General features: G+C 42.0%; 1 pseudogene; it reads right to left on the minus strand.

Moving 5' to 3' along the window:
• Positions 1-6,255: 6,255 nt before the first annotated feature.
• Positions 6,256-37,159, minus strand: LOC136498862 ((E)-beta-caryophyllene synthase-like; annotated as a pseudogene).
• Positions 37,160-72,089: the final 34,930 nt, after the last annotated feature.

Raw genomic sequence — 72,089 nt, forward strand, 5'->3', positions numbered from 1 at the left:
TGGATGCTGTCCCAGACGCGGTAGGCGGTGGCGTGCGGAGAGCGAACGATGGCGCGCACGTCCTTGGAGATAGAGTTGTACAACCAACTCAGGACGCACTGATCGACGATGCGACATTCGGGATCGTGACGCTGGATCGAGGTGGGCGGCGGGGAGACATGGGAGGTGAGGCCGAACTTGCTGAGGAATGTGTCGAAGAAACAGCGCCATTCATCGTAGTTTGGCTCGGCGAGCTTGAGGAGAACTGGAACATGGGATTTGATGTTCACGGTTTGGAGGACGGATGTGGAGGTGTGTTGGCGGCGGAAACATCGATGTCGACGGAGGAAGTGAAGGAGGCTTCGGAGGAGTCGGAGTTGGATTGGTCGGCATCAAAGAGGGGATTTTCATCCATGGTGGCATGGTGACAAGAGAACGCCGGAGAACAACAGAGGTTGAAGATGGCGAGAGGAAGCGATGGCAGCGAGGGGATCAACCCGAGCGTCCAATACCATGTAGAAAGTAGGAATGAGAGTCAACAGTGTTTCCATTGATCTCTGATGTGTTTATATAAGTTACAACATGTGTTGGCTCAATTGGCAACTGCACCTAGTGCTAGTGTACAATGTGGGCGCAGGGGCGCGCGCCGTGCTCATGGTCACTGCGCACTGGGCTCTGTCAGCGAAAGCAGTTGGCGTCCATGATCTTGGCGCTGTCCCTCAACACTCTTTATGTTTCAACACATCTGCAAATTGTTTTAATTTACCATTCCAATAATCCAATGCTACAAAAAAAAAATCCTACAATGAAATAAAGTAATCCAGTGTTGCCAAAAAAAATCCTACCAATAACTCAACGCCTAGAAGTCCTATAACCTAAGTTAGTTTTTGCATACCCTGTGCCTTATGCACTTTTGCTGTCCGTGCAAATCATGAAATCCCTGATCACCAGCCGCGAGCAACGATACCTAGAGAGAAACTGAAGGAAAAAAGAAACGTGACTACCGGAGTAGGGGCAATAGGCCTAAATGGCTTTGGCTGATGATAAGATCAGTCGAGTCTTTGATTTCTTCGAGATGACAGATCATACCTGCTGGTGCTGGGCTGTTGCTTGACGTTCACAATCCCGTCGTGGAGGCGCTGATGGACACGCCCGCCGCCGCTGCTGCCAAACTGATACGACTGCACACGTACCACGAAGAAAAACGAAGGGGTACCCGCAAGGAAAAGAATAGGAAGGGTCGAAGGGCTGTGGGGCTATGCGAAGCGAAGGTGAAAGGCCGAGCGGCACTAGCCTGGACATCCCTTAGCAGCATGTTTCCAGTAGAAAACGGGAATGAAACTTAAAGAAGCATGCATTTTCTCATGTGGAAACATAAATGTTTTCGAATTGGAAACATAAATATTTTTGGAACAACGTTCCACGTTTCTGTTTGCTAAGGTAGTCACATACTCACTTCTGACTCCTATAGGTCAAGTGCAGGGTGATCTGCGGCCCACAGGCTCTCTGTAGCTTTGCCACTCTATCTATCTATCTATGAAATCATGGTTAGGAAAAATTTTAGCCAGCCATAACCGCTTTCAAAACCTGTTAGATTAATTTCCAACATATGAAAAGTTAGACCGTATTTTGGTAACAACAGATTGGGAATAAAACTTTCCACTGGCTACTATTCAAGCACTCACCCGAGAAATCTCAGATCACACACCACTTTTATTAGATGGAGGGGAGCCATCTCACAGAGGCAACGTTAGGAATTTTAAATTTGAGCTAGGGTGGCTGACACGGGATGGTTTCTTTGGCTTGGTAAAAGAGGTTTGGAAGTCTGAGAATAGGGGTAGATCACCCATGGAACAGTGGCAAAATAAGATTAGAAGGCTGCGACGTTCCTTTAGAGGATGGGCTAGAAATTTAGTTTCCCAAAACAAGAAGTATAAATTAGATCTGTTGGCTAAGATAGACGTCTTCGAAAGAAAGAGGCAGAAACAAGTTGTTGTCACCTCAAGAGGTGGAGCTTAGACATCATCTCAAAGGGCAATTAACTAAGTTGCTACGAGAGGAGGAGATATACTGGCATCAACGATCAAAAGCAACAAAGTTATTGCAAGGGGATGATAATACCAAGTATTTCCATCTGGTGGCAAATGGGAGACATAGGAAAACAAAAATTATACAGACAGGAAGAAGGAATTATTGTTGGGGATGCGAACTTGAAAGATTATATAACGGAATACTATAAACGACTGTTTGGACCTCGTGTACATAATTCTTTCTCAATGGACGAGACTTTGAGGCATGACATACCTCAAGTGTCGGAGGAGGAGAATGAATTATTGGTGGCTCCATTCAGTGAGGAGGAGGTCAAATTGGCAGTCTTGGATATGAAACAAAACAAGGCACCTGGTCCGGATGGCTTTCCCGCTAAATTTTACCAATTCTTTTGAGAAGTTGTGAAGCCAGATTTGATGAGCCTCTTTTATGAATTCCATGCTGGGAGACCGCCTATTCATAGTTTAAACTTTGGGGTAATTACACTTTTACCTAAGATCACTGATGCGATCCGGATACAACAATACATGCCTATATGTCTCTTAAATGTGTCCTTTAAGATTTTTATGAAAGTACTAAACAATAGAATTTTGAAAGTGGCTGATAAGTTGATGGGTCCATCTCAGACAACCTTCATTCCGGGGAGATATATAATGGAAGGAGTTGTGATCCTACATGAAACAATTCATGAGTTACATAGGAAAAAACAAGATGGAGTGATTTTAAAACTAGACTTCGAAAAAGCATATGACAAACTAAAGTGGCCTTTTATACAATAAGTCCTTAGAATGAAAGGATTCTCACCAATTTGGTGTGAATGGATTGCAAAAGTCATGACTAGAGGGAGTGTTGTAGTAAAGGTCAATGATAATTTAGGCCATTATTTCCAAACAAAAAAAGGAGTACGTCAGGGGGATCCGTTATCTCCAATCTTTTTTAATATAGTGGTTGATATGCTGGCTATTCTTATTTTACGAGCAAAAGAGGCTGAACAAGTCCAAAGAGGCTGAACAAGTCTAAGGGGTTGTGCCGCATTTGGTAGATGATGGTCTTTCAGTCCTTCAGTACGCGGATGACACTAATATCTTTATGGACAATGATCTAGAGAGGGCCAAAAACATGAAGCTTCTGCTTTGTGCTTTTGAACAACTTTTAGGACTCAAGATCAATTTCCATAAGAGCGAATTGTTTTGCAATGGAGCAGCCAAAGATAATCAAAACGAGTATGCACAAATTTTTGGGTGTAATGTAGGATCGTTCCGGTTTACATACCTAGGAATTCCTATGCACCATAGAAAACTCATGAATAAGGACTGGAAACATGTTGAAGAAAGATTTCAAAAGAGATTGAGCTGTTGGAGGGGTAAGATGTTATCAGTAGGAGGGAGGCTTGTTCTTATTAACTCTGTTCTAAGTAGTCTTCCCATGTTCATGATGTCATTTTTTGAAATACCTTGAGGGGTTTTGAAGAAGTGGGACTATTTTAGATCCTGTTTTTTTGGCAGAGTGATGAGCATAAGAAAAAATATAGATTGACAAAGTGGGAGGTAGTGTGTACACCAAAAGACCAAGAAGGATTGGGAGTCCTAAATCTAGATGTTCACAATAAGTGTCTCCTAAGCAAATGACTCTTTAAATTGTTAAATGGAGACGGGGTTTGGCAACAATTGCTTACGAATAAATATTTAAGGGACAAATCTTTGACACAGGTTCAATACATGCCCAGAGAATCTTAGTTTTGGGCTAGCCTCATGAAGGTCAAGGGTGACTTCCTTTCGATGGGTAGGTTTGAACTAGGTGATGGGTCTCAAGTACGTTTTTGGGAGGATTCGTGGATAAGACCACGCCGACTTAAAAGGCTCTTTCCTGCACTATATAACATTGTGAGGAAGAAAAGTGCATCTGCAAGGTCAGTGATATCCATGAACCGTTAAATGTAGCTTTCAGGAGATCGCTGATGGGTGCTAATTTGCAAGCGTGGCACAATGTGGTGGCTATGGTTGCAGATGTACACCTAAGAAACCAGAGAGATCGCTTTGTGTGGGGGCTACATCAGAATGGGCTGTTCTCAGTCAGTTTCATGTACAGAGCTTTGTTAGGAGCACAAGCTTTACCGTTTAACACTTTAATTTGGAAACTTAAACTACCTCTCAAAATCAAAGTCTTTATGTGGTACCTGTACAAGGGTGTAATTTTAATAAAAGATAATTTAGCGAGGCGGCAGTGGCAAGGAGATAGAAAGTGTTGTTTCTGTTCCTTGAACGAATCCATACAACATCTACTCTTTGTCTGTCATTTTGCTAAATTTATGTGGAGAATTGTTCATGTTTCCTTTAACCTAATACCTCCAACTAGTGTACACAATTTGTTTACAAGTTGGTTGGAAGGGATAAATAAGAAAATGAAATCACAAATTCTTGTGGGTGCAAATGCCATTTGTTGGGCGATTTGGTTAACCCGGAACGATATTATGTTTGACAAGGCTCTAGCACCATCTTATTTGCATGTTATCTTCAAGGGGACATACTGGACCAGGTACTGGTCCCAAATACAGAAGGAGGAGGATTGCCATTTGTTGAAGATGGGATGTAGGACTATTGAGATAGCCGCGATGGAGGTGTTTGCAAGACACGACTGGAGATTTGCCAACAGGCTTGCTTTTTAGTTGTGGCTTTTGAAAACTTTTTTTGTTGTCTTTATGTCACAAAACTTTGTTTTTGAGATTCCTAGACCGTTTTGCTCTCGCTTGTAATAACGAACAACCATATGCATTAGTCGATGCAGAAGCTGGGATATTAATATATTCCCTTTTCTAAAAAACCGGACAAGCTGAGGGAGGTAAATCGGATGGTTTAAAGAGTTGGAGGAGTATAAAAATATAATCCAATTTTCCGATCGAGGGGCTAATTGGAATAACACAATAATTGAGGATGGTCGGACAAACTCTTTCCAAAAATAAAATTGCTGCAACCAAGTCAACTTAGAAAGAATTGAGCCCAAGGACATATAGTTTTTTTGGGAATATCTATTTATCTGTCGACATATTTTGAATGGTAAAATATGTCGAATTTTATAATGTTGCACGTGTTATTCTCTGATGTTGCACATGTTATCCTCCGATGTTGCATATGACTGAAACAATGAAGTATACAACATGCATGAACAATGTTTGAAACATGATAAAATATCATCTGCAACATCTTATACAACTTGTCATATTTCCTCCTCTACAACATTTGCAACATCAAATAACAACATTTACAACATGAAAGAACAACATTCGCAACATCAAAAAATTTGACAGATTTTTTCCTCAAAAATATGTCAGCAGATAAATAGAAAATATGTAGTTTTTTTCTTGATAAGAGCTCAAGGATATATAGTTAAGTGCACACTACTCCCTCTGTCCATGACTAAATAGATTCCTGGAGTTGTCTTAAGTCAAACTTTTTAAACTTTGACCAAATTCGTAGAAAAAACATCAAGATTTATTATATCAAACTAGTATCATTAAATGTACCATAGAGTATATTTTCATAATGTGTTCATTTTATGTCACAGATGTTGTTACTTTTTTCTATAAAATTAGTCAAACTTAAAAAAGTTTGACTGGTATGGATTCTATGAATTGATTTATTTGGGGATAGAGGGAGTAGCTTCTAGCCCAGCCACCATGAATACAGAAGAGGGTAGGAGACAAACTAGCCAGGCCTAGCCCAATTTAGTCATGGACAGCCGGTTTATTAGCGCAACTCTAGCTCCACACTGTTTATCATAATTCTACCATATATGATTTGGAGTTTGTAGAATAAAATAAGTTGGTTTGAATATATGTATTTATCTCAAAAATTAATAACAAAATTGCTCAACTAAATGTCGTCCATGTGTCTATAGCTCCGATTTCAATAATTTCTGGTGCCTGGAAATTGTTCCATCTAACTCTACGCCAAACAAGCCATACTTTTTCTTGGTAAAAGAAAGATTTTATTAATTCACAATCATTACATCGAGTTGTACAATAGTTATGAACCCACAGGCCATACTTGGAAACCTAGTAAGGTTTGGATTTTACAGTTCCGGCTAGTAAACATATTCCTCTAGAAAAAGATCACTAAAGTATATATATATCTGCAAGATCTTCCGAGAAACACAATACATTTGCAAATACTACAAACTATAGACACTGAATTGTTGTCCAGCTGGTTATAGCCACGCTGTCACCTAATTTTAGTTGATTAGATCCACATACAGTGAATCCAATATGCCTTTGATACTCCATGAATCGGTGTATCCATCGACATCTTTGTATACAAAATCCATTGTACTAGCCAGGTTGGCTACCCTCTCCAGAAGAGCCTTTGGCTGTGGCTGTCTCATGCACTCTTCGGTGATGTCCATCCACGCCTCCTCGATCAGTTCTCTAAGCTTTTCTATGGCTTGTTCTATTGTGGTACCATATTCTTTTGCACAAGTTTGCACTGTAGATACCATATTCCTTGATGCTTCTTCTCGCTGCAGCCAAAAACATTGAAAAGTTTAGGAACGATTCTATAATTGAGCTTATCATTTATTAGCACTTAGAAAATATAGACTAACTGGCACCTTGTACGACACTATATCATTAGCGAGGCGTCCAATAACACAGACAGCTCGGATTATTTTCGGATAGGTAGAAGCCCACTCAATAGCTTCGCTAGTTGCCACATCTCCCATTGAAATGAATCCCAGGCTCACGATGTGCATACAACCACTACTGCGTGCTGAAATTTTTAGATGCTCATCAACGGTGGCTGGCACATATTTCTTGTCACGCCATTCGGTCTCAGCATTACAGCATTTGGCCATGTCGATTATCTAAAATGCATGTAAGATTAGTGTGAAAGCTCAAAGATACAATATATCCCAAAGAGAAAACTACCCAGGCAAACCTTTAAATTTGTAATGGAGGCCTCAGGGAGCTCTAACTACTGTTAGCAAATGCCATTTTGTCTGGAACACATTAATTATTCTTTATACTTGCGTATACTATGTGCACCCAAACTCTCAAACACACATAAGTTTAAACTAATGCCGAAATTATTGCTCTCTCTATGAAAAAATACTTACTGATTCATATATTTCTTTCTGTATGGAGTATTAAGAATATAAGAAAAGTATTTTTAAACTATACTTGTCACTAAACTCTTATAAGATATCATTGGTTACAATAAAAATAAATTTGTATTGAAAGACGTGTGGAATATAATTTGGATCCATTGATACAACTTTTATCTACTATGCATGCATATAATCTGAATAATTGTTGAACAATTTTTTTTTCAAGAATTAAGCCAGGCATTTCATAATCATAAGCCCCAAATTTTGGATGTAGTAGTTAATATTAGATCAAGCAAAATTATTAGAACTAAATTAGTTTAGATGTTGTACACTTGTTTGATTAGTATATATTGAATAAAAATAAAGTAGTGACAATCATGTTGCTCTAAATTAATTTTAGATCGCATTGTACCATAGTAAGATTATAAATATGTCAATCACAAGGATGCACAATGAACATTTGGACATACACACATAATATAACCTTGATGGCTTTTAGATATGTCAATCACGATAATTTTCCTCCTAGGGATATATACAATTGTTTCTCCATTTTAATCTTGTTTCAGTAAGACATACCAGTCCTTTAACCAACTTGGTGTAACACCCTTAAATTTTCACTCTTTTAAAATAGCTAAATTTGATTTATTTATGTATTTATGTGTGCATTCAAATATAGGAAAATAATAATTTTTGTGAAATTAAAATCAAATATAAGGTTAGTAACCGCTTGATGTATACATGCTGCTGCACATTTATTTTTGTAATGATTGGTTTTGACCAAATTTGAATTGGATTCAAAATCAAGTTGAAAATGGTTTGCTAAAACTCTAGAAAATAAAAAGAAAAAAGGTTTTCTTCTTTCTTCCCCTCCCTTCCTCATTCTGGCCTGCTGGTCCATTTCCCCGCTGGCCCAGTTCGCTCTGGCCGAGCCGGCCCACTCGCCGTTCTCCTTTCCCCGCCTCCCGTTTCCTTCCTGGGCCGGCCCAATCCGGGCAGGCAACCATTGCCGCCACGCCCTCTCTCCTTCTCTCCCCGCTGATGGCCTAGGCCCACGTGTCGGCGTCGTCACCCACCTCCCGCGCCCGGTCAAGCCGCAACCGCCGCCGCGCCCACCTCGCGTCGTGGGAGCGTCTTCCCCAGCGCCCCGGCATTTATAAAGGAGCCGAGCCCGTCGCTACCCTCCCTGCTGCCACCCCCACTCCACTCTCGAATTCGCCCGTGCACGCGGAAGCCGCAACCGCAGCACCGAGGTCCGCCGTCCGTCCCTCCACGTGGTCCGTCGTCCCCGAGCCGCCTCCGTCTTCGTTTTCCTCCGCGGTGAGACCCCCTTGCTCCCCTCCTTCTCCCCATGCCTTTAATTTCATGTTTCATGGCCTCTAGGGCCCAATCCACGAGCGCCCTGGACCTTCACGCCACCGGCCACGGCGACCACCGCGTCGGCCGCGTCCTCCGACTGTGTTCTTGGCCTGGGAGAGATCGCCTTCACCCCCTCTCTTCCTCGGTGTCCTCGGTTCGTCGAACCGTGGCACGAAGGCCGTGTTTCCCGCTCGCCGACGACCTCCTCGCAGCCGGCAATGGCAGCGCTGCCTGCCGGAGCCCTGTTCCGGCCACCGGCCTTCTCTCTCTTCCCCAGCTCTAATCTGAGCCGTCCATCGCTTGATCAACGGCCCAGGGTGGCCGATACCCCTTCGCCGTGGCAAAGTTGCTAAAGAGTCCCTCGGTTTTTGGCAATTTATGCCCGCCGTGCCTCAGTCGATTAAATCCGAATATCCTTTTCATTTATATTTAAATCTAAAATAGTTCATTCTAATTATAGAAATGCCACTGGATTTGTTTTGCTCATAAAAACTTCGTTTTAACTCTGATTCGACCCGTTCAAATTGCGTTAGATTTGTAATAAAGTTCTCTAAATGTTAATACCACTATCAAACATGTTTGCAACATTTAAATTTTGAGGTTAGATTTAATTAAACAAATTGCTATAGGAAACCTCATTTAATTCATAACTTTCGCGTTTTAGCTTAGATTTTTGTGAACTTCGCGTTGACGTGATCGTAGCGAGACATAGATTCTTTTCATAAACATTTTATCCTATTTTCTATACTGCTGGTGTAATGTTAGAGCTATAGGTTTGTTGCTTTGCATGAATGTTCCTGAAATGTTGTATGTTGCCATGTTGGTCGTGTTCAGACGGTGAGGAGAACGTTGGAGACCAAGAGTTCTTTGACGACCAGCAGGACCAGCAGGAGTTTGTTAACCAAGGCAAGTATAGCATGGGATCTACCTTAATGTCCTATTCATCATTTATTAATTACTCATTTGCATGTGTCTAATTTTGATACCCGTAAGGACATCCTAGTGGTTGAACATCATGTTTTCCTTGTCTCCTATGGGTTATACGCATATGGGTAGTTGCTAGCGCTCAACATAACTGTTGAAAGGTCTAATGGCTAGAGGAGGGGTGAATAGCCTATTAAAAATTTCTACAACAACACTTAACAAACCGGTTAGACAATTATGAGGTGAAGCAAGTGTTGCGCTAGCCTACTAAAATAGCAAGCCACCTACCACAATTCTAGTTTATATAGTTTCTATCCACACAATAGCTATGACACTACACTAAGTTAGTGTGCTCTCAAAAACTAACTAAAGTGCTACACTAACCAAACTAACAAGCTCTCACAACTAGCTACACTAAAGAGCTTGACAACTAGTTTGCGGTAATGTAATGAGAGTGAACAAGAAGGTTATACCGCCGAGTCGAGGAAGAAGCCAATCAATCACAAGAATGAATAACAATGAAGACCAATCACCTCAGAATCAAATGATGACACAATGATCTTTTTACCGAGGTTCACTTACTTGCCGGCAAGCTACTCCTCGTTGTGGCGATTCACTCACTTGGAGGTTCACGAGCTAATTGGCATCACACGCCAAACCCTCAATAGGGTGCCACACAACCAACACAAGATGAGGATCACACAAGCCACGAGCAATCCACTAGAGTACCTTTTGGCTCTCCGCTAGGGAAAGGTTAAGAACCCCTCACAATCACCACGATCAGAGCCGGAGACAATCACCACCCTCCGCCCGATGATCCTCGCTGCTCCAAGCTGTCTAGGTGGCGGCAACCACCAAGAGTAACAAGTGAATCCCATAGCGAAACACGAACACCAAGTGCCTCTAGATACAAACACTCAAGCAATGCACTTGGATTCTCTCCCAATCTCACAAAGATGATGAATCAATGATGTAGACGAGTGGAAGGGCTTTGGCTAAGCTCACAAGGTTGCTATGTCAATGCAAATGGCCAAGAGAGTGAGCTTGAGCCGGCTATGGGGCTTAAATAGAAGCCCCCACGAAATAGAGCCGTTGTAAACCTTCATTGGGCACAACTCGGGGTGACCGGATGCTCCGGTCGGATCGACCGGACGCTGGCCCTCAGCGTTCGGTCACGTGATACACGCCACGTGTCCCCTCTCTTTGAATACTATTCGCCCGATCTCAACGGTCAACAGTCGACCCGATGCTGCAGCTCAAAGTGACCGGACGCTGAACCCCAGCGTCCGGTCATTTCTAGTAAGCATCCAGAGATGACTTTTCACGACTAAACACATCCGGTCATGCTCGACTAGACACACCCAGCGTCCAGTCACTCGGCGACTCCTCTGTGCATGACCATGTCAGTGTGACCGGACGTAGCCAGCCAGCATCCGGTCATTTCAGCGCCAGCGTCCGGTCGATGACCGACGCTGCACTTCTTCAGCTGCTACTAACCGGACACGCCGATCCTTCATAGACCAGCATCTGGTCACTTACAGTGACCTCCATCTTTTTTGTCTAGGGCGCCGGTGGCACTGTCGGACCGTCCGCACTCTACAGGCGGACACTCCACCGGTGAAGTTCCTAACCCTTGCTCAAATGTGGCAACCACCAAGTGTATGACCTTGTGCACATGTGTTAGCATATTTTCACAAACATTTTCAAGGGTGTTAGCACTCCACTAGATCTCAAATGCATATGCAATGAGTTAGAGCATCTAGTGGCATTTTGATAACCACATTTCGATATGAGTTTCACCCCTCTTAATAGTACAGCTATCAAACCTAAATGTGATCACACTCTCTAAGTGTCTTGATCACCAAAACAAAATAGCTCCTACTATTTATACCTTTGCCTTGAGCCTTTTGTTTTTCTCCTTCTTCTTTTCAAGTCCAAGCACTTGATCATCACCATGGCATCACCATCATCATGTCATGATCTTCATTTGCTTCACCACTTGGAATGTGCTACCTATATCATGATCACTTGATAAACTAGGTTAGCACTTAGGGTTTCATCAATTCACCAAAACCAAACTAGAGCTTTCAATCTCCCCCTTTTTGGTAATTGATGACAACCCTTTCACAAAGATATGAATTGAAATTCAATTGAATCCATGTTGCTTGCCCAAGCATATTTACCATCTGTAAAAGGATATGGACAAGTTTCATGAACCCCAAATGGTAGCAATTGCTCCCCCTACATATGTGCTAAGAGTTTGGATTGAAGCTTGCACATATGCTTAGATAGGAAATATAGGAGACATTGTCTACCAAATGATGCTAAGGTATAAAAGATGGATCTTTGAAGCGTGATGCCAATCGGAGTGCACCATTATACCATCCTTAGCACCATAGTTAGCTTGATACCACTTGGAAATACTTAGAAATGAAATCATTAGATATCCTATGCATGCTAGTTTTTTATTTTATCATTCAAACCTACAACTAGCATACACCACACAAGCATGGATATTGAAATTTAAAACTTGTGCCATGTAAGCAAACATATGAAATGCACATTCAAATGCACCATACAAGTTCATGAGCTTGCTCCCCTACTTGTGTGCTCAAAATTTTAATTGATCCCTTTCCTTTGTCATATTCCTCCCCCTATGTCAAATTCTTCTCATTTGTTGTCTTTTCACTATCTTAGTACACGAATATCTTTGTTTTTCTCCCCATGTACTAATATCTTTGTGTTTCTCCCCCTTTGTCATCAATGACAACAAAGGTTCAAAATATAGATAGGTAGATATTATCAATGTCAATCAATGGTATGAGGATCATATTTCCAAATTTGGTTCAATCTAGATCATTTGCCAAAGATATTTAACTCGGTTTGATCCAAGGATAAGCTTCTTCACACCTCCAAATAAGGGTTATCTTGTACCATGTTGAGTTAAACACTTAGAGCTCATTTTCTAGATCAAACACTAGGTTTACAAGCCCACAAACATGTCATATGCTACCACTAGATCAAAATAAGCATAGAAGCAATAGTGGTACCATATAATCATCAAATTCATTTGATTTTCATTAATGAGCCTATTAAATGTGAAAGATGTCTAGATGCACTAAACATGTTCTTAGTAAGTATGTATGCCATGCCAATCAACTTTTACCTTGGATTGCTCAAAGGAGAGGCATGTCATATGAGTGAGGGTGCATCAACACATATTTGAGAAATCCAATATGTTCAACTCATTCCTTATCTTGCAAAACCTTTTCTCATCCAATGGCTTGGTGAATATATCGGCAAGTTAATCTTCGGTGCCTACACTCTCAATGCAAATATCCCCTTTTTGTTGGTGATCTCTTATGAAATGATGGCGGACATCAATGTGCTTTGTTCTTGCATGTTGAACCGGATTGTTGGTCAACTTGATTGCACTCTCATTGTCACATAGCAATGGCACTTTCTTGAACTTGATTCCAAAGTCACACAAGGTGGCCTTCATCCAAAGTATTTGTGCACAACAACTACCGGCGGATATGTATTCGACTTCGGCGGCTGATAATGCAACACTATTTTGCTTCTTGGATGACCATGAAACAAGTGATCTTCCCAACAATTGACATGTGCCCAAGGTGCTCTTCCTTTCAACCTGCATCCCGCATAATCCGAGTTGGAGTAACCAACTAGCTCAAACTTTGCTCCTTTGGGATACCACAAACCAACATTTGGTGTATGCTTCAAGTACCTTAATATTCTCTTTGTAGCCTTCAAATGACTTTCTCTTGGTGAGGCTTGAAATCTTGCACACATGCATACACTAAACATGACATCCGGCCTTGATGCGGTCACATAGAGTAGGCTTCCAATCATAGACCGATACAATTTTTGATCCACCATATTTCCACTTGCATCACTATCCAAGTTGCCATTTGTTCCCATTGGTGTGCTAATGGCTTTACTATCACTCATGCCAAACTTCTTGATCATGTCCTTGATATACTTGCCTTGACTCACAAATGTACCATTCTTAAATTGCTTGATTTGAAGACCAAGGAAGTAACTCAACTCTCCAATCATGGACATCTCAAACTCATTAGCCATGATCTTTCCAAACTCATCACAAAAATCTTGATTGGTTGATCCAAATATGATGTCATCTACATAGATTTGCAACACAAATAAATCTTTTCCAATCTTCTTGATGAAAAGAGTGGTGTCAACCTTGCCCATCATGAACCCTTTAGATAGTTGGAAGTCCATCAATCTCTCATACCATGCTCTAGGTGCTTGCTTCAAGCCATACAATGCCTTCTTCAACTTATACACATGGTTGAGCTTCTTGTCATCTTCAAAACCGGGAGGTTGCTCAACATATACTTCTGCATTGATGTAGCCATTGAGAAATGCACTCTTAACATCCATTTGATAGAGCTTGATGTTGTGGGCACAAGCATAGGCTAGCAAGATTCTAATTGCTTCCAATCTAGCAACCGGGGCATATGTTTCTCCAAAGTCAAGTCCTTCAACTTGTGTATAGCCTTGTGCTACCAATCTTGCTTAGTTCCTTACTACTATCCCATCTTGATCTTGCTTATTTCTAAAGACCCATTTGGTTCCAATCACATTGTGTCCCTTTGGTCTTTCTACCAATTCCCATACTTGATTTCTTGTGAAATTATTCAATTCTTCATGCATAGCATTTACCCAATCAACATCCTTTAATGCTTCATCTATCTTCTTTGGTTCAATGGATGACACAAATGAGAAATGCTCACAAAATGAAGCCAATCTTGATCTTGTTTGTATACCTCTAGAAATATCACCAATTATAGTGTCCAATGGATGATCCCTTGCAATATTTATTGGTTGGAGGATTGGAACTTGATTGCTTGTATTTACTTGATCATTGTGTTGAGATGATGTACTAGCCACTTGATCTTGTTCATTATCATGAGAGCCATTTGTGCTAGCTTGATTTGTATCATCTTGCACATTTGAGTTAGAGAGCACTTGTACTTGATCATCTTCATCATTATTCACTTGCCTAGGCCTCAATTCACCAACATCCATGTTCTTCATGGCATTTGAAAGTTGAATGTCTCTAACATCTTCCAAGTTCTCATTCTCTACTTGTGAACCCTTGGTTTCATCAAATTCAACATCATGAACTTCCTCAAGAGTACCACTATCCAAATTCCAAACTCTATATGCTTTGCTTGTAGTTGAATAACCAAGTAGAAATCCTTTATCACATTTCTTGTCAAACTCACCCAATCTAGTGCCTTTCTTCAAGATATAGCATTTGCAACCGAAGACCCGAAAATATGCAATGTTGGGCTTTCTACCATTCAAGAGCTCATATGGTGTCTTCTCTTTCAATGGGTGACAATAGAGGCGGTTGCTACAATAGCAAGCCATGTTGATAGCTTCGGCCCAAAAAGATTGACTCACATTGTACTCACTAAGCATAGACCTTGCCATATCAATGAGTGTTCTATTCTTTCTCTCAACAAGGCCATTTGATTGTGGAGTGTACTTGGCCGAGAATTGATGTCTAATTCCAAATTCATCACACAGCTCATCAATTCTAGTATTCTTGAACTCACTACCATTGTCACTTCTAACTCTCTTGATGATTGTTTCAAACTCATTGTGAATGCCCTTGACAAATGATTTGAATGTTGCAAACACATCACTTTTGTCCATTAGAAAGAATACCCATATGTATCTAGTATAATCATCCACTATCACAAAGCCATATTTATTTCCACCAATGCTAGTGTATTGTGTTGGCCCAAACAAATCCATGTGCAATAATTCAAATGCTTTACTAGTGCTCATCATGCTTTTCTTGGGATGGGTGTTTCCAACTTGTTTTCCGGCTTGACAAGAGCTACAAAGCTTATCCTTTTCAAACACAACATCTTTCAAGCCTCTAACCAAGTCATGCTTAACTAATCTATTCAATTGTTTCATTCCAACATGACCAAGCCTTCTATGCCATAACCAAGCCATGCTAGACTTAGTGAACAAGCATGTAGATAATCTAGCTTCACTAGCATTGAAATCAACCAAGTATAGATTCTCATATCTAAAGACTTTGAAGATCAAGTTAGAGCCATCTACACTTATGATCTCTACATCATCTACCCCAAATATGCATTTGAATCCAAGATCACACAATTGAGCCACATATAGCAAATTGAAGTTCAAGCTCTCTACTAGCAACACATTGGATATGCTCATGTCATTGGATATTGCAATCTTACCAAGCCCTTTGACCTTTCCTTTGCCATTATCACCAAATGTAATACTATCATAACCATCATTGCCATTGGTGTTGATTGAGTTGAACATTCTTGCATCACCGGTCACGTGTTGAGTGCACCCACTATCAAGAACCCAATGCCTTCCTCCGGCTTTGTAATTGACCTACAAAAGAAGATCAATTCTTTTTAGGTACCCAAACTTGCTTGGGTCCTTGAAGGTTAGTTACTAAGCTCTTTGGTACCCAAACGGCTTTCTTCTTTGAGCCCATCCATGGTTTACCAATGAACTTAGCCTTCACACCATTTGTACCCTTAGTAAGTACATAGAAAGAATTAATCTTAATTGAGGATACATTAGCATTTTTGCTCTTGTTCTTGCACTCATGCTCTTTATGACCAACTTGCTTGCAACTAGTGCAAAACCGACCATTGTTCTTCACAAAACTAGTCTTGTGAGGAGCAAAGGCCGCCTTACCTTTCTTGGGGGTATAGCCAAATCCCTCTTTTTAGAGAGAAGCTCTTTGGCTACCCAAGCACATAAGCAAGCGGTCCTCACCACCATAGGCCTTAGCCATGGTGTGAGTGAGCTTATTGACCTCCTTCTTGAGGTTCTCATTGTCAACCATTAGTGAGGCATCACAAGTGAAACCATCACTACTAGATGAGGTGGAAGTAGAAGTACTACAAGAAGGGTTAGTGGGAGCAACAATGATAGGCATAGATAATGATTCATCAATTATATCACAAGTTAAGCCTACATTGCAAGTTTCAACATGGTTCTTTTTATTTTGCTCATTAAGCAAAGAGGAATGAGCTTTTTCAAGCTTCTTGTGAGCCTTGCCAAGCTTCTCATGGGCTTCCTCTAGCCTCTCATGAGTTGATTTGAGCTCATCAAGGGCTTGCTTAAGGGCTTTTACCTCCTTATTCAAGCTCTTGCATTCCCTTCTCTTAATGTCAAAGTGTTCTTTAGCATCTTCTAGCATGTCAAATAATTCATCTTTAGTAGGTTCATCATCATCACTATCACTATCATTTTCATTTTCATTTTCATTATCATGTTCTTCATCACTTCCATCATCACAAATTTGTACCTTAGTGGCCTTAGCCATGAAGCATGATGGAGTGTCGAAGAGAGAAGGCTTCTCATTGATTGCAATGCTTGCAAGTGCCTTCTTCTTGGTGGTCTTGTCATCATCACTATCATCATCATCACTTGAAGAAGCATCACTATCCCAAGTGACCACATATGAACCACCCTTCTTCTTCTTGAAGGTCATCTTATCCTTCTTCTCTTTCTTTTCCTTCTTGTCCTCTTCTTATTCTTCTTGTTGTCCGTCATCATTGTCGCTATTGTATGGACATTGAGCAACAAGATGATCTTTGCTTCCACATTTGAAGCACCTTCTTGACTCTTCCTTGTTCTTGGATGAAGATTTCTTTCTTCTAGCATGGTACCCTTTCTTCATCATGAACTTGCCAAATTTCTTGACAAAGAGAGCCATCTTCTCATCATCATCATCATCATCATCATCATCCCATGAGCCATCATCTTCACTTGATGTTTCTTGCCTTACCTTGCCCTTGGATGATGTGGCTTTGAATGCCACACTCTTCTTCTTCTCATCTTTCTTCTCCTTCTTTTCTTCCTTCTCATCATCATCTCTATATGTATCATCAGTCATTATATCTCCCAACACTTGGTTTGGTGTCATGGTGTCCAAACCACTCCTCACTAGAATAGTGACCAATGTGCCAAATCTTGAAGGTAAGCATCTTAAGAACTTGTGGGAGAAGTCCTTGTCCTTCACCTCTTCTCCAAGTGCTTTGAGATCATTGACAAGCACTTGAAGCCTATGAAACATCTCCGGCACACTCTCATCCTCCTTCATCTTGAAGCTTGCAAACTTCTCTTTGAGAATATATGTCCTTTGCACCCTTCACGGCTTGAGTGCCTTCAAATGATTCATCCAATTTCTTCCATGCCTCATGAGCCATCTCAATATTCTTGATTTGCTCAAATGTTCTCTCATCAATTGCATCATGAATGGCACTTAGAGCAATGTCATTGTTTTGGAGAAGTACTTCTTCGGCCGCGGTGGGATTCTCTGGATCACCAATCTCAATTTTGGTTTCTACCACCTTCCATACTTTTCTATTGATTGACTTGATGTGTGTGGTCATCTTTGATTTCCAATACGGATAATTTGTGCCATCAAATTGGGGTGGCTTCTTGGTGTTGTTGATTTGAGCTATTTTTACACCAAAGGTTGTTAAGCCTCAAATCATGGTGGCCTCGGCTCTGATACCACTTGAAAGGTCCTAATGGCCAGAGGGGGGCGAATAGCCTATTAAAAATTTCTACAACAACACTTAACAAACTGGTTAGACAATTATCAGGCAAAGCAAGTGTTGCGCTAGCATACTAAAATAGCAAGCCACCTACCACAATTATAGTTTATATAGTTTCTATCCACACAATAGCTATGACACTACACTAAGTTAGTGTGCTCTCTAAAACTAACTAAAGAGCCACACTAACCAAACTAACAAGCTCTCACAACTAGCTACACTAAAGTGCTTGACAACTAGTTTGCGGTAATGTAATGAGAGTGAGCAAGAAGGTTATACCTGCCGAGTCAACGAAGAAGCCAATCAATCACAAGAATGAATAACAATGAAGACCAATCACCTCAGAATCAAATGATGACACAATGATTTTTTACTGAGGTTCACTTACTTGCCGGCAAGCTACTCCTCGTTGTGGCGATTCACTCACTTGGAGGTTCATGAGCTAATTGACATCACACTGCCAAACCCTCAATAGGGTGTTACACAACCAACACAAGATGAGGATCACATAAGCCACGAGCAATCCACTAGAGTACCTTTTGGCTCTCCGCCAGGGAAAGGTCAAGAACCCCTCACAATCACCATGATCGGAGCCAGAGACAATCACCACCCTCCGCTCGACGATCCTCACTGCTCTAAGCCATCTTGGTTGCTGGCAACCACCAAGAGTAACAAGTGAATCCTGCAGCGAAACCCGAACACTAAGTGCCTCTAGATGCAAACACTCAAGCAATGCACTTGGATTCTCTCCCAATCTCACAAAGATGATGAATCAATGATGTAGATGAGTGGGAGGGCTTTGGCTAAGCACACAAGGTTGCTATGTCAATGCAAATGACCAAGAGAGTGAGCTTGAGCCAGCTATGGGGCTTAAATAGAAGCCTCCATGAAATAGAGCCATTGTACCCCATCACTGGGCACAACTTAGGGTGACCGGACGCTCTGGTCAGATCGATCAGACGTTGGCCCTCAGTGTCCGGTCACGTGATACACGCCATGTGTCCCCTCTCTTTGAATATTGTTTGCCCGATCTCAATGGTCAACAGTCGACCAGACGCTGCAGCTCAAAGTGACTGGACGCTGAACCCCAGCGTCCGGTCGTTTCTAGTAAGCATCTAGAGATGACTTTTCACGACCGGACGCGTCCGGTCATGCTTGATCAGACACACCCAACATCCAGTCACTCAGCAACTCCTCTATGCATGACCATGTCAGTGTGACCGGATGCAGCCAGCCAGCATCCGGTCATTTCAACGCTAGTGTTCGGTCGATGACCGACGCTGTGCTTTTTCAGCTACTACTGACCAGACGCGTCGGTCCTTCAAAGACCAGCATCCGGTCACTTATAGTGACCTCCATCTTTTATGTCTAGGGCACCGGTGGCACCGTTGGATTGTCCGCACTCTACAAGCGGACACTCCACCGGTGAAGTTCCTAACCCTTGCTCAAATGTGGCAACCACCAAGTGTATCACCTTGTGCACATGTGTTAGCATATTTTCACAAACATTTTCAAGGGTGTTAGCACTCCACTAGATCCTAAATGCATATGCAATGAGTTAGAGCATCTAGTGGCACTTTGATAACCGCACTTCAATACGAGTTTCACCCCTCTTAATAGTACGGCTATCAAACCTAAATGTGATCACACTCTCTAAGTGTCTTGATCACCAAAATAAAATAGCTCCTACTATTTATACCTTTGCCTTGAGCCTTTTGTTTTTCTCCTTCTTTTCAAGTCCAAGCACTTGATCATCACCATGGCATCACCATCATCATGTCACGATCTTCATTTGCTTCACCACTTGGAATGTGCTACCTATCTCATGATCACTTGATAAACTAGGTTAGCACTTAGGGTTTCATCAATTCACCAAAACCAAACTAGAGCTTTCAACTGTACATGATCTACATATTGAACAATGATTCTATGGAAAGAAAAGGTAAAAGTTGCTTTTAAACAACTGAATTATAGGGCGAAGGAGCAAATGACTTTTGATCATGATGCTCTTAGCCCTCCATAAGGACTTATCTGTCGGCAAAAGCTAGGACTGACAGTGCAACCGTGAGGGTCACATGGCTCTGACTTTAGCTTAGTAATAGGACCTTTTCTAGCTTGTTAGAGGTTACCTTTATGGCGCAAAAGGGGCTTGCCACGTTGGGGATAGGACTGCCCCTATTCTTATGTGTATAGCCGCGAAGGATTTGTGCCATAGGAAAGGGGGTTCCTACATCTGCTTGCCGAGGAAACCTAGCGGCCCTAACTTGTTAGCAAAACCTATGAAATGGCTTCATAGTGTACCCTGCCCGCTCACCTTGGCAGTGATATGGGAGTAATTAACTCGGGCATATGGGAATCATGACTCACGGTGAATGTGCACAACCTCTGCAGAGTGTTACAAACTGTTATAACAGCCGTGCTCACGGTCACGAGCGGCCCGGTAAACTCACAGAATAACTGGTTATTTATTGTTGTTCATTTATGATGTTCTATGATGATAATATGATACAATTGATTCTAATATCTGATCATGTGGGTTTAATTGGGGCTTAAGCATAACTTGATAATAGTTAATGATAAAATCTTGACTTACTAAAAGTGCTAACTGCAGTAAACCAGAGTCATCCTTTTTGAGCTTTCATAACCCCATGTTATTTTGTTAAGTACGGGAAGTACTTACGCTTGTTTACTTTCTATATTTGGATAAAAATCCTAGATGGGTAACAGATGTCAATGAGTATGAGGACTTTCCAGATGACTTTTAGGCTTGTGGTCAACCAGTTGACCGTCCCTGTGTTGGAGCTTCCACAAGAGAGCTATCTTTTTATTTTCCGCTATGTTGTGTAAGACTATGTGATGGTATTAATCGTGATGTAAGAAACACCATGATGATACTTTATGTTATTTGTCAACTTATGTGTGTGACTGATCCCTTGGCACACATGAGTTTTATGCATTCAATTTTATCCTTAAAATTGGGTGTGACAAATTGTTATCAGAGCCGTGTTGACTATAGGACGCAAGCCTAGTTAGAGATGGTCATTTTAGCATCTTTGCTCCACTAGTTTCCTGCTTACTGTCTTATTCTTGTTATTTTACTAAAATATTTATGCTTTTCATACCTTAATCTATTATATAAAATTGTTGATTCTAATTCTATCTTACTCTAAATCTATAGATGTCTCGAAACCCGAAGACCACCCGCCTCAGGACTGTAGGCTACCGTGCCATGTTCACCCCCCATGCTCCACAGGTGGAGAAGGAGATTGTGGTCATCTCTAATGATGAGGAGTGGATGGCTACCCTGACTCCTACACCAGTACCTGCTCCTACTCCAGCTATTGCACCTATCTATGCTGTTGCAGCTACACCAATGGAGTCCTCAGCTACTTCACTAACGCCTGTGCCACCCCCAGATGTCCCTGTGGTGGATGAGGAGATGGGCTAGATGTGCAAATACTACTTCAAGCAGGCCCCAAAAATGGTATAGTACCACACCCTCCATACTCATGTGCTGGATGACTACTTCACTGATCTACACGCCTCCATCAACTATCACTGTGCAGAGTACCAGCACCCTTTGGAGGCAACTTTTTGGAAGGTAGAGCTGGTTGTCACCGCCTGGAACGACATAAAGAATGCACATGAGGTGGAGACTATCCACAGTGCCACTGCTAGACAGGCTTATGCATTGGATGGCATGGAAGATGCAGCATAGGACGCTTACATCTACTACCATGGTCGTCGTTTTGAGGCCATGAAGGAGGATCATTTTAGGTTCCTTTCTTGCAATGATCATGAGGGTGATTGGCAGGTTCTGGCACCACCAGAAAGTGATCCAACTCTAGAAGCAATAGTGCAACATGTCCATGCCATGCAGGGGGTAGATGAAGAAGTCAAGGGAGAGCTGCATGCATCGCAGAGGGCTGGGAGGCGTCTCCAGAAGCAAGTTGACAAACTGCGTGCTCAACTTGGGCTGCCACCGATCTAGAAGAAGAAGCCCCGGCTGTTCACCATGGTTGACACCGCCCCATAGGTGTTAGGTGCCTTGTTTAAAGCTACGACGTTGTTAGTTCGTGTGTCATGTCTAGTCTTGTCTTGTCTTGTGAACTTTAGTGATTAGATGTTTTTAATTGTGAACTTGGATGATTTGGAGTTTGTTTGATTGCTAGAGGTTTGTGGGCATGTCCACAAATTCCATAGATTTGAACCCTAAGTTTAGATGAGGTCTTAATGTAGATGGGTTGCTTCATCATATCTTTGCTGTGCTATTTTCTGGAGCAGCCTGTGTTCTTTACCTTGTATCTCGAAATCTGGGCTGCCAAAAATTCTGAAATTTTTGTGGAGACTTCTGTATCTTTCAAATGTCTCTGGAATCACGTTAATATCTGTTCAGGTTTGTGAGATCTAGCTGTCACAAGTTGATGTTTCTGCGCAGACTGGAACCCAGAACAGATTCGGTTTAGCTCTGTTTTTGACCATGTGTACATCAGAATCTGAAAAAGTGTTCTAAATAAAAGTTGTAACTGATCTCCTGAGCTTTCTAACCATTCTTGGTACGCCTCTGTTGGGTCTGTGAAACTCAAGTTATGACAGATTTACTGAACTGCTGTATTTGAATCTTGTCCAGAAAATCCTCAGCGTTGCTCCTTATCTTTTATAAGTTCTCTATAATTTGGAAATCTCTAAAAATTTTGCGCATTTGTTTGGAAAACAGATGGCCAGAAGAGGAGGAAGAGGTAGAGGCTGTGGATGTGGTCGTGGTCGTGGTGTTCCCATGAATCCACCACCACCGCCACCAGTGACTATGGAGCAATTGATGGGAATGCAAGCGCAGTTGATGCAAGCCATGATGCAACATTTGGATAACGAACCTACAAGAGGACCACTGCCTGTTCAGGTCAGAGACAAGCGTGGAGAATTCATGAAGGGTCACCCTCCGGTGTTCACCCACGCCTCAGACCCCCTGGAGGCAGATGATTGGTTACGTGCTGTGGAAAAACAACTTAACATAGCACAATGCAATGATCTTGAGAAGGTGTTGTATGCTTCTGGTCAACTCCAGGGAGCAGCTCAGGATTGGTGGGATTCTTTCCAGTATGGACGCCAAAAACGACGCTCCGGTTATCACCTGGCGGGAATTCAAGGAAAATTTCTGGTCATATCATATTCCCGATGGACTAGTGGAATTGAAGCAGGAGGAAATCAGGTCCCTTAAGCAAGGATCCATGTCTGTGGTGGAGTATCATGACAAGTTTGCTCAACTATCACGCTATGCTCCAAATGATGTAGCTGATGATAGGGAGAAGCAACGCCGCTTCCTCAAGGGACTTTATGATGGCCTATAGCTCCAACTTATGTCCAACACATACCCTAACTTTCAGTCATTGGTGAACCACGCCATTGTGATTGACGATAAGCGCAAAGAGATAGAAGCCAAGAAGAGGAGGCTTCAAGGGCAAGCATCTGGAAGCAACACCCACCCGCATGCCTATCCCTAGTAGGGTTTTCAGTAGAGGAATCAAGGACCATCTAACCAGGGAAACCATGGTCAGTATCCTCAGCGTAACCAGTTCCAGCAACGCCCTCAGTACCAGCAATAGTTTGGTAATCAGCGTCCCCAGCAACAGACCAGCAACCCAGCATCACACCAGGGAATGTCCAACAATGCTCCTATGAAGAGTGGTGCACCCAATAACCCCAACGCATGCTACCGCTGTGAAGAAGTAGGTCACTATGGTGATCAGTGTCCAAAGAAGCAGAACCAGCAAGCTCCACAGAACTAGAATGGAAATCCAAAGTTCAATGCCCGACCACCTCACACTACAAAAGTGAACTATGTGTCATTTGATGCAGCTTAGGAGACGCCTGAGGTCATGTTGGGTACGTTCAATGTCAACTCTATCTCTGCTATAGTACTTTTTGATTCAGGTGCTTCGCATTCATTTATTTCCCAAGCTTTTTGTTAGAATGCATAGCATACCTTTATGTGCCATGAAAAACGCCATATTAGTAAATTCACCGGGAGGTAGCATGCCAGCTTCTTATTGGAGTCCCTCAGCTAGCATTTCCTTAAGGGGGTAGACTTCAAAGTGAAACCTATTGTGTTGAGAACAGTGGGAATTGATCTTATTCTAGGAATGGATTGGATGAAACAACACCGGGCAGTGATTTAGTGTCAGGAGAGATCTGTTCTTGTGACATCACCCAATGGAGATAGAATCTGTGTAGAAGTGGTAGTGCAAGCTCAGCCAACAGCCACTGTGAACCAGCTGGATGGTGATGCTAATAAACAAGATCGTGTTGTGGAGGAGTTCCCAGATGTCTTCCCCGATGACTTGCCAGGTATGCCACTTGATTGTGACATTGAATTCATTATTGAATTATTACCTGGAACTGCACCAATAGCTAAACATCCATATAGAATGGGGGTTAATGAATTAGAAGAGCTTAAGAAACAACTAAAAGAGTTGTAAGAAAAAAGGTTTCATACACCCTAGTTCTTCCCCATGGGGGGCACCTGTGATCTTCGTGGATAAGAAGGATGGTACCCAACGGATGTGTGTGGATTACCATTCACTTAATGAGGTTACTATCAAGAATAAATACTCTTTGCCAAGGATTGATGATTTGTTTGATCAGTTGAGAGGAGCCTATGTGTTCTCCAAGATTGATCTCTGCTCAGGTTATCATCAGCTAAAGATTCGAAACTCGAACATACCCAAGACAGCATTCACTACACGGTATGGTTTGTATGAGTATACCATTATGTCTTTTGGATTGACCAATGCACCTGCATACTTTATGTATCTGATGAATAAGGTGTTCATGGAGTTTCTTGATAAATTTGTGGTGGTATTCATTGATGACATACTAATATTCTCCAAGACTGAAGAAGAACATGCTGAACATATAAGGTCGGTCTTGCAAAAGCTTAGAGAACATAAGTTGTATGTTAAGTGGAGCAAGTGTGAGTTTTGGTTGAAGGAGGTCTCTTTTTTGGGTCATGTTGTCTCCGATGGTGGAATAGCAGTGGATCCAGGCAAAGTGCAAGATATATTAAATTGGAAACCACCAACCAATGTAAGTGAGATTCATAGCTTTTTGGGATTGGCTGGATACTACAGGAGGTTCATTGAAGGTTTTTGCATGCTTGCTAAGCCTATGATAGCTCTATTGGAAAAGAATGCTAAATTTGTATGGTCTGATAAATGCTAGGCAAACTTTGTTGAGCTAAAGAAAAGATTGACTATAGCTCCAGTATTGATTTTGCCCTATTTAAGCAAGAACTTCTCCATATATTGTGATGCATCTCGTTTGGGCCTTGGATGTGTGCTTATGCAAGAAGGAAGAGTGGTGGCATATGCATCTAGACAATTGAGGAAACATGAGTTGAACTACCCAACTCATGACTTGGAATTGGCAGCTGTGGTTCATGCTATGAAAATCTGGAGACATTATCTAATTGGGCATAAGAGTGATATCTATATAGATCACAAGGGTTTGAAGTATATCTTTACCCAGTCAGATCTAAATCTGAGACAATGTCGTTGGTTAGAATTGATCAAAGACTATGATTTGGAAGTGCATTATCATCCGGGAAAAGCAAATGTCGTAGCTAATGCACTTAGCAAAAAGAGTTATGCCAATGGACTTCGGATGACATTTATGCCAGCAGAGTTGTATGCTGAAATGGAGTACCTCAACTTGAGCTTTGTCATTAATGCAATGGAATTGGTGATAGAGCCTACCTTGGAGCAAGAGATACGCAAAGGTCAATTGGAGGATGAAAAACTTAAGGAGATAGCGGAGAATGTAGTGCTTGGAAAGGCACCAGGATTCAGGATGGATGAGAATGGTACTCTTTGGTTTGGGAAAAGGATATGTGTACCTGAAGTGAAGGCTATCCGTGATGCAGTTCTGCAAGAGGCACATGAGTCTACTTATTCTATACATCCTGGAAGTACCAAGATGTATTTGGATCTCAAAGAGAAGTATTGGTGGTATGGTTTGAAGAGAGATGTGGTAGAGTATGTGGCTCTGTGTGACACTTGTCAAAGGGTGAAAGCTGAGCATCAAAGACCTGCAGGGTTGCTACAACCAATGAAGATTCCTGAATGGAAATGGGAAGAAGTTGGTATGGATTTTATCGTAGGTTTGCCCCGTACTCAAAGAGGTTATGATTCAATATGGGAAATAGTGGATCGACTCACCAAGGTTTCTCACTTTCTACCAGTCAGGACTACCTATATAGGTGCAAGGCTAGCAGAGTTGTACATGGAAAAGATAGTGTGCTTACACGGTGTTCCCAAGAAAATTGTGTCTGATAGAGGCACTTAGTTTACGTCGCAATTCTAGCAGAAAGTACATAGATCTTTGGGGACAAAGTTGAATTTCAGTTCAGCTTACCACCCATAAACTGATGGACAGACTGAAAGGATCAACTAGATTTTGGAAGATATGTTGAGAGCTTGTGCACTGCAGTATGGTACTAGTTGGGACAAGACTTTGTCATATGCTGAGTTCTCGTACAACAGTTACCAAAAGAGTCTCAAGATGTCACCTTTTGAAGCACTGTATGGGCATAAATGTAGAACGCCTTTGTTTTGGAATCAGACTGGTGAAACTCAAGTGTTTGGACCTGATGTCCTTAGAGACGCAGAAGAAGAAGTGAGAATGATTAGAGACAACATGAGAGTGGCTCAGTCCCGACAGAAGAGTTACACTAATACTCGTAGAAGAGAGCTGACTTTCAAAATTGGAGATTATGTGTACTTGAAGGTGTCACCAATGAGAAGTGTGAAAAGATTCACTATGAAGGGAAAGCTGGCACCGAGGTATATTAGACCTTTCAAGATCCTAGAGAGACGTGGAGAAGTAGCCTATCAGTTGGAACTGCCTGAGAGTTTGTCAGGTGTGCACGATGTGTTTCATGTTTCTCAATTAAAGAAGTGTTTGCGAGTACCAGAAGAGTAGATTCCTTTAGAAGAACTTGCTGTTAAGGAAGATCTCACATATGAAGAGTATCCTATAAAGATCTTACAGACGGCAGAAAGGGTTACAAGGAGCCGAGTTATAAAAATGTGCAAGGTACAGTGGAATCGGTATACAGAGGATGAGGCTACTTGGGAAAGAGAAGAAGATTTATAAAAGTCTTATCCACAACTGTTTGAGTAAGCAATCATCCAAATCTCGAGGATGAGATTCATCTTAAGGGGGTAGAATTGTAACACCCTAAAATTTTCACTCTTTAAAATAGCTAAATTTGATTTATTTATGTAATTATGTGTGTATTCAAATATAGGAAAATAATAATTTTTGTGAAATTAAAATCAAATATAAGGTTAGTAACCTCTTGATGTATACATGCTGCTGCACATTTATTTTTGTAATGACTGGTTTTGACCAAATTTGAATTGGATTCAAAATCAAGTTGAAAATGGTTTGCTCAAACCCTAGAAAATAAAAAGAAAAAGGTTTTCTTCTTTCTTCCCCTCCCTTCCTCATTCTAGCCTGCTGGCCCATTTCCCCGCTGGCCCAGTTCGCTCTGGCCGAGCTAGCCCACTCGCCGTTCTCCTTTCCCCTCCTCCCATTTCCTTCCTGGGCCGGCCCAATCTAGGCAGGCAACCGTTGTCGCCGCGCCCTCTCTCCTTCTCTCCCCGCTGATGGCCTAGGCCCACGTGTTGGCGTCGTCACCCACCTACCGCGCCCCATGCCTGGTCAAGCCACAACCATCGCCGCACCCACCTCGCGTTGTGGGAGTGTCTTCCCCCATGCCCCGGCCTTTATAAAGGAGCCAAGCCCGTCGTTGCCCTCCCTACTGCCTCCCTCGCTCCACTCTCGAATTCGCCCATGCACGTGGAAGCCGCAACCGCAGCACCGAGGTCTGCCGTCCGTCCCTCCACGCGGTCCATCATCCCTAAGCCGCCTCTGTCTTTGTTTTCCTCCGCGGTGAGACCCCCTTGCTCCCCTCCTTCTCCCCATGCCTTTAATTTTGTGTTTCATGGCCTCTAGGGCCCAATCCGCGAGTGCCATGGACCTTCATGCCACCAGCCATGGCGACCACTGCGTCAGCCACGTCCTCCGACTGTGTTCTTGGCCTGGGCGAGATTGCCTTCACCCCCTCTCTTCCTCAGTGCCCTCGGTTCGTCGAACCGTGGCACAAAGGCCGTGTTTCCCACTCGCCGATGACCTCCTCGCCGCTGGCAATGGTAGCGCCGCCTGCCGGAGCCCTGTTCCGGCTGCCAACCTTCTCTCTCTTCCATAGCTCTAATCTGAGCCGTCCATCGCTTGATCAATGGCCCAGGGTGGCCGATACCCCTTTGCCGTGGCAAAGTTGCTAAAGAGTCCCTCAGTCGATTAAATCCGAATATCCTTTTCATTTATTTTAAATCTAAAATAGTTCATTCTAATTATAGAAATGCCACTGGATTTGTTTTGCTCATAAAAACTTTGTTTTAACTCCGATTTGACCCGTTCAAATTGCGTTAGATTTGTAATAAAGTTCTCTACATGTTAATACCACTATCAAACATGTTTGCAACATTTAAATTTTGAGGTTAGATTTAATTAAACAAATTGCTAAAGGAAACCTCGTTTAATTCATAACTTTCGCGTTTTAGCTCCGATTTTCGTGAACTTCGCGTTGACGTGATCATAGCGAGACATAGATTCTTTTCATAAACATTTTATCCTATTTTCTATACTGCTGGTGTACTATTCTAACTATAGGTTTGTTTGCTTTGTATGAATGTTCCTAAAATGTTGTATGTTGCCGTGTTGGTCGTGTTCAGACGGTGAGGAGAACATTGGAGACCAAGAGTTCTTTGACGACCAGCAGGACCAGTGGGAGTTTGTTAACCAAGGCAAGTATAGCATGGAATCTACCTTGATGTCCTATTCATCATTTATTAATTACTCATTTGCATGTGTCTAATTTTGATACCCGTAAGGACATCCTAGTGGTTGAACATCCTGTTTTCCTTGTCTCCTACGGGTTATATTCATATGGGTAGTTGCTAGCGCTCAACGTAACTGTACATGATCTACATATTGAACAATGATTCTATGGAAAGAAAAGGTAAAAGTTGCTTTTAAACAACTGAATTATAGGGCGAAGGAGCAAATGACTTTTGATCATGATGCTCTCGGCCCTCCATAAGGACTTATCTATCGGCAAAAGCTGGGACTGACAGTGCAACCGTGAGGGTCACATGGCTCTGACTTTAGCTCAGTAATAGGACCTTTTCTAGCTTGTTAGAGGTTATCTTTATGGCGCAAAAGGGGCTTGCCACGTTGGATATAGGACTGCCCCTGTTCTTATGTGTATAGCCATAAAGGATTTGTGCCATAGGAAAGGGGGGTCCTACATCTACCTGCCAAGGAAACCTAGCGGCCCTAACTTGTTAGCGAAATCTATGAAATAGCTTCATAGTGTACCCCGCCCGCTCACCTTGGCAGTGATATGGAAGTAATTAACCTAGGCATATGGGAATCACGACTCATGGTGAATGTGCACAACCTCTGTAGAGTGTTACAAACTGTTATAACAGCCGTGCTCACGGTCACGAGTGGCCCAGAAAACTTACAGAATAACTGGTTATTTATTGTTGTTCATTTATGATGTTCTATGATGATAATATGATACAATTGATTCTGATATCTGATCATGTGGGTTTAATTGGGGCTTAAGCATAACTTGATAATAGTTGATGATAAAATCTTGACTTACTAAAAGTGCTAACTGCAGTAAACCAGAGTCATCCTTTTTGAGCTTTCATAACCCCATGTTATCTTGTTAAGTAAGGGAAGTACTTACGCTTGTTTACTTTGTATATTTGGATAAAAATCCCGGATGGGTAACAGATGTCAACGAGTATGAGGAGTTTCCAGAGGACTTTTAGGCTTGTGGTCAACCAGTTGACCGTCCCTATGTTGGAGCTTCCACGAGAGAGCTATCTTTTTATTTTCCGCTGTGTTGTGTAAAACTATGTGATGGTATTAATCGTGATGTAAGAAACACCGTGATGATACTTTATGTTATTTGTGAACTTATGTGTGTGATTGATCCCTGGGCACACATGAGTTTTATGCATTCAATTTTATCGTTAAAATTGGGTGTGACACTTGGCATGTTTGTTGTTTTGAAGATTCAACCCCTCCTCAATGGCTTTTACGGTGGTAAGTATATTTATATATAAAGTTCTCAAGTATGTTGGGCATTGCTCTACTGCTTCTTCATCCCACCTGTCATTTATGAAACTTATGATTATATTAACATTATGTATTGAAAACAGAACTTCTAGAGACATGAGCTTTCCATACAAATAAATAATTGGGACTATATAAATTTATTACCCTATAAGCAACATGATGAATATGGACAGAAGTGTTGCAAACCTTTGCAGTGCTGCAGTGAAGACATTGCCTTCTTCTGTGGTGCAATGATTGTCATACAAGTCATCGAGTACAGACACAATCATAATCAATTGTGTAAGCATCTTTCGTGAATAGGAATATTTGGGCTCAAAGAATACTCCCGTCATCCAGAAATGCATCTCCACCATCATATCTCGTGCGTGACGTGTTAGCCTGTGTTTGGAACTCTTTCCACCAGCTGTAAATATATATAGGGCACGAGAAGATATCTAGAAATAATAGTAATGAGAGAATTTAGTACAACATCACTATGCTATTAATGATGGCTCTTACAGTGTAAGATCTTTTAGCTCCTCACAATATAGGGGTTAGCAAAATGTTGAAGTCTAACTTTGAAAACTCTAGGAGCATATTATTGTGTGTAGTATTTTTCTCGTATATTGAGATATATTGCCTCGCTTGTACTCTTTTGAGTCTTCTAAAAAGAGGTGTTTCCAATGCACATTTCACTTCTTTCAATTGTGGTTCGAGATCGTCTGCAATACACTGAAGCTGACTCTTGGTGAAAATAAGAATATTGTCAAGCACTTCTTCCCCTTTCACTCTAAGATGTGCCGCTTCATACATTCTCAATAAACATCTTGCATCATCTGTTACAATATTTCCGTTGTCATCTCTGAACTTCAAAAATACATCTGTGACATTAAAAACACATGAGACATCAATTATATTGATGGCCAGAAGTATGGACTATGAAACAATTGTAAGAGATGGCAGTGACAGAATAATAGTATAAAGTCCATTGTTTAGTCTTCAACTTGAACGGTAGTTCGATTTTCATCTTTGAAGGATGAAACTGGGTACTGGATGCTCTCCAACTACCGAAATCGAGCAAATTTGGTCCTCTCTCTTGTTTCAAAGGCGGTTTTCTATTTTTTGAAAATAAAAAAAATTCTTGTTTAACCTCTAAAAAATAGTAAGTAGTTTTGTATCTTAAATCAGAGAAATGTGAAAGCTGTACAATTTTTTTTTTCTAAAGATGTCATCTATATGCTATGCTCTTTTCATAGTTATTTGAATCTTATTCGTTCATCTTCTTCAAGTTTCAGAACAAAGAATAAAATAGTAGAAAAAAATAAGTAAGTTCAAAATAAATCTAAATAGATCTCCCCCACAGTTTTTGCCTCAAAAAAAGTCTAAATAGATCATTAACTAATAGATAACATTTTAAAAAATAAACTGATACTTACATATTTACCTAATCTAAAATAAATTAGTTAAGATGATTCTTTGGTGATTAAACTAAATTTTTATTATTTTTAGAAAAAAATAGAAACCATCTTTGAAACTAACAGTTGGAGGCTGTCTTGTGTCATCTTTATAAGCAGTTACTACATTTAACACTTGAGCATATGTATCGCCACACTATTTGAAGTAATAAAAACCTCTTTGTTGCTTCGGTGGAAGGTGTGTATACCATAAAAGTCCTTCTGAAGTCATATGAAGTTCCATCTAAGTAATATACGACAATTAAATAGCAAAATAAAATATGTCTGGAATCTTACCAGAAGAAATATGATATCCATGCTTCCTAAGCAAATCGAAAAGATTTGAGGTTGTAAGAAGATCAAGATCTTGATCCCTAGCTTCGAAGACATTGCACATTAATTTATCAATCTCCTTGGTACAGTGATAATCCAATCCAAGCCGTTCTAGTGTATCAATACAGTCTAACTTATCAGACCAATCAAAAGAATTAGCATCCAGTAGCATTTTCTTCACCTCCTCCTTCATTATTTTGACCTTATCCTTCATCATCAAATACTGCAAGAAAGATATTTCTAATGTTATAGTTATTCTCTCTGTAGTGTAAATGCCAGTGTGCAAACGAATCCTTTCATATGCACAACACAATGAGCCAGATTCTACTTGAAGAGACACCTACATGTTGATGGAGGTCAGCAGCTCAACCAGGCTGGGTGTATGCATTTTCTCTTTGTTTCGTTGCAACCTGCTTAGCCTCACAGATCGATGTGAGACGGTGTTTGGTTGCTCACATGAGAACATGTTACATGAGATAAAAATTGATCATCATCAAGGATAATCTGGTCAAAAGAAATTGGAATGGTAGTAAGGTTTGCAGCTTTTGCAGTAGCATGGAAACCATAAAACATTTATTCTTCGATTGTATTGTCGCTAAGGCTCTATGGCGTATGGTTCACTGGGTTTTTGGTTTGAGACCACCGAGGAACATAGCCCATATGTTTGGAGGTTGGTCTAAATTGGGTCAACAAAAACACAATCTCTTATTATTGACAGCTGCAGCGGCCCTTTGTTGGGTTATTTGGCTCACAAGGAATGATTTGGTGTTTAATAAATGTCAACCAAAAACATTTTTGCAAGTACTCTTTAGGGTGACAATACTGGCTCAGATTTTGGGCTCTATTGCAACGGCTGGATGAACACAGGGTGCTTATCCAAGATGTGTGCAGAAATTTAGAGTCAAAAGCCATGTTTATTTTTGCTTCAAATGGTTGGAACTTTAGTAGTCGCCATGGGAACTAGTTGGCACCTGGGTGAGTTTCGTTTGGAGTGAGTGTGTAATAACCTTGGTCTGATGCTTCTCTTTTGTGAGAAGCTGAAGCCGGAACATATGGTTCCATTATCTAAAAAAAATCAAGGTGCCTATTATCATGTGCAACTATATCCTCTTATATATAGAGAGATGTTTATTTATCATGTTGTTCCTTAATATGTTTTTAGAAAAACATTGAACCATTTTGTATATGCTCATCAGCACCAATATAACATTAACTGGTGAAGATAGTGTCCAGTGATTCTGGTCTGAGGCAAACGTCCAAAATCTCTCTCTCTATATACGTATCCTGTGAACCAGGCTGAGGAAGAATTTTCTTGCATGGGCGGAACTAGCTCAGAAAGGCAGTATAGGCAACAAATCACCATGAACTTGTATCCTATTGGTGGGTTTGGTTTGTTGGGATATATTCAATCAATCAATCACACCCTTGATAATAATCGATCCCTACACATCGACCAGTTACATATATAGCCTAGAATTTTAGCAGTCATGCAAAATAAAACAAAGTGTTGGCGGTCTTGGCACCTTTTCCTGCAGCGATGTGATGAGAGACAAATGACATGTTTAACTAGTTTTGTAGCGTATGGAGCATGTACCTGTGATGGAGTGCATGGGATGTGGTGGAGGAAGAGGTCACCCCATGGGCCCGGGTTTATGTCTGTGGCTTGCGCTGCTGCACCTGTGAGACCAGAGGGACGGGGCCGCTGGTGGCCATCTCTGGGTGGCTGCTGGGGCGGTTAGATCAATGCGAAGCAGGAGAGGCTCTAGAGAGCTGCTGGCTCCGTGGGTAGTTGCTTGGAGAAGATTGCCTAGATCACTGGCATTATATAGACTCACGAAGCGGTTGCACGACACTACACATCATCATCAGTAACCTATTACCTATGTGCGCTATGTAATGTTGTTTATGATCTCCCATGCCGCCGCCGGCTAGCTAGTATTGTTAAGAGTTTTAATTTTGTGAGTACTAGATTAATGTCCGGCCAATAGGTTCCATTGTTTGCTAGGATTAATATGGCATGATGGCGTCTACTAGCAAGTTAATTAACATGCAGCCAGTGTCGTTGACACGCTCCACCAACCACTGATTTTACATGATAAAAATTACTAAGAGCTTCTGACCTTGTCCTCTGCAGATTGGATTTGAATGTAGCCAGCATTTGCGTGCCGTGGCCAGCTAACATAATGGGATTTAAAACTGCCCCCTTTCATTAGATCATTCAATATATTTTCATAATAAACTTATTTAGGGATATAAATATCACTTAAGACAAACACGAATTTCATAGCAACACTTTTCATGGGAATTTGCATATAAATGTTGCCAGTTGTGAGCTAGAGAAACCAATATGAACGTGTTCATAGCAGTGTGAAATCATCTGGGAAAATATGTAAATTGCTTAACGTAAAAGAGAAAGAGGTGCTAGTTGTGTGCACCACAATTGAATTCTCCACTAGTTGTTTCTCCCACAAGCAATGGTACGAGCGTCTGTCACTATTGATTGATCCTATAGTGACATAAAAACAACATGTATATTGGAATTACATTATATTGTCGGAATGTTTTGTTGGGAACTGTTGGAAATTGGCTCGAAGATGACGAAGAGAGATAGAGCAAGCTCTAGTGTTGCTGGCCTTATAGAAGGATATAGTCATATAAGGAAGACGGGTGCATAGCATATAGTTATGTTAAAATAAAGCCAGTTATATAAAATGGGATAGGTCCATATCCTGGTTCCAGTATAGTGCATACTAATTAATAAGCCACCTTATGGAGGAGGGCGGCCAAGTCAATTATCAGATTTTCCTCCACTCAGCCACGCCCTGGCCTTCGTTCCAATGTTGTTGAACACTATTAATCCTTTGTTCTATGGGGTTGTCGATGGGCATATTCTTCATCTCATGATTACATAGCTATTTAGTCACAAATGTGAGCTAAGATATTGGAGAGAGAAATAGTAACTGAGCACACTCTGATTATACAACATTAATGTTAAGTTGGGACTATCTAAAAAATCTAGTAATAATAGAGAATGAGTGAGAGGATGGAGTTGTGTTCAACAAACTACATACTTGTCTTATGATTCAAATCATGCAGCATAAAGGGCTTCCTGATAGATGGATCACTTGGATGAAAATGATTTTTAGATCTGGTACTTCTGCTGCTCTTCTAAATGGAGTTCCTGGTAAAGTGTTCCATTCTAAGCTTGGAGTTAGGCAAGGTAACCCTTTATCACCTCTACTCTTTGTTCTGGCAGCTGATTTCCTTGAGACCATTCTAAATGCAGCTAAGCAACAAGGGATTCTATCTTTACCAGTGGACCTACCTCATGATCAAGACTTCCCTATTCTTCAATATGCTGATGACACTCTAATCTTCATGCAAGGGGATGCAAGACAACTTTTTTTTTTCTTAAAGGCCATTCTCAACTCCTTTGCAGAATCCACTGGTTCGAAAGTCAATTATGCTAAGTCCATGATGGTGCCTTTTAATGTTAATGAGCAGAAACTTAATATATTGGCTAATATTTTTTGTTGCTCCATTGGCTCCTTACCATTTACTTATCTTGGTTTGCCTTTAAGTATCACAAAACCAACAATGGCTGACTTCTGGCCTTTGGTCTCCATGTGTGAAAGAAGACTAGTGAACATTTCTTATTTCTTGAGTCATGCTAGTAGATTGCAAATGACTAATGCAGTGATCAGTGCTTTGTCAATTTTCACAATGTGTACATATCTTTTGCCCAAGACTGTGATTAAACAGATTGATAAATATAGAAAACATTGTTTGTGGAGGGGATCTGATTTAAACTCTAAAAAGCCACCAAAAGCTGCATGGAAGCTTGTCTGTAATTCAAAAGAAAATGGTGGTCTAGGAGTACATGATCTTTACATTCAGAATGAAAGTTTGCTTCTTAAGCACCTCCATAAGTTCTTTAATAAATGTGATATTCCTTGGGTTCAACTAGTTTGAAATTCTCATTATAACAGTGTCAATATCCCAATGAATAATAGGAAGGGTTCTTTTTGGTGGAAGGATGTTCTTAAGTTGCTTGACAAATTCAAGGTTATGGCCTCAGTCACAATTAGGGATGGATCAACCTATCTTTTTTGGTCAGATGCTTGGCATGACCCTCCTTTAAAAGTTAATGGCCAGAATTGTTCTCATTTGTTAGGGTGGATAATGTTTTAGTTCAGCATTTCATAGACAATGAAGATAAATCTGTCTTTTTTTCATCTTCATCTTTCAGTTGAAGCACATGATCAGTACCAACTAATGATCTCTGAGTTGGAAGATATTCATCTTAATCATAATAAAGACACTTGGAGTTATATCTGGGGATCTTCTATGTTTGCATCAAGTAAAGCTTATTCACATTTGCTGGGTTCTATCACAGTCTCACCTGTATATAGGTGGCTCTGGAATTCAAGTTGTCTGCCAAAGAGGAAAGTGTTCTTTTGGTTAGCAATCAAGGACCGTCTAAGCACCAGGGAGCTTCTGAATAGGAGAAATATGGAATTGCCAAGTTACACTTGTGTGCTCTGTCACCTGAATACTGAAAAATCTTTGCATCATCTTTTCCTGGAATGTTCTTTTGCCATGTCATGCTAGAATATGCTGGGTTTAGCACATCTGATCCAAGGCAATTTGCTGGATACAATCCCTCTATTTAGGAATCACATCCATAGACCTTTTTTCATGGAAATAATTGTGGCAATGTTCTGGGGTATCTGGTCTGCTCATAATGATGCAATCTTCGGGAATCAAAATCACTCTCTGCAAACTTGCAAATTGGTCTTCAAACAGGAACTAGCTTGGGTTAAGCTCAGAGCTAAGAGGGATTTAAGTCTTCAGTTACAATTATGGCTAGACAACTTTGTGTAATTTTATTGATTTTTTTTGTAACTTTCTTTGTGTCTTGATCTGTGCCTACCAAACTCTGTACAAAAGTTTAAAATTTTAATAAAGCTCAATAGGGAGCAACCCCTCCTGTTTCCCTAAAAAAACAAAAACAAACAAACTACATACTTGTAATGGAGGGCATGGGACACGATGAAGGAAGAAGTCACCCCACAGGGTGGAGTGGTACTTGCTGTGATGCACGTCCTCGTCCTGTGGAGTTGCTTGAATCTCCATCTTTGCTTCAGTTGCCATGTATGGTTTAGCTGCCACTAGCTTAGTACTACTATTACTTGTTGCACGGAATGAATGTCGTCCACTCATTTTTGGACATCAATATGCTTCACGTTTTAGGGTGTTACAGCCCTTGCCCCCTAAAAGAAATCTCGTCCCGAGATTAGTACGACCTACCATTCCTCGTAGAAACCCAGATAAACCTCACAAAGATAGTCCTCACGTTCTCATGTAGCGTCTTGCTCACTATGATTATTCCAAACAACCTTGTAGAACTTAATGGCTTTGCTATGGGTCACTCTTTCCATTTCTTCAAGTACTCGAATAGGTCTTTCTTCATAGGTCAAATCCGACTGAATCCTGACACTAGCGGGCTCAACAACTTCTTTGGGCACACGAAGGCATTTCTTGAGTTAGGAGACATGGAAAACATTGAATATAGCTTTCATTTCCGGAGGTAACTAGAGTTTGTAGGCTACATGTCCTTTTTGTGCAATGATCTGATATGGACCGATATACCTAGGAGCAAGTTTTCGTTTCACTCCAAACCTTTGTACTTTCCTCATTGGGGATACCTTCAGATATATATAATCTCCAATTTGGAACACAATAGGACTTCTCCTCTTATCTGCATAACTCTTTTGTCTTGATTGAGCAGCTTCTATATGTTGTTGAATGATTTGACTAGGCTCAATCCAATTCAGAGGTGTCCTACACTTACGACCATATAAAGCTTCAAACGGAGCCATCTTAATACTCTCTTGATAGCTATTATTGTAGGAGAATTCAACCAAAGGTAACCAATCCTCCCATGAACCATTGGAAGAAATCACACATGCTCTCAACATATCTTCCAAGATTTGATTCACACGTTCAGTTCGACCTATTGTCTGGGGGTGATAAGCAGAGCTACGAATCAATGTAGTATCTAAGTACTTGTGTAGGTGTTCCAAAAAATGATTAACAAATTGGGGTCCTCGATCTGATACAATACTCTTAGGTACACCATGCAATCTCACAATTTATTCAATATATAACTTTGCATATTGATGAGGTCGATACTTGACATTGATAGGAATAAAATGTGCAGACTTGGTGAGGTGGTCAACAATTACCCATCTAGAATCATGACCCTTTTGGGTGTTTGGAAGTCCTACAATGAAATCCATACTAATGTCCTCCCATTTCCAACTGGGAATAGATAGTGGTTGAAGTAACCCTGCTAGTTTCATATGAATGGCCTTAACTCGGCAATAGTTATCACATCTAGCAACATATGCCACAATTTCTTTCTTCATTTTTGTCCACCAAAATCTAGTCTTCAAGTCTTGGTACATCTTGCTGCTACCCGGGTGAATGGATAGCTTGGAAGAATGAGCTTCCTCAACGATTTGGTTTCTCAACTCCCTGTCTTTCGTCACTACAAGTCGATCTTTAAACCATAGAACACCATTCTCATCCAATCGGAAATGCTTACTTTCTTCTTATTTCATCTTTCTTTTGATATGGAATATACCAACATCAGTCTTTTGGAGCTCAATGATCTTTGACTCTAGAGAACAACTAACAGTGATATTGTGTAGGACTGCCGGATGTAATAAGTTAAAACCATCTTCCAACAAATAATTACTATGATACTTTTGACTTAAGGCATCAGCAACCACATTGGCCTTCCTTTGATGATAATGCACTTCTAGGTTGTAATCCTTGATCAATTCTAACCATCTGTGCTGCCTCATGTTCAACTCAGGTTGAGTGAAAATGTACTTAATGCTCTTGTGATCAGTGTAGACATGGCAAACATTACCAAGCAGGTAATGTCTCCAAATTTTTAGAGCATGGACAACTGTTGCAAGCTCTAAATCATGCGTTGGATAGTTGACTTCATGCTTTTTCAATTGGCGCGAGGCATAAGCAATGACTTGGCCTTCCTGCATTAAAACACACCCTAAACCGGTACTGCTAAAACATGAGCAGTAGTTAGCAAAGTCCGCAAAGTGTGAAAAGCTGCTTCACACTCTGGTGTCCATACAAACTTCTCATCCTTCTGAAGTAACATCGTCATAGGCTTGGATATCTTGGAGAAATCTAGGATAAACCGATGATAGTATCCAGCTAAACCAAGAAAACTTCAAACCTCATGCACTAAGGTAGGAGCTTTCTAATCCATCACTTCTTGCACTTTGGATGGGTCAATAGAAATTCCATCCTCGGATAATACGTGACCTAGGAAAGGTATCTTCTTCAACCAAAACTCACATTTACTAAACTTTGCATACAACTTATGCTCTCTTAGTCTTGACAATACCACTCTCAAGTGCTCCTCATGCTCTTCTGCCGTCTCAGAATAAATCAAGATATCATCGATGAACACAACCACGAACTTGTCAAGTTCGGGCATGAACACCGAGTTCATCAAATACATGAAATAGGCAAGAGCATTGGTCAATTCAAAGGACATGACTAAATACTCATAAAGGCCATACCTAGTGGAAAAAAGCCATTTTAGGTACGTCTTCCGGCCTAATCTTGATTTGGTGATAACCTGACCTCAAATCAATCTTAGAGAACACTTTTGCTTTTGCCAATTGATCGAACAAGATATCAATGCGAGGCAAAGGATATTTGTTCTTGATAGTAACATCATTGAGTGGTCTGTAGTCCACACACATCCATTAAGATTTGTCCTTCTTTTTCACAAATATAGCCGGACAACCCCATGGTGACGAACTGGGGCGAATGAGACCCTTTTATAAAAGTTCATGCAATTGAATCTTCAATTCTGCTAACTCATTTGGTGGCATTTGATACGGTCTTCAGGAAATGGGTGCGGCACCCGGTAGCAATTCTATCTTGAACTCTATCTCTCGGTCCGGTGGTAACCCCGACAATTCATTAGGAAAGACATCCAAAAATTCACATACTACCAGAATATCAGCAAGGGCCACAGGCTGGATAACATTGGCCACATTATAGAGATCAAACTCCCTAGGAAGGGGTACTAGAAAAGCATCATTATTCCTGGGATCCCTCAACATAACGGTTCTAGTCGAGGTATCAATAAGAACACCATGGTTCTTCATCCAATTCATACCCAAGATCACATCTATACTCAATCCCGGTAATATCACTAAGTTTGCAGTATACTCTCGTTCACTTATTTGGATACGTACATCTCTAACTATCTAATTGGTAGAAATGTTACTCCCAGCAGCACTTATACAATAACCACCTTTGTTACTCCCAGTGCGCAAACGGCATGGTCCTACAAGGCCTCAAGCCTAGGATCTTCAACTGGTTGAACAAGTTTGGCAGATAATGGGTCACGGAGCTTCCCGTGGTGCTCTGGAGCCTGAGGATGACCCCCAGTCAGGCCACCGGCTACACACCATTCTTCATGGTCTACGGTTCCGAGGCTATCCTCCCGACTGACCTCGATTATGGAGCGCCGAGGGTCAGGACATATGACGAAAAGGGAGCCAAGACGTCCCTCGAGGATGCCATGGACCAGCTAGATGAAGCATACAACGTTGCCCTCCTTTGCTCGGCCAAGTACTAGCAAGCGTTGCCCCTGTACCACAGCCATCGAGTGCGGGGTCAGGCCTTCAACTTCGGGGACCTAGTGCTTCGCCCCGTCTAGAGCAACAAGAATCGCCACAAGCTCTCTTCACCATGGGAAGGACCATACATCGTCATAGAGGTGCTCCAACCAAGCACCTATAAGCTTAAGACCATCGACGGTGAAGTCTTCATCAACGCCTGGAACATCGAACAACTACGTCGCTTTTACCCTTAATTTACGCATGCTTTCTCTTATCAGTTTCGCTATCGACTCCTATATCTTTAGTGACATCTGACCCTAGCAATGGCAAGGGGCTCAGGACCATCGACGGTGAAGTCTTCGTCAATGCCCGGAACATTGAACAGCTATATCGCTTTTACCCTTAATTTATGCACACTTTCTCTTATCGGTTTCGTTGTTGACTCCTCGATCTTTAGTGACACCCGACCCTAGCAATGGCAAGGGGTCAGGCCTCACTCGAGGGCTGATAAGAGTATATCTACCTGGCAAATATTCTTTGTGCCCGACCCTTTCTCATGTTAAGATCTAGAAGCAAGGGTTATGGAAACGAGCGCTGAGTAAAACTGGTCGGACTGCAAGAAACCTACGCCCCAGCGGCTATGGTGTTTTTGCTCACCAACATGATCAGAGTTTTTTCATCGGCACCCCAAGCTTTACAACCTTAACTACGGAAAGGGTCGGAATGCATTAACCTTTTTATACAAAAAGGGGAGAAGAGCTAAAAATCTATTTGGCCATAACGAAATTTAAGAACTTGTCCACTTATTACAAGTTCGTCGTCTGGCTTATCTACCTAACTAATTTCTTGGGGGGATGATCTCATCCTCTATCTCGGTAGGTCAGTCCTATGCCAGAGGGTCCACCTCCTTCTTGATGTCATCCAGCTTAGTGTCGGTGCAGACAAGCATGAGAACCGTCACTGGTAAGGAGGGATACGGAGCTAAAAACACTCCTACTGCCCATTTAGGATCAGGAGTTCGAAGGCTGGCCCGCCAACGGGTTCACAGCCACTTCGAGACACCCTTAGAGCAAGGGGTGGAAAGGTATGGGCCCACTAGCGGCCAGTACCCGGGCACACGAGCGCCGTGAGCATCCCGACCCATGTTTGAGTCTTGGTCGGTTCCTAGTTCATGGTTTTTCCTCGAAGAAAGGCAATGAGCCCTTGGGATTGGCCGAACAGACCCATAAACTATATGGATTGGGCGCCAAGAGTCTGGAGTTGGTCACCAGCTGACCCATGTTGGACCCCCACGAATGGGAAGCCGAGGCCCCACTCAGACTAGCCCATTAATAGCACACCGAGCACCATGTTTCGTCTATCGAGAAAAAACATGGCATGACTGAGCCCCTCCGTTTTATCGAAAAAATGCTTGATGGATGACGATCACAAAGACGAGCCGACCCTCGACTGGTCCCCTGCTACGCGCGGGGGCTTGAGGGAAGTTGGACTCGCAAGGTGACCGAACGCGCAGTCACAGTACGACGGCGGACCGATCGGATCCTAGGGACCAGAATCAAGAATAATCTTTCCCACTTCCTGAATCCTATGGTTACATGCCCCCTAGAAGACCGATCGCGACAAAAAGGGAATCGCCATCCTACCAAGACACGCCGCAGGCTACAAAAAGAAGGCCAAGGCCCTCAGAGTCCTCCTATTCAGAAAAGCATCCGAAGGAGTACTCTAATCCTCCGCCGGCTCGGGGGTTATCCAAAGCAAGGAAGTTAGCGCCCATGCTGTTTTCCCCGGATAGCTCAAGACGTATTAAAAGGTCTCGCTCGACCCTAAGGCTACGTGCGGGCTCCGCCTTGCCTGACCCCAAGGACGCGGTTTCCGTCTCGCCCGACCTCAGGCTCCGTCTTGCATGACCTCGAGGCCGTGGACTCCGTCTCGCCCGAGCCCTTGGGAGCGGGCTCTGTCTCGCCCAAGGTCGTGGGCTCTATCTCACCCGACCTCGAGGACGCGGGTTCCGTCTCGCCCGACGGGGACCCATACCACCGCCAACCACTCTAGACCTAAGCGTATGGGCCTGGGTCAAAACTCTAACGCCAGGGAAGAGGCGGTCATGCCTCGATGTAACCCGTAGCCATGACGGGCCATACCTGGGGATTCACATCAAGAATAGTACCGGACGTGCTAGTGTTGTTCTGCCTAACCCTCGTACGAACGCTGACAGGCACGTCAGTTCACCACGACGTCCGCCAGGACGGAGTGGAACGCTATGACCGGCAGATGACGCCTGCGCATGGCGCTAGTGACGAACAGGGCCACGACATGGAGCCATTTCTGTTGACATCCACAGGATCAACGGGACCCGCATAAGAAGAAGATGGACCCGGTAACCCAGGAAGCCTTCTTCTCTCTCTCGTTCTTCTACTTTTTCTCCTCTATAACCCACGCTTTCCTTTCGCCTATAAAAAGGAAAGCAGGACGCCCTACGTTGGGGGGCAAAAAAAAACACAAGAGCACGACATGAGCACACGACTAAGCGGTAAGTGAGTTCTCAGCACCCGTTCACTCCTTGCACCAGAGACTTGGGATCCTCTCCCTCTCTCGCCTGTTTGTAACCCCTACTACAACCCAAGTGCCAGTAACACGAGCAACAACGAACTGGACGTAGGGACGTTCTGGCCGAACCAGTATAAACCCTTGTGTCCTCCGAGCACACCATCCGAGCCAGACGCGTAAATACAAATTTACTCGTCGGTGGTCCGAAAACACCGACAGTGCGTGTACCCTAAATTTTCTGGAAAAATTCCACAAAATTATGCCAACACTATGGTTTAAACTCTGATGGGTAACGTCCACAGGACTATCCTACCACTAGAGTTGTTGACACCTACACATCACATGGGCTCGTTTGGATAATCGTGTATCGTATACACGTGGTTTCTAGCCCACACGTGGATTTGTTCAAACCCTGCCCACCACCCGATCCATGCATGGAACCTGGGAGAAATTTCACACGTCTGGACTTTGGAATCTGCGTTAGTCGTGCATTTGGAAGGACATGTGAGATCAGCAGGAATTTTACGTCTGATGACTCCGTGCCTCAAGCAATTATTACTCTCGGTGAATGCCAAAATTATAAAAAAATGCAAAACAAATATAAGCATATTCGATAAAAAAATATGCTACAGAAACAAAAATATAAATGGGAGTTCCATCCAGAAAAATTTAAGAAAAGGATATATTGACTTAAAAATTCTGAAAAATCTGAAAAGGGCAATCTTGTGCATGTATGAACATCAGACAATTCATGATTTCGAGAAATTTACTTCATTGATCCTAACTACAGTATGCATGGCTGTATTTCAATCAGCTAATAAGTCATAGTTAATAGAGAAAATCTCATCTTCAAATTAACAGACCATTTTACATCACAAACTCACATTTCCTGCAGAACAAACAACCCAAATAAACATCTAATAGAAAGACCAGGAGCAATCAAAGGAACATTTTGTACTACTCTTTTTATAGAAGTCAAAGGGTGAAGAATGGCCAAGATTGCTAAACAGGACACCATCTCTGTCTCGTCCCCACACGCCAAATGAGCCAGCTATACAGAAACATCACTCAACCTCTCTGTCAACTTCAGAGCACCTGCAAACTTCTCACGACGGACGCTGCGACCTATTACAATTTACAACTCCGTGCGTATTAAGCGCGGAACACACGGACAGTGACCAGGATGACGCCAGCAATCAGCATCCCGAAGAGCGTAATGGAGCAATGGCTAGAGAGGTGGCAGCAAGTCCCAGCCCTCCGAGTCCGCCGCCGCGCCCAGGTTCAGCGACTGCTCCGGCCACCTCGTCCTGGGAGACCGCTGCTGCATCTGCTGCAACGAGACCCTCCATTTCCGGTTCACAACAACAAATGCAGCCATCGGATTTGACAAATGACAAGGAAATGACAGCTCGGACTGCGAAAAACAGAGACGAGAAGCAAGCTCTGCAGTGTCAAGGTCTGCTTAAATTGAGAGACGAGAAGCAAAATGGCCATGCACGCCAAAGGCTGGTCTGGGCTGGCCGCCAGGACTGGCGGGCCCAGAGCCCAGCTCGGACGCGCGAGCGAAACAAAAGCATAGGATTTGCTGAGAATGAGCCTTGTAGACGGGCCGACACACGCGCGGGCCGACGGGTAGTGGCCTGCTGTAGGAACGGGTTCCTGCCAGGCTCCAGCAACAAGAAATTCATTTACCCAAGCAGTTCGACTTCCATTCCTCGACTTGTTGTCTGTCTTGTTCCATCTTTCTTTCTTTTTTCTTTTTCCGAAAAACCAAGGGCAAGAGCATGTCACGCAAATATTCAAAGAGAAAAACCCAAGAACAATACAAAACCAAACAACCTAGCAAAAAATTAAAACATATACAAATTCTTGCTGAGGAGGCACAACAAAACTACCACCCAAGAAACACAACACTGGCAAACCTTAGAAGCATCGGTTGCCACTACACCTCCATGCATGCCCCAAGAAACAAACAATGTAACCTAGGAAGCACCGGTAGACAACAGAGTTTTACTCCCGGTGGGGAACCCCCTCTAGTCCCGGTTCCCCACCCGGGAGCGAGCATCCGGGACTAAAGGGTGGTCCTTTAGTCCCGGGTCATGAACCGGGACTAAAGGGGGACCTTTAGTCCCGGTGGGTAACACCAACCGGGACTAAAGGTGCCTCCTGACATGCCACGATGGCTGGCACCCTTTAGTCCCGGTTGGTAATACGAACCAGGACTAAAGGTTTTTTTTTCTTTTTTCTTTTCTTTTCATTTTTTGTTTTCTTTTCAAAATAGGTTTTCGAAGTCATATTGTACACTGCTAATTATACATTTATACGTGCGTATAGTATGTTTTGGTTCAAGCACAATGAACGTATTAAATTACACAATTCAAGCATAGAAATATATATATATATATATGCATGCATGCATCATATATATATATATATATATATATATATATATATATATATATATTTACATGCATGCATGCATATGTGTATTTTACATTATATTATTTCATATGCATATATTACAAAAGATTGCATTACAGTTGTTGTGATATAACAAGTTTCCTCTCATCCTCTAGCTTGGCTTCAATAGCAGTGCTGGGTCGAAGTAGAACTCGCCCTTGGAATCGATGACCTGCTCATTAAAAAATCCGGCTATAGACTCTTGAATTGCTTTGATTTGGTCTTGCCATATGACCTTTTCCTCCAACCATCGAGCCTACAGGTTTGAATTAAAGGAAAATAAATTAATATATGTACAAAAAAGATATATATATATATATATATATATATATATATATATATATATATATATATATAAAGACATAGTAACATAATCAATAATAATAATTAAAAGAATATATAGTTTATTTTTAACGTACTTTGAGTCTCTCTGTAGGAGTTCTTTGGAAGACCACCTTGATAAACTTGTAAACATAGTAACCACAGTAGTTGTTCTCCTGTTCCTGCCTCAGACACCACTTTACGCGAAAAAGATTTGTCATCCAATCTGGTGATCTGGTGAAAGCTATATGTTTAATTAATAAAGATGATGCGATTTAGGGGGACTTACTTTCAAAGGGATTACATTCAGTGGCGCTTTGCATTTTTCCATGTGTTGCTTCTTAATAAAGGTTTTCCAAACACTGCCCAATAAAAAAATTGCCACGTCATCAGATATAGTTAATCATCATGTTTGTGTGTATATATAGTTGCTAGAGATACCGAAATTACCTCTAGATAATATCTATCATATCTTGGTAGTCTTGTTGTGGTTTTCTCATCGAGTCATAGATTATCAAGTGACTTTTCACCAGATCGATGTCCATCAATATCCAGTGATTGCTACATGTGTTTATAGGATATAACGCATAACACTCATTAATTAACTAGAATCAACATATGAGCCATTAAGGATGATCGACATTATTAACACTCACTTGAAGTTGTAGGGAAAGAGTATATCCTTCTTGTGGCGTTGGTTCACTAAGAAGTTCATGATGTTACTCTCTGACTCAGACTTCCAATTAGTCTTCGGAGTAACTGGGTCTTTGAATACTATATGGGGATCAACAAAACCAATTTCATTGCAGCCTTCCTTTCTGAGCTCTGTCATTGTAAATCTGCATATATATAGTACTTGTTAGGATAATTTATATGCATATACACACATATGATGAGTTTAATAATAGATTGAAAGAATTATTACTTACAGGCAATAGCAGCTAATGATAACTTTGTCCAGAGAGGTCAGGTGGCATAGTTGATGAAATTCTGCAAAGTCAACATACATAACATCATCGCCACGGAACCAATGTTCATCTCTAATTCTAACACCAACGCAGAAGTCTCCACCGGTAGACGCCTGCATGTACCACTTGTTTAGCAGGTACATTTGCGTCCCCAGATCAGATAAGGCTTGAGGGTTGTATAGACTCTGGCCTAGTACAAATTTTTTCTTCCAAATATCAACCTCCGCCGCACTCTCAATGTTTCCATCACCAAACATCTGGTAAAGGTCGAGACCAGTCTCATCAATAAATTCACCAAGGTGATCCAAATCGACATCCGGAGGTATGTTTGCCTGATGCATTAATCCTAAATTTGAACCATATTCATTACCAACAACTAGCGGGGGGACTGATTGGTGCGCTTGTTGTCTGAGTTGGGCAACTCCTTTCCCTGCCCGCTTCTTTTTCTGTGCTGCCTCAATTGACTTGGTGAGAATGCGGTCATAGTCCGTTAACGTTGATTTGGACGGCTTACGAGATTCTCGCTGTTGTTGCTGGTAAGAAGCAACCTTTTTTCTTAGAATATCTAGAGCTACGAAGAAGTATGGTTTCTCCGGGTTTCTCCTTGCTTCTTGATTCTTTTTAAGTTTGTCATAGAATCTGGACATATCTTTTTTATATGCATCAGTTACTTCTTCCTTCTGTTCAGATATTATTTTGGGAATAGCCCTTGGTTTCACGATGGCTTTCTTTGCCGGCGGGGACTGGTTCTTCATTTGCGGGGCTGGCTTCTTGGTACTTGGCTTCTTGGTAGGCGGGGGCGGGGGAGGCGTTGGAGACCTCCTTGAAGGTGGTGGCAGCGGCGTTGGAGACTTCCTTGGAGGTGGTGGCTATGGCGTTGGAGACCTCCTTGGAGATGGTGTGGATGCAGCCTCGCCTTCCAACACATTGTCATCGTATAGAGCACTATGATGATCTGGCGATTGAACAATTGGATTTAGGTTGGGGGAGGATCTGCTACAAAAAAAGGAATGATATATTATTATGAGCAAATTGTTAATTATTTAAGCCAATATAAATTAATGATGTAGTGTTTTCATCCGCACCTATGGTGAGGTTGTTCAGGAGGAGGTGGAGGCGACATCTCGGGAATGATGATGTAGCGCTTGCGCCATAGAATGAATGTCTTCTCTACTTCTCCTAGTGTCTTCTCGCCATCACCTCTAGGAATGTCAAGAGGCAAATCACTAAAAGCTTTTGCAGCTTTATCTACCGAGATGGTAGCATGTCCTTCTTGGATTATATTCCCATGAATCCTTGGTGTCTTGGTTCGGTCGATAGGATTAACAAGACCAATAGCCACCTTAATTGTGGAATTCCCCTTCGGAATGTGTAGCTCACACGATGTAAAAGGTTCAGTGATGTCATCCACAGGGAAGCGCAGTCTTGTGTCCCCTTGATTTGGTATCTCTATGGAAGCACAGCTGCTTTTCAACTGAACAGATTGGCTAATGTTGATTCCTGGCTCTGATGTCTGCTTGCTTGCACTCACTGCTATTTGCACTTGCCTTCTGATTTCCTCCTGCATTCTCGCTTCAAGGTTTTTTTTCCGCTCCTGTGCTTCACGCACCGCTTCCTCCAACCTCTGGAGCCGCTGTGCCTCTTCTTCCTTCTTTCTCTGGTGGCTTCTATAGGAAGGTCTGTCCTGAGGGAATCCATGCTCCCACGAGACACTTCCTTTGCCTCTAGTTCGGCCACCGTGTTCAATAGTCCCGATGGCATATGTGAGTTCATCCCCTTCTCTGTTGGGCCTGAACGCACCACTAGCAGTAGCTCTCTGAGCATAAAACAATCTTTCTGCTGCTTCTTGTAGTCTTGCGCCATAAACGCACTTCCCTGTCTCCTGGTCCAGTGTTTCCCCATGAGCGAAAAACCAATTCTTTGCACGCTCTCCCCACTCGAGTGATTCTGGTGTGATACCCTTGGCAAGAAGGTCTGCTTCCATTTTGTTCCACTTCTTCATGGCAGTCGGGTAGCCACCTGATCCCAAGTTATGGTGGTATGTCTTCTGTTAGGCATTACGTTGGTTCTTTATCACCTGACTCACACCCTCTTCCGATGTCTTGTACTGTACAAACTCATCCCAATAGGGCCTCTGCTTTGAGATCGGGCCTGGGACAGTAAAATCTGGTGCTATGTTCTTCTTGACATACGTCGTGTATAAGTGTTTCTTTCAAGTCTGAAACTGGGTGGCCATCTTCTTCATTGCCCAATCCCTAACTCACTCCTTCAATTCATCACCATCTATTATATCACCATAACCATCTGTTTGGAGCGTGAAATGTTCCAAGACATCATTCGAAATTAACGTCTTGTCATGATCGGAGACAAAACTGATATGAGGAGCATTGGTCTTCTTCTTCCATTCGTGGGTACTGATTGGGAGCCGGTCCCATACAAGATAACCACAGTGGTGCACGAATTTCGTTTTATTTTGCCCCCGGTTCGCCTGTATCCACATTGAACTCCGAGATGATGAAGCGGCCCTCCAATGGCTTTTTGGGACCTCGAACATTTTGACTCTTCGTTGTAGTTGTTGATGTCGATCCAGAGGGCTACAAAACATAAACATTATTTTTAATGTCATGAGCACACATAAGACATATGATAATATATATAGCTAATAATAAAAAATATATACTTGGCCAATATGTTGTTGCTCATTTTGTTCAAGAGCTAAGTACTGACTCCCGTCATCTGCATCCTCTTGCACGTTATTGTTAGCACCATCATCGCCGGCAACTTGAGTGCCAGTGTTGATCAAATTCATCATCAACTCCCCCTCATCCATGTTTCTCGGGTCGGCCATCTAGCTTCAAAAAACAAAACCAATATATAGTACGTCAAATCTTTGCTTACATGCGTAAAATCTACGAACAATATGCATTATTAAATCTTGCCCCTCGGTCACGGACGCAATTCGCCACACTAGGGCGAATTAGGGCTATACATAAACGGTGAGGGCGAATTGCGTCGGTGACTAGGGCGAACCACGTCGGTGACATCAACAGCGCGGTTCGCCCTGGTGTGATTGTTTAGCGTTAACGATAACGATAATACGAATGTTGATCGACTAGGCTGCGAGAGAGGGCGGTGTGACAAGAGTGGCGGTGCTCCACTCCGCCGTATATATGTTTGTACACATGGGTGAACGAGGGCGGCGGTGCTCCGCCGTATACATAGAAACGCATGGGCGAACGAGGGCGGCGGTGCTCCGCGACATATATATACATGCATATGAATACAAATGACGTATATATACGTGTCAGCGCGGGGGCCGGTGTGCTGACGACGACGACGTGAGGCGGGCCGGCGTGCTGACGACGACGACGTGAGGCGGGCTGGGGCGGTGTCGGTGCGTGTTGTGATCCTATGTACCATGTGAACCATGTAGTCATTCATCATATGAGAAAATTCTATGCTGATAATGTAAGTATAAGTCATTATGAAATGTAAGTATATGTGTCTTATTGCTAATATAACCATTACTATTTCCGAAATGATAAGAATTTATTTTCTTCTTCTACAGGCACAGTACTTCGTCTCTGATGCTATGATATAAAGTTTGAAGATAGTCTTCCTGAAAAAATATGTAATGCTCATATTACTTTAGCAACATTAATATATTATATATGTATATTCAAAGTTCACAAATGAAGAAACGTTGAAGTTTTCCTTCATTTTTATATGATATTTGCGTATATAAAATCTAGGACATTTGTAATTTACTTTAGAACATCTATATTCGGTATCACAGCAAAATATAACATTTTTTGAAGTTTTCCACCGTCTAAGAATGTACAAAGAGACGAACTGATCACCTCGAGCTCGACAGTGGAGGGCCTCGGACGCGCGCGGAGGAGGGCGCGGTGGAGGGCCACGGGCGCGCGTGGAGGAGGGCCACGGGCGCGCGTGGAGGAGGGCCACAGGCGCGCGCGGTGGAGGCCGCACGAGGAAGAAGAGGGCAGCAGTGTCACGGAAGGCGAACGGACGGCGGTGCGAGGAAGAAGAGGGCGGCGGTGTTCGACGAGGAAGAAGAGGAGCGCATAGATCTGCGCCAGGCGCTGGCGGTTATATACCAGGGAGATTTACTCCCGGTGCCAGCCACCAGCCGGGAGTAAAGGGTCTTTACTCCCGGTTGGTAACACGCATCGGGAGTAAAGGGTTTTTTTTGGCGGGCCACGAAACTGCTGCCCACCTTTACTCCCGGGTGGGCTTCCCACCCGGGAGTAAAGGTGGCCTGCAATTTCGTTTCCCGCCTGTTTTGAGCAGACTTTTTTAACAGAAATATGGATTTTCTTGTTAAATACATAGTAAATTAAATAAAAGGCATAAAATTATTTTTTAAAAATATGGATTTTCTTTTTCTTTATTGCACATAGGAAAAATCTATAACCTAACTTTTTTTATTTTTTTGTTATAATTGTAAAACATAATGTAACTAATATTTATTATTTCGTTAATGCAAAAATATAGTGTTTAATTAAAATTATTAAAACTATTGGTTTTGGACAGGAAATTTGTTTTCACATCATTTTAACGTTAATATTTTAATTTTTCATCACTCAATATCCTAATTTTACTTTTCGAGAGAGAAATCCCACCAAATCAAACATTGATTTAATTTAAAACACGACATAATAAACATCTGAATTCACAATTATTACATAATATCTCAAACACACACTACATTAAATCACTATATCATCAAGTGGGCACAACAGTGAACTTCTTCTTTATGTATGTCCCTTGGTTATGATCGCGTCGTAACCATGGAGTGTCCTCATCATTTACCAAGATGCTAGGGTCTTTGTTCACTTTGAAGGGCGGAATTTGGTCATACTTTTCATAATCTTCTGACATGTCCGACTTGTCCTCGATTCCCACAACGACTCTTTTCCCTAAAAGAACTATGTGGCGCTTTGACTCTTTGGTTGAGTCATTGTCGTTTTTCCCTCTTTTTGGTTTGGTAGACATATCATTGACATAGAACACCTGATTCACATCCTTGGAAAGGATGAATGGTTCATCTTTGTACCCAATATTACTAAGGTCTACTGTTGTCATTCTATACTCGTTGTCTACTGTTACCCCGCCTCCGGTCACCTTGACCCATATGCACTTGAACAATGGGATCTTCAAAGTAGGTGCATATTCTAGTTCCCATATTTCATCTATGCGGCCATAATATGTCTGCTTATTCCCATTTGGGTCTGTGGCATCTATGCGGACACCACTATTTTGGTTGGTACTCCTTTTATCTTGGGGTACTGTGTAGAATATGTTCCCATTTATCTCGTACCCTTTGTATGTTACGATATGCCGTGATGGTTGCATAGCCAATAAATACAGTTGCTCATGGATGCTCTCATCACTTTGACATTTTTTTTGCAACCAACCGCCGAAAGTTTCCATGTGCTTACGCGTAATCCAAGCTTCAGTCTTCTCTGGAAACTAGGATCATAAGAGATCCTTGTGTGTTTCAATATACGGATCTACCAAAGAGGAGTTCTGTAGAACTGTGTAGTGCGCTTTATTGAAATAATCATCCTCCATACCAATATATGTTTTCCTCCCTAGTGTCCCCTTTCCGCTTAGTCTCCCCTCATGTCTCGATTTAGGAACACCAATAGAGTTAAGGTCGGGAATAAAGTCAACATAGAACTCAATGACCTCTTCTGTTCCATAGCCCTTGGCGATGCTTCCTTCTGGGCGAGCACGGTTGTGAACATATTTCTTCAGGACTCCCATGAATCTCTCTAAGGGGAACATGTTGTGTAGGAACACAGGACCGAGAATGAAAATCTCCTTGACTAGGTGAACTAGGAGGTGTGTCATGATATCAAAGAAGGAAGGAGGGAACACCAACTCAAAGCTGACGAGACATTGAACCATATCATTCTGTAGTTTAGCTAGATCAGTTGGATCAATTGCCTTCTGAGAAATTGCATTGAGGAATGCACATAGCTTCACGGTGGCTAGACGTACATTTGGTGGTAGAATTCCTCTTAATGCAACTGGAAGTAATTGTGTCATGAGAACGTGATAGTCATGGGACTTTAAGTTACAGAATTTCTTCTCTGGCACATTTATAATACCCTTTATATTCGAGGAGAATCCAGATGGTACCTTGATGTTGTTTAAGCATTCAAACATGATTTCCTTCTCCTCTTTGCTTAGAGTGTAGCTAGCAGGACATAAGTAATGGCGTCCATCATCTATCTTCTCTGGATGCAGGTTGTCTCTTTCTCTCAAACAACGCAGGTCCTGTCGTGCTTCAAATGTGTCCTTAGGCTTTCCATACACACTCATGAAGCCTAGCAGGTTCACACAAAGATTCTTCATCAGGTGCATCATGTCAATCGAGCTACGGACCTCTAGGACTTGCCAATAGGGTAGGTCCCAAAATATGGACTTCTTCTTCCACATGGGTGCATGACCGTTAGCGTCGTTCGGAACAGGTTGGCTGCCATGTCCTTTTCCAAAGATGACTTTCACATCATTGACCATATCGAGTACATCCTCACCGGTTTGGTTGCGAGGCTTGGTTAGGTGGTCTGCCTTCCCTTTAAAATGCTTGCCTTTCTTTCTTACGGGGTGATTTGCAGGAAGAAATCGACGATGGCCAAGGTACACGACCTTTCAACATTTTTTAAGAATACACCTCTAATATCACCGAAGCAGTGTGTGCATGCATTATATCCCTCGTTTAACTGTCCTGAAAGATTACTTAGAGTAGGCCAATCATTGATTGTTACGAACAACAATGCTCACAGATCAAAGTGTTCCTGTTTGTACTCATCCCACACACGTACACCTTCTTTATTCCACAAAATGAGAAGTTCATCAATAAGTGGTCTCAGGTACACATCGATGTCATTGCCAGGTTGCTTTGGGCCTTGGATGAGCACAGGCATCATAATGAACTTTCGCTTCATGCATAACCAAGGAGGAAGGTTGTAGATACTTAGAGTAATAGGCCAAGTGCTATGACTACTGTTCTACTCTCCAAAAGGATTGATACCATCTGTGCTTAAAGCAAACCTTAAGTTTCTTGCGTCATTTGCAAACTCTGGGAATTCTCTGTCGATTGCTCTCCACTGGGACCCATCAGCAGGGTGTCTCAACATATTGTCTACCTTACGGTCTTCTTTGTGCCATCGCAACAATTTTGCATGTTCTTTGTTTCTGAACAGACGTTTCAAGCATGGTATTATAGGAGCATACCACATAACCTTGGTAGGGATTTTCTTCCGTGGACGTTCGCCCTCAACATCACCAGGGTCATCTCGTCTGATCTGATACCGTGATGCATGGCATACCGGGCATGCATCCAATTTCTCATACTCTTTGCCATGGTACAGCATGCAGTCATTAGGACATGCATGTATCTTCTCGATTTCTAGCCCCATAGGATAGACAACTTGTTTTGCTTCGTAGGTAGTGGCGGGCAATTCATTGTCCTTCGGAAGCATCTTCTTTTGGATTTTTAGTAACTCTCCAAATCCCTTGTCAGATACACCATTCTTTACCTTCCATTGCAGCAATTCTAGTGTGGTTCCCAACTTTTTCTGCCCTGCATCACAAGTTGGGTACAACAATTTGTTGTGATCTTCTAGCATCCGCTCGAACTTGATCTTCTCCTTTTCACTTTCACATTCTCTTTGTGCGTCACGAATGACCTGACAAAGATCATTAGCAGGCTCATCTTCTGTGGCTACCTCTTCTTCAGCTTCTCCCATTGCAGTATCATTGAAGCACGCACCATCGAGAATAATATCATTGTCGTCCCATTGTTCTTCTTCACCTTCTTCCATTACAACGCCGGTTTCTCTGTGCTTCGTCCAACAAATATAGTTTGGCATGAAACCCAACTTGAAAAAGTGTGAATGAAGAGTCCTTGAGCAAGGATATTCCACCGTATTCTTACATATGGCACATGGGCAGCACATGAAACCGTTGCGTTTGTTTGCCTCGGCCGCACGTAACAAAGAATGCACGCCGTCAATGAACTCTTGTGAGCGGCGATCAGCATTGTACATTCAATGCCGGCTCATCTGCATTACATGACATAAATACCATATTAAAACCTAGATCATAATTAATTATTTATACAACATGTGTGCCACCACAAAAGGTACAAATTTATGAAAGCATCGCTACAATGTAGACAATCCCAACTACAACTAAAAGAACTAAAGCTAAAATACATTTCAGGAGCACAAGGATTTCATGACCAATCTCAACTAAAACAGATAGATCCCCTGATTGTACAACATCTTTGGGCTTCTTCGGCTGGATCACTGCCTCATTAGCCGCCGTATCTGCCTGTTGTGCAAGATATTTTTGCACAAGTTCAACATACTCTTCCTCCTAGTAGAAGCCTGAACATCGTCCACTGCCATCCCACTGAAATTAAAACAAAAAATTAGAACTTTAATCACAACCATCATGAAAATAGGTATAAACTAACCATAATCATTAAATACGATAAAATAACTCACATTGCGATCCGGACACTTGTAGAAGATACGATCCTTGTTGGGACCCTCCTTCTTCACTCGCTACTCCATCACAATCTTCGTCTCATCACGACACTTGCCACATGGAATGAGAGGGAGGCCCGGCCTAAGTTGCTTTGGAAACCCATGAGAGGCCGAGGACCCGGAAGCAGTTGCCATCTAATCTCTAAACTCATTTTTAATACACTATAAATTTCTCATTTTATAAACAAATAAAATTAAGAAACTATAAAATTATCTATATCTCTAAACAATGAAGCAGTTGCCATCTTCTCTCTATACTCATTTTTAATACACTATAAATTTCTTATTTTATAAACAAATAAAATTAAGAAACTATAAAATTATCTATATCTCTATACTCATTTTTTAATACACTATAGCTCAAAAACATGTTTTAATAAATAACCATCCGTACTAGTTGACCTTGCTTACGTGATCATCTCGGCGAGCATTTCTCCACCGGACGGCACCGTACTTGGTCAAGGAAGAGCTCCGATTCTACGAGGAAGGGAACACGGTCTTCCACGACCGTTGTCGCTCTCCCTCGTAGAATTAAAGCTCCTCCTTGATGTCCATTACCGCTCAACAGAGAACATGCTCGCCGAGCTGAACATGGTCCGCAAGTTCAACTAGTATGGATTTTCTATAATTTTCTAACTATTTTCTAAGTTTTTCATTTCATAAAAAGTTAAAATAAAAAGTACGGTGATTGACAGACTACTGCGACGATATTGGGACATGTGAATAAATAACCATCCGTACTAGTTGAACTTGCTTACGTGATCATCTCGGCGAGCATTTCTCCACCGGACGACACCATACTTGGTCAAGGAAGAGCTCCGATTCTACAAGGAAGGGAACACGGTCTTCCATGACCGTTGTCGTTCTCCCTCGTAGAATCAAAGCTCCTCCTTGATGTCCGTTACCGCTCGACAGAGAATATGCTCGCCGAGCTGAACACGGTCCGCAAGTTCAACTAGTATGGATTTTCTATAATTTTCTAACTATTTTCTAAGTTTTTCATTTCATAAAAAGTTAAAATAAAAAGTACAGTGATTGACAGACTACTGCGACGATATCGGGACATGTGAATAAATAACCATACGTACTAGTTGAACTTGCTTACGTGATCATCTCGGCGAGCATTTCTCCACCGGACGGCACCGTACTTGCCACGGAAGAGCTCCGATTCTACGAGGAAGGGAACACGGTCTTCCACGACCGTTGCTGCTCTCCCTCGTAGAATCAAAGCTCCTCCTTGACATCCATTACCGCTCGGCAGAGAACATGGTCGCCGAGATGAACACGGTCCACAAGTTCAACTAGCTACTTTAACCTTCTTTCATGTAAATATGCAAGCTTGAAGTGATTTTGAGCTCAAATTGCTTACAAATGAAAAAAACCACAATAAAGAACCATATATATATATAGTGAACAAAATGAGATAAGACAATGGTGAAAAATGAGAGTGTGAGATTGGTAACCTTTACAACTAAAGAATCGACGGAGAAATCGAAGAAATCGATGGAGGAATCGAAGAATGGATGGAGGAACAATGGAGGGAGGGAGGAAGCAAGAACACTACTGTAGTGAGCTTCAAAATGTGCTGAGCTCAGGCTCGGGGAGGAAGGAGACGGCCGGGATATAAAGGGGGGACCTTTAGTCCCGGTTGGTAGCTCCAACCGGGACTAAAGGTAACTTTCCAACCTAGGGCGCAGCCACGGCCCGGGAGTAGACCTTTACTCCCGGTTGGAGCCACCAACCGGGAGTAAAAGTATACCTTTAGTCCCGGTTGGTGGCTCCAACCGGGACTAAAGGTCCCTGCCACCTCTGTCTGGCGCAGTAGCCATTGGGCAGGGATCTTTAGTCCCGGTTGGAGCCACCAACCGGGACTAAAGGTATCTCTAGTCCCGGGCGCACAAAATTCCGGGACTAGAGCCCATTTTGGCCGAGGATCAAAGGTCTGTTCTCTACTAGTGAAGGGGGAGGGAGTGAGTTTTCATTGCAACGCCTTCAAGTAGATAAATGACATCTACAGGTGCCATTAACGTCGATTGGAAAATCAAGTTTTTTCAACCAAAACTCCAAAAGGGAAGAGGGCCTGACTACAATGCCTCTGATAAGTAGTGTGCTACCAAAAGCATCACAATTGTCAGCCACAGATAAAGGCCTGGCAAGCCTTTGCCTGATAGCCCCCACACCCTAGAGTCCCTAGACCAAACCTAGCTACACTGTAGATTGTCACGGCGGCAGCGCCACCATCTCCTTCGTCAACCACTAAACAAATGGTTAGGTTGGACAGCATCTTGGAATGGCTCACGGTGACAGGGTGTGGTCCGAGCGTGGCCCAGATAGAAAATAAATAAAGAAACAAAATTAATTACTTTAATTGTCTGCTTTGAAAAAGCGTGCAAATTTTTGAGAAAGGAGTACCGGAGCATATGCCCCAAAACCAGTTCTAAGACAATATCCTGAAAGTAGGAATGAGAGCCAACAGTGTTTCCATTGACCTCTGATGTGTTTATATAAGTTACAACATGTGTTGCTCAATTGGCAACCGCACCTAAGTACTAGTGTACAACCGTGCGCGCGGGGGCGCGCGCTGTGCTCATGGTCACCGCGCACTGGCTCTGATCAGCGACAGCAGTTGACGTCCGTGGTCTTGGCGCTGTCCCTCAACACTCAAATTGTTTTAATTTACCATTCCAATAATCCAATGGTAAAAAAAATCCTACAATTGAAATAAAGTAATCTAGTGTTGCCAAAAAAAAACCTCCAATAACTCAACGGCCTAGAAATCTATAACCTAAGTTAGTTTTGCATACCCTGTGCCTTATGCACTTTTGCTGTCCGTGCAAATCATGAAATCCCTGATCACCAGCCGCGAGCAACGATACCTAGAGGGAAACTGAAAGGAAAAAAGAAACATGACTACCGGAGTAGGGGCAATAGGCTAAATGGCTTTGGCTGATGATAAGATCAGTTCAGAGTCTTTGATTCTTCGAGATGACAGATCATACCGGCTGGTGCTGGGCTGTTGCTCGACGTTCACAATCCTGTCGGGGAGGCGCTGATGGACACGCCTGTCGCTGCTGCCGACTGCTATCGCCCCCGCCAAACTGATCGATTGCACGCGTACCATGGAAGAAAACAAAGGGGTACCCGCAAGGAAAAGAATAGGAAGGGTCGAAGGGCTGTGGCGCTGTGCGAAGCGAAGGTGAAAGGCCAAGCGGCACTAGCCTGGGCATCCCTTAGCAGCCATGTTTCCAGCAGAAAACGGGAATGAAAACTTAAAGAAGCATGCATTTTCTCCTGTGGAAACATAAATGTTTTCGAATTGGAAATGTAAATATTTTTGGAACAACGTTCCACGTTTCTGTTTGCTAAGGGACATCTCATGTAGTCACATACTCACTTCTGACTCCTATAGGTCAAGTGCAGGGTGATCTGTGGCCCACAGGCTCTCTGTAGCTTTGCTACTCTATCTATCTATCTATCTATGAAATCATGGTCGGGAAAAATTTACCGCTTTCAAAACCAGTTAGATTAATTTCCAACATATGAAAAGTTAGACCGTATTTTGGTAACAACAGATTAGGAACAAAACTTTCCATTGGCTACTGTTCAAGCACTCAACCGAGAAATCTCAGATCACACACCACTTTTATTAGATGGAGGGGAACCGTCTCACAGAGGCAACGTTAGGAATTTTAAATTTGAGTTAGGGTGGCTGACACGGGATGGTTTCTTTGGCTTGATTAAAGAGGTTTGGAAGTTTGAGAATAGAGGTAGATCACCTATGGAACGGTGGCAAAATAAGATTAGAAGGCTGCGACGTTCCTTTAGAGGATGGGCTAGAAATTTGGTTTCCCAAAACAAGAAGTATAAATTAGACCTGTTGGCTAAGATAGATGTCTTTGATAGAAAGGCAGAAACAAGTTTGCTGTCACCTCAAGAGGTGGAGCTTAGACATCATCTCAAAGGACAATTAACTAAGTTGCTAAGAGAGGAGGAGATATACTGGCTTCAACGATAAAAAACAACAAAGTTATTGCAAGGGGATGATAATACCAAGTATTTCCATCTGGTGGCAAATGTGAGACATAGGTAAACAAAAATTATACAGCTAGAACAGGAAGAAGGAATTATTATTGGGGATGCGAACTTGAAAGATTATATAACGGAATACTATAAACGACTATTTGGACCTCGTGTACAGAGTTCTTTCTCAACAAACGAGACTTTGAGGCATGACATACCTCAAGTGTCGGAGGAGGAGAATGAAGTATTGGTGGCTCCATTCAGTGTGGAGGAGGTGAAATTGGCAGTCTTGGATATGGAACAAAACAAGGCACCTGGTCCGGATGGCTTTCCCGCTGAATTTTACCAATTCTTTTGGAAAGTTGTGAAGCTAGATTTGATGAGCCTCTTTTATGAATTCCATGCTAGGAGACTGCCTATTCATAGTTTAAACTTTGGGGTAATTACACTTTTACCTAAGATCACTGATGCGATATAGATACAACAATACAGGTCTATATGTCTCTTAAATGTGTCCTTTAAGATTTTTACGAAAGTACTAAACAATAGTATTTTGAAAGTGTCTGATAAGTTGATAGGTCCGTCTCAGACGGCCTTCATTCTGGGGAGATATATAATGGAAGGAGTTATGATCCTACATGAAACAATTCATGAGTTACATAGGAAAAAACAAGTTGGAGTGATTTTAAAACTAGACTTCGAAAAAGCATATGACAAACTAAAGTGGCCTTTTATACAATAAGTCCTTAGAATGAAAGGATTCTCACCAATTTGGTGTGAATGGATTGCAAAAGTCATGACTAGAGGGAGTGTTGTAGTAAAGGTCAATGATAATTTAGGCCATTATTTCCAAACAAAAAAAGGAGTACGTCAGGGGGATCCGTTATCTCCAATCTTATTTAATATAGTGGTTGATATGCTGGCTATTCTTATTTTATGAGCACAAGAGGCTAAACAAGTCCAAAGATGCTGAACAAGTCCAAGGGGTTGTGCCGCATTTGGTAGATGATGGACTTTTAGTCCTTCAGTACGCAGATGACACTATTATCATTATGGACGATGATCTAGAGAGGGCCAAAAACATGAAGCTTCTGCTTTGTGCTTTTGAACAACTTTTAGGACTCAAGATCAATTTCCATAAGAGCAAATTGTTTTGCAACGGAGCAGCCAAAGATAATCAAAACGGGTATGCACAAATTTTTGGGTGTAATGTAGGATCGTTCCATTTACATACCTAGGAATTCCTGTGCACCATAGAAAACTCATGAATAAGGACCGAAAACATGTTGAAGAAAGATTTCAAAAGAGATTGAGCTGTTGAAGGGGTAAGATGTTATCAGGAGGAGGGAGGCTTGTTCTTATTAACTCTGTTCTAAGTAGTCTTCCCATGTTCATGATGTCATTTTTTGAAATATCGAGAGGGGTTTTGAAGAAGTGGGACTATTTTAGATCCTATTTTTTTGGCAGAGTGATGAGCATAACAAAAAATATAGATTGACAAAGTAGGAGGTAGTATGTACACCAAACGACCAAGAAGGATTGGGAGTCCTAAATTTACATGTTCACAATAAGTGTCTCCTAAGCAAATGACTCTTTAAATTGTTAAATGGAGATAGGGTTTGGCAACAATTGCTTATGAATAAATATTTAAGGGATAAATCTTTGACATAGGTTCAATACATGCCCGGGGACTCTCAGTTTTGGGCTAGCCTCATGAAGGTCAAGGGTGAGTTCCTTTCGATGGGTAGGTTTGAACTAGGTGACGGGTCTCAAGTGCGTTTTTGGGAGGATTCATGAATAATACCACGCACACTTAAAACGCTCTTTCCTGCACTATATAACATTGCGAGGAAGAAAAGTGCATCTGCAAGGTCAGTGATGTCCACAAACCATTAAATGTAGCTTTTAGGAAATCGCTGATGGGTGCTAATTTGTAGGTGTGGCACAATGTGGTGGCTATGGTTGCAGATGTACACCTAAGAAACCAGAGAGATCGCTTTGTGTGGTGGCTACACCAGAATGGGTTATTCTCAGTCAGTTCCATGTACAGAGCTTTGTTAGGAGCACAAGCTTTACCATTTAACACTTTAATTTGGAAACTTAAACTACCTCTCAAAATCAAAGTCTTTATGTGGTACTTGTATAAGGGTGTAATTTTAACAAAAGATAATTTAGCGAGGCGGCAGTGGCAAGGAGATAGAAAGTGTTGTTTTTGTTCCTTGAATGAATCCATACAACATTTACTCTTTGACTGTCATTTTGCTAAATTTATGTGGAGAATTGTTCATGTTTCCTTTAACCTAATACCTCCAACTAGTGTGCATAATTTGTTTACAAGTTGGTTGGAAGGGATAAATAGGAAAATGAAATCACAAATTCTTGTGGGTGCAAGTGCCATTTGTTGGGCGATTTGGTTAACCCGGAATGATATTATGTTTGACAAGGCCCTAGCGCCATCTTATTTGCAGGTTATCTTCAAGAGGACATACTGGACCAGGTACTGGTCCCTAATACAGAAGGAGGAGGATTGCCATTTGTTGAAGATGGGATGTAGGACTATTGAGATAGCCACGATGGATGTGTTTGCAAGACACGGCTGGAGATTTGCCAACAGGCTTGCTTTTTAGTTGTGGCTTTTGAAAACTTTTTTGTTGTCTTTATGGCTCAAAACTTTGTTTTTGAGATTCCTGAACCATTTTGCTCTCGCTTGTAATAACGAACAGTCATATGCATTAGTCGATGCAGAAGCTGGGATATTAATATATTCCCTTTTCTAAAAAATTAGACAAGCTGAGGGAGGTATATCGGTGTCTCACCTGATTTTGAGGATAAAATGAGATGCAAATCTTATGTGCGCCCAGAGATCAGTCACACACATAAGCCGACAAATTATAAATAGTATCATCACAAGTGTTTATAACATCATGAATAATAAGACAGAGTCTTCACATAAATATAGCGGAAGTATAAAGATGACATCATATTTGGATCAACCAATCAAGAGTTTTGTGAAGAATTTGGAAAGATGATGGCTAATGAGTTTGAGATGTCCATAATTGGAGAGTTAAGTTACTTCCTTGGTCTTCAAATCAAGCAATTAAAGAATGGTACATTTGTAAGTCAAGGCAAGTATATCAAGGACATGATCAAGAAGTTTGGTATGAGTGATAGCAAAGCCATTAGCACACCAATGGGAACAAATGGCAACTTGGATAGTGATGTAAGTGGAAACATGGTGGATCAAAAATTGTATCGGTCTATGATTGGAAGCCTACTCTATGTGACCGCATCAAGGCCAGATGTCATGTTTAGTGTATGCATATGTGTAAGATTTCAAGCCTCGCCAAGAGAAAGTCATTTGAAGGCTACTAAGAGAATATTGAGGTACTTGAAGCATACACAAAATGTTGGTTTGTGGTATCCCAAATGAGCAAAGTTTGAGCTAATTGGTTACTCTGACTCGGATTATGCGGGATGCAAGGTTGAAAAAAAGAGCACCTCGAGCACATGTCAATTGTTGGGAAGATCACTTGTTTCATGGTCATCAAAGAAGCAAAATAGTGTTGCATTATCAACCATCGAAGCCGAATACATATCCGCTGGTAGTTGTTGTGCACAAATACTTTGGATGAAGGCCACCTTGAATGACTTTGGATTCAAGTTCAAGAAAGTGCCATTGCTATGTGACAATGAGAGTGCAATCAAGTTGACCAACAATCCGGTTCAACATGCAAGAACAAAGCACATTGATGTCCGCCACCATTTCATAAGTGATCACCAACAAAAAGGGGACATTTGCATTGAGAGTGTAGGCACTGAAGATCAACTTGCCGATATATTCACCAAGCCATTGGATGAGAAAATATTTTGCAATCTAAGGAATGAGTTGAACATATTGGATTTCTCAAATATGTATTGATGCACCCCCCAACTTATATGGCATGCCTCTCCTTCGAGCAATCCAATGTAAAAGTTGATTGGCATGGCATACATCCTTGCTAAGGACATATTTAGTGCATCTAGTCATCTTTCACATTTGATAGGCTCATTCATGAAAATCAAATGATTTTGATGATTGTATGGTACCACTATTGCTTCTATGCTTATTTTGATCTAGCGGTAGCATATGACTTGTTTGTGGGCTTGTAAACCTAGTGTTTAATCTAGAAAATGAGCTATAAGTGTTTAACTCAACATGGTACAAGATAACCCTTATTTGAAGGTGTGAAGAAGCTTGTCCTTGGATCAAACTGAGTTAAATTTCTTTGGCAAGTAATCTAGATTGAACCAAATTTGAGAAAATGATCCTCACCCCATTGATTGGCATTGATAATGAGATAGGTAGCACATTCCAAGTGGTGAAGCAAATGAAGATCATAACATGATGATGGTGTTGCCATGGTGATGATCAAGTGCTTGGACATGGAAAAGAAGTAAAAGGAAAACAAAAGGCTCAAGGCAAAGGTATAAGTGGTAGGAGCCATTTTGATTTGGTGATTGAGACACTTAGTGAGTGTGATCACATTTAGGATCGATAGCCGTACTATTAAGAGGGGTCAAACTCGTATCGAAATGCGGTTATCAAAGTGCCACTAGATGCTCTAACTCATTGCATATGCATTTAGGATCTTGTGGAGTGCTAACACCCTTGAAAATGTTTTTGAAAATATGCTAACACACATGCACAAAGGTGATACACATTGTGTTTAGCACTTGGGAACAAGGGTAAGAAACTCCACTAGCGGAGTGTCCACCCATAGAGTGCGGACAATTTGATGGTGCCACCGGCGCCCTGTACAGAAAAGACAGGGTTTCACAGAATGCATCAGAAGCGTCCGGTGGCTAAACCTAGGCGAACAGAGGTCACTATAAGTGACCGGATGCTAGCCTTGGTAGGACCGGCGTGTTCGGTCAGTGGAAGCAGTGACGACGCTGGTGTCGGTCTTCAACCGGACGCTGGGTCACTTTCTAACCAGACGCTGGAGGGATGCATCCGGTCATGAATTTTCGCCTCTAGAACCTTACTGGAAATGACCGGACGCTGGTGTTGATGCGTCCGGTCACTTTGAGCAGCGTGTCCGATCATCACTTGACCATTGGGATCGGGCACTCAGTATTTGAAGAAAGGGATAACGTGGCAGCCATTCGTTGATCGGACACTGGCAGGGTGCGTTCGGTCGATTTGACCAGAGCATCCGGTCACCCCGAGCAGTGCCTAGTGATGGGGTACAATGGCTCTATTTCGTGGGGGCTTCTATTTACTCTGTGTTCGGCTGGTACACTCCTAGCTTGTTCCAGCTTGGTTCACTTATTCTCTCTCATAGAACACTATTGAATCATCCAAAACCATCCGAAATTCACTGTGCACTGTACCAGCCGAACACAGTGTTAAGCCCCCTTGCCGGCTCAAGTTCACTCACTTGGCCATTTGCATTGACATAGCAACCTTGTGAGCTTAGCCAAAGCCCTCCCACTCATCTCCATCATAGATTCAACATCTTTGTGAGATTGGGAGTGAATCCAAGTGCATTGCTTGAGTGTTTGTATCTAGAGGCACTTGGTGTTCGTGTTTCACTATGGGTTTCGCTTGTTACTCTTGGTGGTTGCTGCCACCTAGATGGCTTGGAGCAACTAGGATCATCGAGTGGAGGTTGGTGATAGCCTCCGGCTCCAATCGTGGTGATTGTGAGGGGTTCTTGACCTTTTCCTGGCGGAGAGCCAAAAGGTACTCTAGTGAATTGCTCATGGCTTGTGTAATCCTCATCTTGTGTCGGTTGTGCGGCACCCTATTGAGGGTTTGGCGTGTGATGCCAATTAGCGCGTGAACCTCCAAGTGAGTGTATCACCACAATGAGGACTAGCTTGCTAGCAAGCAAGTGAACCTCGGTAAAAATCATTGTGTCATCATTTGATTCTGAGGTGATTGGTCTTCATTGATATTGATTCTTGTGATTGATTGGTTCATTCCTCGAGACGGTGGTATAACCATCTTACTCTCTATCTCTTTACATTACCGCAAACTAGTTATCAAGCTCTTTAGTGTAGCTAGTTGTGAGAGCTTGTTAGTTTGGTTAGTGTGGCTCTTTAGTTAGTCTTTGAGAGCACACTAATTTAGTGTAGTGACTTAGCTATTGTGTGGATAGAAACTATATAAACTAGAATTGTGGTAGGTGGCTTGCAATTTTAGTAGGCTAGCGCAACACTTGCTTTGCCTCATAATTGTCTAACCGGTTTGCTAAGTGTTGTTGTAGAAATTTTTAATAGGCTATTCACCTCCATCTTGCCATTAGGACCTTTCACTCATGAAGAATCGCATCTCATATAGCCTTATCCTCAAGCACACATAGTCTTTTCCCAAACCACAGAGTTCCATTATCATCCATACTAAAACCTAGCGTCTTGCCAATCACTATGTTCTCCGCTACCTCTTTCAACTTCGCATCATGTAACTGGCCCTTACGTATTTCGTGCTCTAGTGTGGGTTCTATCACCAACTCCACTGCATTAGTAACAAAGCCCAAGTTCAGTTGCTTAAATTCTGCACACAACTCACTTGACATAGCTGCTACTTGCACCTCCTTGGCGTAACTCTTCCTGCTGAGAGCATCAGCAACAACGTTCGCATTTCTAGGATGATAGTGTACTTCCAAATCATAATCTTTAATCAACTCCAACCATCGACACTATCTCATATTCAGATCTGTCTGAGTGAAAATGTACTTCAGACTCTTGAGATCAGTATAAATATCACTCTTATGTCCAATAAGATAGTGCCTCCATATTTTCAGAGCATGAACCACTGCTGCTAACTCCAAATCATGAGTAGGATAGTTTAGCTCATGCTTTCTCAATTGTCGGGATGCATAGACCACTACTCTTCCTTCTTGCATAAGAACACATCCGAGACGTTGACGAGATGCATCATAATAGATAGAAAAGCTCTTGCTCAAATCTAGCAAAACCAATACTGGGGCGGTAGTCAATCTTTTCTTCAATTCCTCAAAGTTAGCCTAGCAATTCTCAGACCACACAAACTTAACATTTTTCTCCAATAGAGCTGTCATAGGTTTGGCAAGTTTAGAAAACCCTTCTATGAACCTTTTGTAGTATCTAGCCAATCCCAAGAAACTATGAATCTCTCCCACATTAGTTGGTGGTTTCCAATTCAACACATCTCCCACCTTACTTGGATCTACTGCTATTCCACCATTAGAGACAACATGGCCTAGGAAAGAAATTTCCTTCAACCAAAACTCACACTTGCTTCACTTAGCATACAACTTGTGTTCTCTGAGCTTTTGCAAAATCCACCTTAGATGTTCAGCACGCTCTTCTTCTATTTTAGAGAATACCAATATATCATCGATAAATACCACAACAAACTTATCCAAAAACTCCATGAACACCTTATTCATCAAGTACGTAAAGTATGCAGGTGCATTGGTCAAACCAAAGGACATAATGGTGTACTTGTACAAACCATACCTCGTAGTAAAAGTTGTCTTGGGTATGTCGGTTGCACAAATCTTCAACTGATGATAACCAGAGCGGAGATCAATCTTAGAGAAAACACAAGCACCTCTCAACTGATCAAACAAGTCATCAATTCTAGGTAGCGGGTACTTGTTCTTGATAGTAACCTCATTTAGTGACCGATAATCAACACACATCCTCTGGGTACCATCATTCTTGTCAACAAATATAACTGGTGCTCCCCAAGGTGACAAACTTGGATGAATAAAACCTTTTTCCTGTAACTCCTTTATTTATTTCTTAAGTTCCTCTAGTTCATTAATCCCCATTCTAAATGGATGCTTAGCTATAGGTACAGTTCTAGGTAATAATTCAATAATAAACTCAATATCATGGTCAGGTGGCATACCTAGCAAGTCATCGGGGAACACATCCGGAAACTCATCCGTAACTAGGTCCTCCTTGTTGATGTAATCATCAAGCTGGTTCACTATAGTGGTTGGCTGTGCTTGTACTACAACATCAACACTGATTCTATCCCCATTCGGTGCGGTCACAATAACTACCTTCTCTTGACACTGAATGACTTCTCGGTTTTGCTTCATCTAGTCCATACCTAGAATCACATCAATGCCAGATGTTCTCAACACAATAGGGCTCACTTTGAACTCTACCCCCCTTAAAGATAGACTAGTCGGAAGACAACAATAAGAAGCTTGCATACTACCTCCTGGTGAGTTTACTAGTATAGGATCTTTCATGGCACATAAGGGTATGCTATGCATTCTAACAAATGCTTATGATATGAATGAATGCGAAGCTCCAGAATAAAAAAGAACAGTGGCAAGAGTTGAGTTGACATCGAACATACTGAGCATGACTTCTGGTTCCACAAGTGCCGTCTCTATAGACACATGATTCACCTTGACTATGTTTGGGCACTGGCTTCTGATAACTATTCTGCCTCTATGGGGTCTGCTGATTTGGCTTCTCAGGGCAATTATAAGATAGGTGACCCTTTTTACCATAGCAGAAGCACTTGTTCAAAGTGCTAGGGGCACTGGTCTTCATGGGAGTGTTGTTAGGCACTCCCTATCATGGTGTCTACTAGCCACTCTACTGCTGGGGACATTGGTTGCCATTCTAGTGCTGATACAGTGGGCGTTGCTGGTTCAAGTTGCGCTGAGGGTACTAACCACGATTCCCCTGATTGGGTGGTCCTTGGTACCTCTGCTAGAAGCCTTGCTGAGGATTAGTGTGCGGACGAGCATTACTCCGAGAGGCCTGTCCCTATAGTCTCCACTTCTTGGCCTCCATCTCTTTGCGCTTATTGTCAATAACAATGGCACGATTCACCAGCCTCTAGAAATTGGGGTATGTATGGGACATAAGCTAGAGTTGTAGACCATCATACAAACCCTTGAGAAAGCGGCATTGCTTATTAGCATCATCAACCACCTCATTCAGAGCATAACATGACAACTGAACAAACTTGTCATGATACACAGCTATGGACATAGATCCCTGCTTTAGAGCTCTGAATTCCTCCTGCTTGAGCTCTATCAATCCTTTAGGTATGTGGTACGACATGAAATTCTCTCTAAACTCCTACCAAGTGATAGGAGGAGCATGAGTGGGACGTCCATACTCGAATGCCTCCCACCAATCATGAGCTTCTCCCTGGAGTTGTCCTGACGCGTACAACACCTTCTGCTGGTCATCGCACTGCGCTATGTTGAGTTACTTTTCCATTGCACGAAGCCAATCATCTGCTTCCAGTGGATTAGTGGCATGAGAAAACACTGGGGGATGGCCCTTCAAGAATTCACCATGCTTGTCACGCGGTGCTCCTTCAATTGGTTGATTCTGCTGATTTTGCACCTGAGCTTGCATAAGTTGTGTCTGCACTGCCAAAAGCTACTCAATAGTAGGTGGTGGTGGTGGTGTTGGATGCGGGGGAACACCTCCACGACCTCAGCCTCTTCCTCTTCCAGACATCTGACATCCAACACAAATATTCAAAATTTAGAGATTTCCATGTTATATGCACTTATAGAGATATAGAATACATCTGAAAATTTTCTGGTCGAGCCCCAACATCAATAGCTCGGTAAAACAATCATATATCGAGTTCTAGATATCCAAAAGAGTCGTACTTTACATGGTTGGAAATCTTAAGAAATTGTCAACAACTTTTATTCAGACCACATGCCCAGATTATGTCGTTAGGTTACTCAAAAATAGGATACAACCGAAACTGTCCCAGATTCTAGACTGCGCAAAAACTTCAACCTAAAACAACTATATCTCTCAAAAACGATTAGGTATAGGGGTGATTCTAGAAGCATTAGAAAGATACTTAAGTCTAGTTGCCCCCATAAAAATTTCGTAATTTTTTGGTCGAGTAGATTTAGATTGGCATTGAGATAAGTGCAGACTGCTCCAAAAAACAAATCCGAGGGAACATGATGCACCAAACCCAACTATTTATTTATTGACTCAAACCTTTATATTCTTAACTATGGAACTTACGGACATGCCCACAAAGTTCCAGCACTCATTACAAAATTTCAACTCACACATAAACATAATAATAATCCAACTAGGCACCCCAAAGTTCACACCACACTACTAGATTCAACTGGACTCAACTTGACCCGTGCTACTAACGTCTTATTACATAGAATGTAACTCCAACACCTATGGGTGAAATTTATGGGGAAGCTCCTCATAGATCCTTGGAAGGTTGAGGCACACTCTTTACTCGTCTATCACTTGTCGGTATCTCTTAAGGGTCGCCTCCTGTGCCTTCAACTGATCTTCTAGCCATCGATTCTTGTCTACTAATTCATAGGCATAGTTCACCATCACTTGAGTAGTGGGATCCATGCCTTTAGGGTCCATTATTGCCCATCCCGAGTTAGGGTGTTGGCGAGGGAGGAAACGATATTGATCTTCCTTCATGTCATCAAAGCGACGACCACGGAGACCCATGCAGGCTATGCGGCTGCATCTTCTATGCTATGTTAAATGGTGGCACAATGAGCGTGATGCGCATAGTTCTAGTGCAGCTGGTATATTTCCTTCTGTTCATCCCTGATGGAGATACACACCCTGGTCTTCCAATAAGTGTCCTCTAGAGGATGCGTATGCTCATTGTAGACATACTCCACAGCTGTGTCCCAATCAGCGTAGTAGGTCTGAAGAATCCCCATAAGTCGATGGTGCGAGGCGGAGGATTCACACCCTGGCTTGTACAGATCTTTGTAGTCCATCCCAGGAGAGGGATCGGCTCATCCTCTTGAATGGCGTCCTCCTCCTTATCATTATCAAACAATACAACGACCTCCACTTCTTTGGGTTCTTCCTAGAATGGCTCAAGCGTAGGTGTAGGTGTTGGCGAGTCAACTTCTTGCTCATGGAGTTCCTCCTCCTCGTGTGTCTCCATAGACTCATACAAGCCAAGAGGCCGGTAGTAGCCTCCGGTGCTGATGCGAGCAGTCTTATTGGCACGAGACATCTATAGAATTAGATTTAGTCAGATTAGAAGCAAAAATTTTCATAACAGAGCGAGGCAAAAGAAAAATAAAATTTAGCAAATAACAAGGGTGAGATGGAAAGCATGGAATGAGTGAAGCAAAAGAAGCTAAAACGACCATTGCTAACTAGGCTTGCATCCTACAGTCAACACGGCTCTGATACCAATCTGTCACACCCAATTTTAAGGATAAAATGGGATGCAAAATCTTATGTGCGCCGAGAGATCAGTCACACACATAAGCCGACAAATTATAAATAGTATCATCACAAGCGTTTATTACATCACGAATAATAAGACAGAGTCTTCACATAAATATAGCGAAAGTTTAAAGATAAATCTCTCGTGAGAGCTTCATAACATAGGGACGTCAAATGGTTGACCACAAGTCTAGTATTCCTTAGGAAAGTCATTATTACCATAGCCATTTGTTACGCATCTGAGATTTTTATCCAAATAATGAAAATAAACAAGCGTAAGTATGTGTCGTACTCAACAAGTGTAACATGGGGTTCATGAGGCTCAAAAGACTTGACACGGGTTTAACAACATTTAGCTTTTAATTGTCACAATTTTAGCATAAGAGTAGCAACAAGTTGTTTCAATCCCAAAGTAAAACACATGATCAATGTAAACATAAATAATAAATAGCATAAACAGATAATTCTTAGTGATAATCTATTCCATAAATGTTCCAAGGCCGCTCGTGACCATGAGCACGACTGATATACCAGTTTTACACTCTATAGAGGTTGTACACTTTCACTGTGAGTCATGATACCCATATGCCTGGGTTAATTACTCCCAAAACACTTCCAAGGTGAGCAGGCAGGGTTCACTATGAAACCTTTCAAAGGTTCGTCTAACAAGTTAGAGCCGCTAGATTCACTCGGCAAACAGATGTAGAGCCCCCTTCCCGATGGCACATTGACGCGCAGCCTATACTCATGGGGACAGAGGCCGCACTATACCTGATTCGGCAAGCCATTCTTATGCCAATAAAGGTAACCACTAACAAGCTAGAAAAGGTCCTCATACTGAGCTAAAGCTAGAGCCATGTAGTCCTCACAGCCATACTATAAGTCTCGGATGATCACTTACAGATAAGTCCTTAGGGAGAGGAATCTAAAGCATTTAGAAAGTAGCTAAACACTCTAGCCCCCTGTTTCTAAGTTGCTAAAAAGTCATATTTTAATGTTTATTACATATACCATTAGTCAAGTTACAAGATCATGGTTTAATTGAGCACTAGCAAAGCTACCCAATGCATATCCCATAGGAGACAAGGTTTAAGTTCAATTCTAGGGAATCCCTATCAAGGTGACACATGCAACATGAAATAAATGTACTAAAGTTGATAGGAAACAAGGATAATCCTATGCTATACTTGCCTTGGACAAAGTGTTCCTGTTGTTCCTACTCGTCAAAATAGTACTCTTGATCACCGACGAATTGCTCACCGTCTATACTCGATAACCACAGCAACATATAAACATC

This window comes from Miscanthus floridulus, chromosome 13, assembly GCF_019320115.1.
Source record: "Miscanthus floridulus cultivar M001 chromosome 13, ASM1932011v1, whole genome shotgun sequence".
Lineage (NCBI taxonomy): Eukaryota > Viridiplantae > Streptophyta > Magnoliopsida > Poales > Poaceae > Miscanthus > Miscanthus floridulus.